At 42.1% G+C, this 72,089-nt stretch overlaps 1 long non-coding RNA gene across 5 annotated transcripts; it reads left to right on the forward strand.

Annotated features, from left to right (window-relative positions):
• The first annotated feature begins 20,987 nt into the window (after positions 1–20,987).
• LOC119932520 lies at positions 20,988–36,698 on the forward strand. 5 transcript variants are annotated; one of them, XR_005452328.1, is made up of 4 exons: positions 20,988–21,067; positions 25,526–25,653; positions 28,857–28,966; positions 35,863–36,698. It is a non-coding gene; the product is annotated as an uncharacterized LOC119932520 (long non-coding RNA). The 5 variants fall into 5 exon arrangements; XR_005452327.1 differs by lacking the exon at positions 20,988–21,067 and adding an exon at positions 21,778–22,020; XR_005452329.1 differs by lacking the exon at positions 20,988–21,067 and adding an exon at positions 22,191–22,262.
• The last annotated feature ends 35,391 nt before the right edge of the window (positions 36,699–72,089 follow it).

The following is a 72,089-nucleotide window of genomic DNA, read 5'->3' on the forward strand; positions in this document are numbered from 1 at the left end:
ATTTCCAATATCATTTCTTAATAAGCGGTTTACTTTCTAGCCAATGTGAAAACCTCTCGACAGGCTTGCAGCCCCTCATCCTGTGATGGTGATCCTGGACTTATCGCCAAGGCCTTCCTGAGGAATTAATGATCTGAGGGAATTTACAGGGTCTTGGCTTCACCCCAGACCATCAACTTTCCCAGCCGGTCAGTTCAACCCTAAGACAAATCAGGGGCCTTGATCAGTAGACTCAAATTTTTAGAGATGTCACGAAAAGGGTTAAAGAAGTTTGGACTATTTTACTTCTCAGATCTTGGAGGTGGGATGCATTTAGAATCCCTGTTTAAAAGATACCTAATTGCCTCACATTCTGTGTATTATCATAACTCTTCAAAATTGATTGGTTTTAGGTTTATGGAAAAATATGCAAATTCACAGCAAATACGACACACATTTCTCATTGTGGGTATAAAAGCAGTTCACACAGAATCCATGTGATTGAGTTTGATTGCTGAACAAAATCTAATTATTTTAGATACATGTTGGGGCTTTTCAGTGAAGGCTAACTGCAGAAGAGAAATATTTGGCATACGTGATTTTTTGGGGGTGGGGTAGGTCCTGAATTAAATCAATCGTATTTATTGAGAACTTAGTGTGTACAGAGGACTGTTTTAAATGCTTAGGAAAGCACAGTACAATATAACAGAGTTGGTAGACACATTCCCTGCCCATAATGAGTTTATAGTCTAGAGGGAAACACAGAATCTACAGACAACCCAAAGAATGGAGGCGCTGTGGCTAGCAATGGTCATTTTTCCAAAGTAAACAAAAATGAACAAATAATAATAGTGTTTGATAAGCACTCAATCACCTTCCTCTCTCCTACTTCACTTCACTACTCTCCCACTACAACCCAGCCCACAAGCTTCGTTCCTCTAATGCTAACCTTCTCACTGTATCACAATCTCACCTATCTCGCCGCCAACCTCTCGCCCACATCCTGCCTCTGGCCTGGAATGCCCTCCCTCCTCATATCTGGCAGACAATTACTCTCTCCCACTTCAAAGACTTAATGAAGGTACACCTCCTCCAAGAGGCTTTCCCTAAGCCCTCCTTTCCTCTTCTCCCTTCTGCGCCACCTTGACTTGCTCCTTTTATTCATCTTCTACACTGTGAGCCTTTCTAGACTGTGAACCTGTTGTTGGGTAGGGACCGTCTCTATATGTTGCCAACTTGTACTTCCCAAGCGTTTAGTACAGTGCTCTGCACACAGTAAGCGCTCAATAAATACGATTGAATGAATGAATTCTCCCTCCCAGCCCCATAGCACTTATGCATATATTTGTAATTTATTCATTTATATTAATATCTGGCTCCTGCTCTAGTCTGTAAACTCGTTGTGGGCAGCGAATGTGTCTATCATTATATTGTACTCTCCCAAGCACTTAGTACAGAGTTCTGCACCTAGTAAAGTGCTCAATAAATGCATTAGACTGACTGTTACATGCGACTAGTACTGTACTAAGTGCTGGGCTAGATACAATATAAGCAGATCGGACACGGTCCCTGTCCCACGTGGAGCTCTCATTCTAAGATCCAGTGAGCTGGGCCCCCTCCAGGTACCATTTCATCTGACTAGAAGCCAGTGGGGTTGAATCAAGGGCCTCCATGACTCATAGCCTTTACACTTTGGTATTATTTGTCCAGCTCCAACCATCTCCTGTCCAAACCCCACTTCAGGGAAGGCTGCAAGAGGACTCCCTGTCCTATTCTTCCTCCCTGCACTAGGCCAAACTACACCATGATCCATTTGATGGAGTCTTAATCAATGAGTAGTATTTTTTGAGCACTTACTCCGTGCAGAGCACTGTACTAAATGAATGGGGGAGAAAAATAGCTGATAGTAACCATCATCATCATCCTTGCTAAGCACTTACTATGTGTCAAGCACTATATTAAGTACTGATATAGATACAAGACAAGCAGTCTAAGTAGGAGAGAGCAGCACTTAATCCTCATTTTAATCTATGAGGAAACTGAGGTTTAGAAACATTAAGTGACTTGCCCAAGGTCACACAGCAGAAAAGTGGCAGAGCTGGGATTAGAACCCAGTTCCTTCTGGCTCTCAGGCCCGTGCTCTATCCACTAGGCCATACAGCACCTCTTCTAGACTGAGAGCCCGCTACTGGGAAGGGACCATCTCTATATGTTGCTGACTTGTACTTCCCAAGCGCTTAGTACAGTACTCTGCACACAGTAAGTGCTCAATAAATACAATTGAATGAATGAGTCCCCCATTTTAAACATTTCACAGATTTTTGAGAACAATACATTTCCTGGCAATCTGACGAGACGCACGATAAGATATTGTCTTGGTGCTAATTAAAAGTGACATGTCATCATCTGGAAAAATGAAGATTTTAATGGGAATAGCAACTGAACCTTAACTAAAGCATTACAGACCAATTGAGAGTAGAACTTCATGCAAGTAAACAGAAGCCCAGCGTGTGTCTTTCAGTAGTGTATCATTGCAGTGGGTTATGTAATTCTTGAGATGAGGGATGCAATACTTCCATTCTTAGCTGGGCTGATTGAGGGCTGAAAGCTTGGCCGCTTTACTGAGCCAAAGGAAGGGCTTCTCCACAATCCAACACTTTCTGGATGCTGAGATGTATAAGCTACCATTTCATCTCTCAAGCTACACCCAATCTGCACTGATTCCCTCTTATTTCCTAAGTGCAGGATGTTACCTTCTTCCTTCTAATATTTGAAAACAAGCTGCATCTGCTTGTCTCAGTAGATTTTAAGCTTGAGGACAGGGCATGTACTTCTGTTCATGTCGAAGTACTTAATACATAACTAGACCATAGCTGTCTAGTCAACTGTTTTAAACATTACTGTTTACTGATTTAAAATGCTAGAAAGACCCCAAACACACTATCCCTCCTCCTCTGCACTTAGTTCTTTATCCTGCTTCTCTTCTAAACTCATAGCCACCAATTTCTGACATCTCAATAGCCTCTGTCATGAACAGCGTCCTGGTCTGCTGCATTAGTGGCACTTCTATTTTTCAATGGTCACTTTTAATGTTCAAATCGCTTTGTTTTTTCCTCCCACTACCAAGCAGTAGCTTCCTGTTTCCTCTGCTTATCCACTACCTATTTACAAATTGCCTCTGAAAACAAAACTCTGGCTTGTCTTTACTGTCATCAATATCCACACTGTACTTCCTTAACACTCTTGGTATCTGAGTGACCAAAGCTACTGTCCAGCCATCTGTAAGGGGTATAAATCCCATTTTCATGGAGAGGCAGTGTGGTTTAAGGAAAAGGGCAAAGGTCTGGAAGTTAAAGGACTATTGCATGACCTCAGACATGTCACACAATTTCCCTGGGTCTCAGTTTCCTCCTCTGCAAAAGGGGATAATAATACCTGTCTCTCCCTACCTCACAGAGTTGCTGTGGGGAAAAAATGTCATAAGATTATGAAACAATTAGGAAAAATGAAAGTGCTATAAAAATTTAACATATTATAATAAAGATACTCTATGTTCCTATAGTGTGAATTCATGGCGGGTTTCACTCATATCACTATATTACTAATTCTATCACTAATATACTGTATCATCATATCACTAATTCTCAATCTGCTTGTGAGGTATTCATGTTTTCATCTGTAAAATGGGAATAATGAAATGGGAAGGCTACATTTTTCAACCTTTCAGCCACGTGTCTCTGAATCTCAATCAAGTCTTTTCAGACTGTGAAATTACTGGAAAGTATATTTTTAAAAGGGGAAGATACTGATAAATTATCTGCGGGATAGTAACACCCATGAATATCATCACTCTATTAACTAGCATTTGGCCAGAGAAAGAGATGGGATGGAAATGAGAAATGAATTGATGAGAGAAACACACTGTGGAAGACTACATCTGTGAGATGTTGGGAAAGACACTCAATTCAATAAAATTTGAGTACCTACCTTGTTCAGTCTCTAGACTGTAAGGTCGTTATTGGCAGGGAATGTGTGCATTAATTCTGTTGTATTCTACCCTCCAAAGAGCTTAGTACAATGCTTTGTATATAATAAGTGCTCAATAAATACTACTGATTGATTCAAGGACTATACAAGGCTCTTGGGAGAAACAGTTAAAATAAGAAACATGGTCCTGCCCTCAGGGATCTTTGCATCCCAACTCCTCTGTTTAAATGAAATGTTACTTTCCAATTGACTTTCAATTTTTCAAATGGTTGACAAAAAATGATATAATTAAAATGTTTGCATCCCCTAATCCAGAGAGAACCACCCCATTCCACAGACCTCCTCCAAGTAAATTGGGAGTAAGGACCAATGTCCTCCTCTTTGTCTGTCATCCCTGCTCAGCAACCTTCCCAGTACTTAGGTATTTATCTGTTTATGCATTTACTTGTGTCTCATCTATACCTATGGACTCTTCTAACACTTCCTAATCAATTTATCTGTATCTACAACAGGGTCATGTCCAGATTAATTTGTCTGTTCCCCAAGCACCTAGCTTTGTACTCTACCCACACAGTAGGCACTCTACAAATGCATTTGGTAGTGAGAATAATAGGGATGGGAAGGCTGAAATTTGGACAGAGTCTTCTGAGGAAGGGGAGGAGGAGGAGAAGGGTATGGTGGTTTGAAGGGTATGAAGGGTATGGAACTAGTGGGAGATACAATTCAGATCTCCTTGATAAAGGATTACACCTGAGTGGGTGTAGATTGGGGCATGGGAGACACTTGGGTCAGTGTCAATGCAGGGAAGGGGATATAATAATAACAATGATAATAGCAATAATAATAAATAATGATAATTATGATATCTGTTAAGCTCTTATGCACCAAGCACACTGATAGGGGCTGGGGTAGATAGAAGGTAATTATGTTGGGCAGAGCCCCTCTCCCAAATGTGGCTTACAGTTTAAGGATGAGGGAGAACAGGTATTTTAGACCCCATTTTACAGATAAGGCCACTGACACGCAGAGAAGTTAAAAGACTCTCCCAAAGTCATACAGCACCACTTTAGGACCTGACTTCGATAGCCCCTTGGGGAACCCAGCTGTGATTTTGGGATAGTTGTCCCTGGACTCTACCTCCTTTCCCAGATCCTTCAGCACTTGTAAGCAACCCAGTGCTTAGTTGGGGATATCAGCTCCCAGGATAAGAGAACTTGCCTTTCCTATTGTCCTCTTAATAATAACAATGATGGCATTTATTAAGAGCTTACTATGTGCAAAGCACTGTTCTAAGCACTGGAGAGGTTACAAGGTGATCAGGTTGTCCCACGGGGGGCTCACAGTCTTAATCCCCATTTTACAGATGTGGTAACTGAGGCACAGAGAAGTAAAGTGACTTGCCCAAAGTCACACAGCTGACAATTGGTGGAACCAGGATTTGAACCCATGACCTCTGACTCCAAAGCCCGGCTCTTTCCACCGAGCCATGCTGCTTCTCTTCTCACATTTGATTTGGAACGCTGACCAAAGAAGCGATTGATACAGAAAAGGCAGGGAAGAGAGAACTGACTCAAAAATCTGTTCCCATCTCAAAGGAAGTTAGACTCCAACCTTCCTCTGTGGTGGGGCAATTGAGTTTATTCCTGAAATTTGGTCACTTATCTCCTAATCTTATTTCACCATTTCTATGAAACTGATTTTTTTTAAATCTTAAATAATTCAATCGTATTTATTGAGTGCTTACTGGGTGCAGAGCACTGTACTAAGCGCTTGGGAAGTACAAGTTGGCAACATATAGAGACAGTCCCTACCCAACAGTGGGCTCACAGTCTAGAAGATCTTAAAGATCTTAAACTCTTGCTCAAGTTAACTTACACTCTTTTTTTCCATTCTGATCCAAATTTAGGGGGGTCCTTTGTTTGGTTTAACATTTTTTATGGTAGTTAAGTGCTTACTATGTGCTAGGCAGTGTACTAAGCATGGTGGTACATACAAGCTAATCAGGTTGGACACAGTCCATGTCCCCAAGGGGGCTTACAGTCTTAATCCTCATTTTACAGATGGGGTAATTGAGGCACAGAGAAGTGAACTGACTTGCCCTAAGTCACGTAGCAGAGCTGGGATTAGAACCCAGGTCCTCCAGACACCCAGGTCTGGGCTCCATCCACTAGGCAACATGGCTTCTCAGCCAGTCCAGATTTCAGGTGATCTGGCCCTCTCTGTATGGTTTTATATCAGGTATTTTGATTTTAAGCTACCGGCTTCCCACTGCCTTGGAAGCAGCATCCGGAGGTCTCAGTGACCTGGGAAGAGATTTCACAGGCACTGGAGGGCTGCCCCGCTAACCCAACCCCCCTCAGTTCAGGTGGCCTTTCCCTTACGATGTCACTAAGTTAAATGCTGCCACTAATCAATCTATTGAGGATACTTATTGAGAGCCCACGGTGGGCAGAGCACTATGCTCAGTGCTTGGGAGAACACAGTAGAGTTAGGTGACAGGATTCCGGCACTCCATGTGCTCAAAGTCTAGAGAAGGATTGTAAAATCCTTTTCGTGCCTGGAGTAATTTGTCTGACATCATGTGTCTGTATCCACACAGGCTCTCAGTGTCCACCCTCTCAGGATTTTGTGGCCCGCTGCAGATGCCTAAACCCCAGCAGTTTACACATGAAAAGTTTAAAAGAGTCTCTTAAATGATACTCCCCATTAAAGTCACATTTTTTATTTTTACCCACCAGTTACAGAGCAGCAGAAGAAGCAGATGTTTAGTTTCAGTGATAGTTTTTTTTTGACAAACCAATTCTCACTAAAAAGTGTCGAATTTAAAAGCTGAAACTGAGTAGGCATTTTAACCCTTTGAGCATTTTGACACTTCTTGACATTTTTTCTCTTTTAAAAGACTTCAACTCTGAAACTTGAAGCTTCAGTGATGTAAGGGCTGAAAGTATCCAGAGAACTCATCCCATCTAGACAACTGCATCAATACCCAGAGATTGCCATTCACACCACCAATGTCCAAGGTAAATCCTGCTACTCCATTTCCCATAATATATATTTTGTTGGCCCTAAAATGGGTTTATTTGCTAATAGGGAATCCGAACAATAATATGCTATGGTTGTGCACAAACACCAGGGGATTTTTAGAGCTGGGATGATTTTTATTCATTTGTTCGTTCAATCATATTTGTTGAGCACTGACTGTGTGCAGAGGATTGTACCATGCACTTGGAAAGTACAGTTCAGCAACAGATAGAGACAGTCCCTACCCAACAACGGGCTTATCTGAAAAATAAATTCATCACATTCATTGATTACACCTAAATGGCTGGATTGTGTGTGTGTGTGTGTGTGTGTGTGTGTGTGTGCGTGTATGATCCCCACAATGCTTATGTACATATCTTTAAATTATATATTATAAATTATTCATTCATTCACTCATTCATTCAATCATATTTATTGTGCGCTTACTGTGTGCAGAGCACTGTATTAAGCGACGGGAAGTACAAGTCGGCAACATATAGAGACGGTCCCTACCCAACAACAGGCTCACATTTATTTATTTATATTGTCTGTCTCACTTCCTAGACTGTAAGCTCTCTATGGGACGGAATGCATACACTAATCCTGTTGTATTGTACCTTCCAAGTGCTCTGCACACAGAAAGGGTTCAATAAGTACCACTGATGGATTGATTCTGGATGAATCTCTCAAAAAAGACATAACGGCACCCACAGCTCAGACCAACTAGAGAGAACATCACGAGAAACAACATTGCCTAGTGGGTAGAGAATGGGCCTGGGAGTTAAAAGGAACTGGATTCTAATCCTGGCTCCACCATTTGTCTGCTGTGTCACTTTGGGAAAGTCACTTAACTTCTCTGCATCTCAGTTACCTCATCTATAAAACGGGGATCAATACTGTGAGTCCCATTTGGCACACGGATGTATACAACTTGGTTATCTTGCATCTACTCCAGCACTTTAGTAGAGTGCCTAGCACATAGTAAGCGCTTAACCCATACCATAAAAAAAATCAGAATATTTTCAAGACCCTTGACAGGGTAACATAACGATCCCTTTTAAGTAATCACACTTTTGGCCTAAGAAAGAGAGAATGAAGTCCATTAGAATCTCTCTCTTGAAAAAACCAAAACAAGGTATCTTTTGTTTAGGGAGAGGGTGGGATTCAAGAAGATATTTACAGTCATCTAGAGAGCCTGGAGTTCCCCAAAAACTACAGAACTTGTTGGATTGGAAAGTATCACTTCAATTGGAGCATTGATTAACACAACTCGCCACTCTCCTCATCCCACTGCCCCCTAATGTTTTCTTCCTTTAAGGCCTTGAGACAGCAGTAGGGGAAGAAAATATCAGAGGACAGTGGTTGCCACTGTTCAAGTACCACAATTTCTCCTCTCTTCTGGAGAACTCTCTCAGACCCGTAAAGTCCAATAGTGGCAGCAGCAGCAGCACACTGTGTTCTTTTGACTACCCAAATGAAATGGCTGCTTTTTTGGCATAAGGAACCAAATCTTTCTAATCACCACTACCCCAGCTTGAGCGTAAGGAGGAGGGTTTGGGTCCACACTCTGACTATGCAGTTGGTGGGAGAATGGCCATCTCTGCTTCCTTCTAGCGTGAGGAAATCTGGAGAGCACAGCTACTCCGTGACTTCTGAGGAGACCCAAGGAGAGTTTGCATTTTCCGCCTTTAAATGGTTTTATTTCAAATAAAGCTATCACCAAAATGACAGTGTGAGATGGCCAATATATCAATAAGGATTTGCACTAAATCAGCTAGGCCAAAACCTAGTGGAATCTCCTCCACTCAAATACAAATTCGATTTTCTATCCACCTATGGCACTTCAGGTTGTGAGCCCAAAGAAATCATCATCGGAAGAAAATTGCTTTTTTCCCCCCTTCACTCAACCCAAAGTCTCATTATTCTCTGGGGCAGAGGAGATGGTTGGGGCAAATGCAAAATCACAAGCAACAGAAGACACAAAGTGGATGCCCTAAGCCAGAGTTATTAAAAGAAAACTTCACCATTGAGAAATATGGCTATTAATATTTCATGAATGGGAAAGAGAAGGATTCTCCTCATTGCTTTCTAAAAATGAAAAAAAAAACCCTCTGGAAAAGGAGAAAAAAGAAATAAGAAAAACCTGCTCAGTTAATATTAGCACACATTAACTGTTCATTGAAAATTCCCACAACACTTGTAAGGTTATAAATAATGATCAGAATAAAAGTTCTAAAATACCCTTCTGGTACGATATGCAGAACTGGGCTCCAAACAAGAAGAGGCATGGTCCCCGTCAACTAGAAGCTCACAAGCAAAAGCACTTCAGCACAGTGAGGGGCACAACTGAGGAGACACAAATGAGGAATCAAATTTTGTTTGATTTGAAGTGTGTTAAAAATGAAGGGCAGTGAAGGACAAAAAGAGGGTCTATGATTTGGAAGTGAGAACAAGTACAGTAGAGTTGACAGGAGAGCCTGGGGGGAAGCTATTCATAAAAATATTTTTTTGGTCTCTGAAAAGGGCATTGACAATAAACCAAACTAGAATTGGCTTGGAAATAACGAGGAGCTCATCCCACAGTTGGTAGGGCAAAATCTCATGATTTCCAGCCACTGGATTCCGGCGGGGAGATCTTTCAGGGATTAGCAGGAGAATGGCTGCCATTGCTCCTTCTCCGAATTAGATGATGGATTTCCCATTGCCACTGGGCCCAAATTCCTTCCCCATTTTCTTCCTTGCTCCCATCTTAAAGGCTATGCATCACAATTTCCTTTGTATGAGCAGTCTACGGTACCTATTATACCTCAAGCTGGAACGCACTCACCTCTGAGATGAAAGGCGGAGGGGTTTTAATAGCTCAAACGAAGAAGTAAGGATGCCACTGCTAATTAAAACTACAGGGGAATTTTACCCAGGCAGAAGGTAATGGCCAAATTAGAATTAAATTAGTACACAGAGGCCAGCACCCCCTTCCTGTGTGGAAAATGCCAAGGGATTTTTAATGACCCAAAGTGGTCAGGAGGCTGATTTTTTACATCTCATCAGAAAGACGGGCCCTCCGGTAGCACAGTACTTGCCTCACACTCTCCTTGGGCGCTGGAGCAGAACTGGCTCTAGGGAAGAGGTAAGGAAAAAAGCCACAAAAGATTAAAAACTGGAAAATGTAATCCACTCTCTTCTCTTATCATGCCACTCAGAGGGTTGATTAACAAACAAAAGCTGACAATGGAAGTCAGCTAGATGGCATTCTCGAGTCTTAATTAATTTGATAACCAGGGGCTATATCCTGCTGACTGGGTTGAGAGGGAAGGGGATACTACCCATGATACACAGAGGGAAACTGAGGCACAGCACAATAAAGTGATACATCCAACAACCTGCAGTTATGCAGGCGGTCCCTCAACTCATAGCCCAGTTACCCATCAACAAGACCCAGCTTCTTCTTCCATTAACAGTAGGGTCCTGGCCACTGGCCACCTGAAGTAGGTGTTCAGAATTCCATTTCTGCCATCAAGTTGAGAGCCAGCCAGTCGGCGCCGACAGGAGGAAACAGGAGGTAAGGTGGAAGAGAGGGAGGGGAAGACATCAGCTTAGTACAGTGCTCTGCACACAGTAAGTGCTCAAAAAATACGATTGAATGAATCAGCACCATGAGAAGTGGCAGGCCTGGGTATCCAGGTCGTTTCAGCCCTGAGCATGGGCCCAAACCAGTAGGGCGAATTTTGCTAGCAGGGTGAGAGACGAAACAATTCTGCCCCTCCGAACCCCCCTCAAATGCCCTCGACTAAAGGTCTGTTGAGTCTGCCAAGGTCTAAGGCCAAAACAGCACCGCGATCATTTAAAATGCAGTAGAAATGCCATGTGCTCAAAGGGCAAAAATAGCCTGGCAATCACTGCCATGTGCCCTTCTGCCCCCCCGTGACCCCCATGCTCCGGTAGATGTGATGGGCTGTCATTCAAGCACGAGCGTGGCATTTGGGCTCTGTCATTAATGGTCGTAGAGTTATTGCTGCCACCGTTTGACCAGACACTGCCAGACTGAAACACAAGTGAGAAGTTTAGGAAAGGCGTTCATCTAACCTCAGTCCTCCCAAACTTCTGGGTCAACTCCCTTCCTTCTGCCAAACCCCCTAAATGATCAAAAGAAAGAGGTGGCTAACCGGTAGGAGATGATATTCTATATATACAATGGATCTGTTAAAAAATTGATATAATGGATGGAGAAAGAAAGGAGACAGAAGAGAGTGTTGGCAGCTTCTAATTCGGTCCAAGTTGTTCCCTGGGTGAGCGACTCTCTCTGAAGGACATCAGTCCCTTTCAGCATTTTGGGGCTTCATCGAATCAATTTCTTCTCCAGGGTTGTTAAATAACACCTTAGTGACCTGAGAGTGCTAGGCCCAGAAGCTCCATTTGCCCAGTCCCTGGGAGAATCCAGCTGTTGATTGTGTTTATTCAACTCCAAATGTGTGAATGGTGTGCTTCCTCTCAGGCATGAATTCTGCATATGCTGTTTGGAGGCAGAGAAATGACAGCCTTTAAAGTTCTCCCGAGACCCGCGTGGTGGTCTTTCTCCTGCTGGGTATTGATCATATTTGTACATATTTATTACTCTATTTATTTATTTATTTATTTATTTTACTTGTACATATCTATTCTATTTGTTTTATTTTGTTAGTATATTTGGTTTTGTTCTCTGTCTCCCCCTTTTAGACTGTGAGCCCACTGTTGGGTAGGGACTGTCTCTATATGTTGCCAACTTGTACTTCCCAAGCGCTTAGTACAGTGCTCTGCACACAGTAAGCGCTCAATAAATACGATTGATTGATTGATTGATTGATCAGGCTGGACCCTGCCTAGATTTCAGATTGCTTCCCAAGCTGGTCTGGTCTGGTCTGGCTCAGACCTGTCTATGCCTTTTCCAGAAGAGGTGGTACCTTCCAAGCGCTTAGTACAGTGCTCTGCACACAGTAAGCACTCAATAAATATGATTGAATGAATGAATGAATCAGGAGCCTAAGCAGGCCTGGAAATGGACATGAAAAATGCTCCCAGCCCACCCTAATGTGAGTCGCATACCTACCTACGGGTCATAGATTTTCTTTCATGCGTCAACGAACACATCTGAAACAACCCCTTTGACCATCCCATGCACTAGGCATTGGGGCAATTAAACTTTAAAGAATCCATGCACCTTACAGCAGTATTTGTTAAGTGCTTACTAAGTGCCAGACAATGTACTAAGCACTGGAGTGGATACAAGGAAATTGGGTTTAGGCACAGTCCCTGTCACACATGGCGCTCACAGTCTCAATCCCCATTTTACAGATGAGGTAACTGAGGCGCAGAGAAATTAAGTGATTTGTCCAAGGTTTCACAGCAGATAAGTGCCAGAACCAGGATTAGAACCCAGGTCCTTCTGACTTCCAGGTTCATGCTCTTTCCACTAGGCAATGCTACTTTTCTTGAAGCTGCAGCTCTCTGGGAAAAAGAGTGAGAAGACCTTTGAGAAGGCCCCACTAAAATCCGCTCTAATCTTCTTGCCCCAGACTGCAGCCTGAATTCCTCAGTGACAAAAAACTCCCAGGAAACTGGCTTGGCCTGTGATACCCAAATCCGGCTACGTTGGTTTCAGTTTTGATTCAGGATAATTTGGGTCAAAAATTGAATTTTCCTCAGGAATATTATCTTAAGAAAATTCATTTGTCTTAGGTAAACACAGCCAAATATCTAAACAATGATGAAAATGGCAACATTCATCAACTTCAAAGTCTACCTAGCAAGACTGGCAGCTTCAAATATGGCCCATGCTTTTCCTAGGAATCCCAGAATGATTCAGATAAATTATTTGGATATTTTAAGAGACTCCTAGCTTTTAATGAGGTAAAAGAGGCATTACCACAGGTCTTTCTCTTTCCAAAAGAGGGGGCTTAGGTCTAGGCAAAAGGACTTTAGGCACAATAGGTGAGTTAACCACATTTTTTTTTAATGGCATTTGTTAAGTGCTTACTATGTGCCAAACACTGTACTAAGCACTGCTGGGGCAGGTACCATCTAATCAGGTTGGACACATTCCATGTCCCACATTCATTCATTCAATCATATTTATTGAGTGCTTACTGTGTGCAGAGCACTGGGATGCTTAGTGTTAATCCCCATTTTACAGATGAAGCAACTGAGGCACAGAGAAGTTAAATGACTTGCTCAAGGTCACACAGAAGATAGGTGTCAGATTTGGAATTACAACCCGCGTCCTCTAAATCTTTTGCCTGGGCTTTATTCACTAGGCCATGCTGCTTCCCACATTCAATCCTAAATTGATATACATCAATTGTTATATTGTATTCTCCCAACTGCCTACTAGAGTTTAAGTAAGGCTCAATGAATATGATTGATAAAAGATGATTCATTTGCATGCTTATGCATTGGGGGATGTGAACTGTGATTTTTTTTTCTGAAAAAGGGATTAACAGCACTGTTAACACAAATCATTTAGTCTTCATAGAATGGGTCCTGAAGTCTATAGTGATTACTTTCAATATGGTGGCAGAGGTAGCAATGTAATGGGAGCAAATGATAACATTATGCATCATGATTTTAGTGTCATTTAACTCAATTCCTCCCTTTCTGCTTAGGAACTTGCATTCTGGGCACAGAGCAGAGAAAAGCCTCGCTAAACCTCTCCCAAATTCATGGAGGACTGGAGATTAATGGAATGCTTAGTGGCTATGTATTGCTTGCTATCCAGTGAGGGTCTGTGAATTGCCCTGAGATGAACTATATCACTGCATGATATATACTGGATTGTCAGAACTCCTCATCTTCCCTCCCACACCCTGTCCTCCTTCTGTCTTTCTCATCACTGTAGACATCACTATCTTCCCTGTCTCACAATCCTGTAAACTTGGCATGAAGTTTGACTAATCTTTCTCATTCCACCCACGTATTTTATGTCACCAAATCCTGTCAGTTCTACCTTCACAGTATCTCTAAAATCTGTCCTTTCCTCTTCATCCAGACTGCTACAGCACAGCTACAAGCACTTATTATACCCCACTTTGACAACTGCATCAGCATCGTAACTGACCTCCCTGCCATCCATCTCTCCCCATTCCAGTCCTCACTTCACTCTACTGCCTCAATTGTTTTTCCTCAAAGAAAAATTCAGTCAGTATTTCCACAGTCCTCCAGAACCTCCAGTGGTTGCCCATCCACCTCTGCATCAAACAGAAACTCCTTACAGTCAGCTTTAAAGCACTTCATCAGCTTCATTCATTAATTCATTCAGTCATATTTATTGAGCACTTACTGTGTGCAGAGCGCTAAGCGCTTGGGAAGTACAAGTTGGTGACATAGAGAGGCAGTCCCTACCCAACAATGGGCTCACAGTCTAGAAGGGGGAGACAGACAACAAAACAAAACATGTGGACAGGTGTCAAGAAGTCAGGAGAAATTGAATTAAAGCTAAATGCACATCATTAACAAAATAAATAGAATAGTAAATATGTACAAGTAAAATAGAGTAATAAATGTGTACAAACATATATACAGGTGCCTTGGGGAGGGGAAGGAGGTAGGGCGGGGGGATGGGGAGGAGGAGAGGAAAAAGGGAGCTCAGTCTGGGAAGGCCTCTTGGAAGAGGTGAGCTCTCAGTAGGGCTTTGAAGGGAGGAAGAGAGCTAGTTTGGCGGACGTGTGGAGGGAGGGCATTCCAGGCCAGGGGATCAGCTTACCTCCTGCTATCTTACTTCACTGATTTCCTACTACAATCCAGTCTGAACACTTCGCTCCTCTAATGCTCCTCACTGTACCTCAGTCTCAGCCATCTCACCATCATTCATTCATTCAATTGTATTTACTGCACGCTTACTATTTGCAAAACACTGTACAACCAACCCCTAGCCCAGATCCACCCTCTGACCTGGAACTCCCTTTCCCTTCATATATGATAGATCACCACCCTCCCCATCTTCAAAACGTTACCAAAACCATCTATCCTCCATGGGGCCTTCTCCAACTAAACCCTTACTTCCCCTACTCTCTTTTGTGTCACCTATGATCACCTCTGAACTTGTATCTTTATCTTTCAAGCATTTGAAATTCATCCCACTTTCAGTCTCACAGCACTTATGTTCATATCCATAATTTATTTCGATGTCTGTCTTCCCCTCAAGACTGTAAGAGCCTTGTGAGCAGGGAGTGTGTCCACCAACTCTGTTATATTGTATTCTCCCAAGTGCTTAGTACAGTGCTCTGCACACAGAAAGCTCTCAATAAATATCATTGATTGGTTGATTGATTTTCACTGAAGAGAACAGTATAATGGTCCATTTGCAGTGTCTAATGGGAGTCCAAGGATAATCAATCATATTTATTGAGCCTCTTACTGTGGGCAGAGCACTGAATTAAGTGCTTGGAAGAGCACAGAATAGTTAAGAGTTAATAGACATGTTTCCTACCCACAAGGAGCTTAGTCTAGAGGGGAAGACAGACACTAAAATAAATTATGGATCTGTACATATATGCAGATCACCTGGAGAGATGAAGGTAGGGGAAGTTAAAACTTTAAAGTGTCAGCTCAAGTCAGAATTGGGGCCTGTGTTGAGAAACCTGGGTGGGGAATAATAATAAATCAATCACTGAATGGTATGTGTTGAGTGCTTACTGTGTGCAGAGCATTTTACCAAGTGCTTGAGAGAATACAACACAATACAGTTGGTAGACACACACCCGGTCCACAAGGAGCTTATTAATAAAGTGAGTGCTAAGTGTTTATTTTGTGCCAAGAACAGTCCTAAGCCCCGGGGTAGGTTCAACACAACGTGATTGGACAGTCCCCATACTACATGGGACTCATCGTCTTAGGGAGAAAGAGAACAGCTATTTTATCTCCATTTTGCAGATGAGGAAATTGAAGCATAGAGAAGTTAAGTGACTTGTTCAAGGTCACACAGCAGGCAAGGAGCAGGGCCAGGATGAGAATCGGGTCCTCTGCTTCCCAGACTCATACTCTCTCCACCAGACCACCCTGCTTCCCAATGCATAAAATGATAAAATGGCTTTGGTAGCAACTGGGCAAGGCCAGGGGTCCTCCTAGGGAAATGCCCTAGGTTTTGGGGGTCTGCTCCTGTGGCTTCTATTCATTTCTTAGTTTTTGCACACAAATGCTGTGTACTAAGTGATGGGGTATCTACGGCTAATCATGTTGGACACAGTCCATGTCCCACATGAGTTTCATAGTATTAATCCCTATTTTACAGGAGAGATAACTGAGGCACAGAGAAGTTAAGTGACTTGAGCAAGGTTACACAGCCAAACAAGTGGCAGAGCTGGGATTAGAACCTTCCGACTCCCAGGACTATGCATCGCTATATAATACAATGTCATACACATGCATGTGTGCACAGCATAATGTGATAGTGTTGTATAGAACAGGAGGGGAAGTCACAGTTTTTCTTATAACGCTATTTATTGAGTGCTTACTCTATGCCAAAGCACTGTACTAAAAGCTGGGGTAGATATGGGAGAATCAAATTAGATCCAGTTCCCATTCTTTCCGGGGCTCACAAACTAACCTTGATGCTGTAACTGCCTCTTTATCCCTCCCAGTCAGGAAAGCAACTGAGCAGGTAGCTGTAGTTTGAGTGTGTACCACTATTCTGAGCATCAACATGTGCACTGTGGGAAAATAGAAATGAAAGGTTGCTGAGATACCGGAAGGTTCCGTGAGGACGTCTTAGTTCAAGCCAACGGGAAGGAATGAAGAGTCTCTAAAAAAAAGCCCCACTCCCCCAAAAGAGGCCATGAATAAAAATGATAGATAATATTAAAATATGGTTTAATGGTAATCACACCGCTTGCAATGATAATTAAAATTATATTTCTTGTTTATATCACATCGTTATTATTCGACAAAGTACATCATTAGTAGTGGTAATAATGGCAATTAGAATACTTTGCACTTTATAATAATATTTTCATGGATGGATCTCAGTGGTGCTTTGTCAACAAGTTGGCATTATCAGCCCGAGTTTACAGTTTGAGATAATGCCTCTCAGAGACGCTAAGTGACTTGTAGCATGTTGCCAAGTGTGCCCAACGGACTGGAGAGGGCTTGCCCTCCAAGTTGGGTGTTCTAACCCTTTGCTAATCTTATTAATGAGATGACAGCGTCTCTCCTTTGCATTTTGTGTTAAAGATGTTCCAGTAGAATTTTATCCTTCTCACGGGAGAATTTCCAGCCTTGGTGGGAATGGAGATCTGACCCACATCAGTATATGAATTCTTCCCAATCTGTAGCTCAGATAAGCAAATCCTAAAACAATGAGTCCCCTTCCCAGTCCAAACCAGACACTCCTCAATGGTCTACACAGATTGTCCTGCTCCTGGTTAACGATATTCTACCTCTTTAAAGATTTCTGTTTTGCTTCTTGCCTTCATTCATTTTTCCTTTTGTAATCGAGCCTAATGGAAAGAGTATGGGACTGGGAATCTGGACGTCTAGTTTTTAATCTCGGCTCTGCCACTGGCCTGAAGCGTGACCTCTGGTGCCTCAGTTTTCTCAAATGTAAAATGGGGATGTGCTCCCTGCTCACTCTCAGGTTATGATTTGACGTGGGCTGGGAATGTCTGTTCACTGTTATATTGTACTCTCCCTAGTGCTTAGTATAGTTCTTCGCACACAGCAAGCACTCAGTAAGTACGATTGAATTGACTGGGTTGGAGCTGATTTCCTTGTACCTAGTACATGCTTCATACATACCATAACAAGCTGCCATTCCCCACTCTGATGTTTTCTGCAACAGGCCAATGCCCAGCAGATCATATGCATCCTACTCCTTGATCCTGTTGCCATTCTAGGAGGAATTCCAAATTCATGCTTGAAAAATGTTCCTTTGCAGGTTGGAAGCATTCCATGAGGTGGAAGTTTTCTCCTTTTCTTTCCACAACTTCACAAGACTCCCAGTTTGGGATTCCTTTCCCTTTGGATCCTCAATTTCTAACTTCCCTTCAGCCTTGATATTAGGTTCTCTCTCCTTCCCAGAGAATGACATCTCTGCTGTTCCCGTGGGGCTAATAAAAAGCATCTCCTAACCCCACTGGACTTTTTTTGGTTTGCTACAACTAAGCAAACTCCCAATTTGGCCGGTGTTACATAGAACATTTTTGTAAATGCTGCTTTTCTGGATTCTTCAGATAAGATGGAGCCATTAGGAAAGATGTCTGGGTTCTGATCCTGGATCTGCCACTTTTCTGCTGTGTGATCTCGGGCAAGTCACTTAACTTCTCTGTGCCTCAATTATCTCATCTGTATAATGGGGATTAAGACTATGAGCTCTATGTGAGACATGGACTGAGGCTAATCTGTCTACCTTAGCATTTAGAACAGTACCTGGAACATAGTAGGTGCTTAAAAAAAAAAGTTCAGGAAAATCCAGCCCTTTTCAGCCCGAGGGCCTATTCTTCTTTCCCAGCTTTGGTGGTGCTCCCGAAGGACTGGAAGACCCGCTCAGCCTCTACCTTGCATCTGATAACAGCTGCTACTTGCAGCCCCCAGGCTCATTCTCCACCTTACCCCCCTATGCTGGAGCACCTTTGGGTCAGAGGGGCACAGAACTTAACTTGCTTCTGCATTCCCTGAGCTTCTATTCCCACCTAGTGGAGCCTCTGGAATTTCCATTTCTCTCTGTCACTTTCTCCTCTGCAGCCTGATTTCTCTTTGACCTTACCCACCAATTAGAAGGAACCAGGGATCCTGTTCCCCAGCCTCCCTGATTCTGGGAAGCCCTCAAGACTGTAAGCTCCTTGTGGGCAGCAAACTTATCAACTCTACTGTACTATACTCTCCCAAGAGCTTAGTGCAGTGCTTTGCATACAGTAAGCACTAAATAAGGACCCAATTGACTGGATTGAAGTAAATCTGAGGGCCCCATATGGACCAGAGACTGTGTCTGACTTATCTCGTATCTACCCCTGTGCTTAGTACATTGCTTGGCACAGAGTAAGTGCTTAAGTACAATAATAATAATACTGAGATCTGTGCCCAACCTAGTAAGCATGTATCTGCCCCAGAGCTTAGTACAGTGCCAGGCACATAGTAATAATGCGCTAATATGTACCCTGGGTTTCAAAGAAAGATTTTCCCACCTAAAGCCAAAAACATCTAATGTTGGGTTTCTAGGCAGGAGATATTGACTGATTTATAGTCACAGATAATCCTTGGCTCTGCCAGAAGCTATTTCCATTTAAGGCAACGTGACTGGGCACGGTTGTGATAGGGTCATAAGGGGAAAGGAAAATCCACAATTGAGTAATCCAGGATTGGAGGGGAGAGGATCCGTAGGGTCAACTTCTCAAGTTAGTTATATTTTGCCAGAGCCATCTGAGGTGGTACGGGATTTGGTGGTTACAAAAGTCCTCAGGTGGAAAAATCAATCCATGGCATTTGCTGAGGGCTTCCGTGTGCAGAGCACTGTACTAAGTGCTTGGGAAAACCCAATACAGTAGATTGGTAGATTTCATGCTGCCCTCAAGATACCTTCTATACTCCCTGAGGACATGCACACACACACACACACACACACACACACACACACACACACACACAGAGTTTCAGAAATGTGCCCAGGTCTCAGGCCACTAATATTAGCAACATCCCTAGGGCCAAGGTTAATAGTTTAAGGCTTCTGCTCCTAGATAATAGAAAAGCAATGTTGTCTACTGGCCTGGGAGCCAGAAGATGCTGGGTTCTAATCTTGGCTTTGTCATTTGCCTGCTATGCGACCTTGGGCAAGTAATTCAATTTCTCTGTGCCTCAGTTTCCTTATCTGTAAAATGGGGATTAAGACTTTGAACTACATATGGGACAAGGACCGTGCCCAACCTGATAAGCTTATATCTCCCCCTATGTCAGGCACATAGAAAAAGGCTTAACAAATATCATAAAAAGTTACATCTTTTGTTGAAAATCATCTTTCATTTTTGCTTTTAGTCTGTGGCTCCACCAGGGTGGCTATGCCGTCCCCACCTGTACCGGATGCACTTTTGCCAACCCGGAGGTTACTGCACACAGTAAGCGCTCAATAAATACGATTGAATGAATGAATGACAGGTGTTACTTATAATAGTGGTATTTGTTAAGCGCTTACTATGTGCAAAGCACTGTTCTAAGCACTGGGGGAAATACAAGGTGATCAGGTTGTCCCACATGGGGCTCACAGTCTTAATCCCCATCTTACAGATGAGGGAACTGAGGCACAGAGAAGTTAAGTGGCTTGCCCAAGGTCACATAGAGGACAAGTGGCTGAGCTGGGATTCGAACCCATGACCTCTGACTCCCAAGCCCACGCTCTTTCCACTGAGCCACACTGCCTCCCCACTTGCCCACCAAAGGTAGTATACAACATAATTTAATGACTTTACACTTACAAACTTATTCACATCCTCTTTAGCACTCATATGGCTAGGTCAGCTTTTATTAATTCTGACCTCTCTAATTGTAAATATTTTTCTATTCGACTCCCCCATTAGAGTGTAATCCCCTGTAGGAAGGGAATGTATTATCTATGCACTTGGATCTGTGATCTTTGGGCATTTGATATCTGCCCCATCCTCAACCTTGCAGAACTTATATACATATCTATAAATTATATAATAAATTATTTATCTAGATTCATGCCTGCCTCCCCTTCTGGACTGTAAGCTAGTTTTGCCAATCCAATAGTACTATCCCAAGTGTTCAGTACAGCATTCTGAACACAGTAAGTGCTCAATAAATACCACTGATGATGATGGTGATTGATGTTGCTTGATTATTTTGTACTTCCTCATGCGCTTAGTATAGTGCACTGCACCAAATGGAAGCTCAGTAGTGCTGCTGCTCTTTTACAATACACAGAACTCCTGGTGCCTGGAGCATTTCTTGAAGGGGAGGAGGGTCCCCAAAACTCATCTCACTTCAGGGTCATTGCATTCTTCTTCCAGATTCCTGTGACCCTCATGGGCACTTCTTTTGAGCTACAGGAACCAAAGCCTTAAAGACAACAACACGGGCTACAAAGGCTTCCAGTGCCTCCCTGAATGTAAGCTCCTAGAGGGCAAGGACTGCATGGTTTCATTTAAAAAACCTAGCCTTGGGGGTGTTCCATGAACTTAAACCCCCATACCCCAAGCACTTATGTACACAGCCATGACACTTCTTTACATTAATGTCAGCTTTCCCATCTAGACTGGAAGTTCGTTGGTAATAATAATAATAATGGTATTTGTTAAGTGCTTACTATATGCAAAGCACTGTTCTAAGCGCTGGGGAGGTTACAAGGATATCAGGTTGTCCCACGAGGGGCTCACAGTTTTAATCCCCATTTTTACAGGTGAGGGAACTGAGGCACAGAGAAGTGAAGTGACTTGCCCAAAGTCACCCAGCTGACAAGTGGCAGAGCCAGACTTTGAACCCACGACCTCTGACTCCAAAGCCCGGGCTCCTTCCACTGAGCCACGCTGCTTCTCATTGTGAGCAGAGAATGTGCCTACCAACCCTGTTGTATTGTACTCTCCCAAGCGCTTAGTACAGTGCTCTGCACACCGTAAGTGCTCAATAAATACCACTGATCGATTGATTGCCCCACTAGAAAACCAGTACCCACTGGCCAGCTGAAAGCCGGCCAGTCAAATGATGGTTCTAGGCTTCCGAGAAGTGGTCGCGGTCTGACAAATCCTCTTTTGGAAGGGGAAACACAGAAAAAGACCAAAACAAACTTGATTCTCTGGTGATTTACTGGCCTGGTAGAAATCCAGGTATACTATTGTTTCTTTCGGTAGGCACTTCAGCAAACCAAGTGAATGGCCCACCAGAGAAAAGTTGTCACATTCACTGATTCATCAACATTTTCCCCAGCAGTAGCAGTACCTGTGCCATCTGTGTTTCGCACTTACAAAGAAACCTCTTTGCAACTGCCATACAAATCAGGGGCACTATCAAGGTCACACTGAAGGGAATTTCAGGACACCGAGAAGATGTTTCGACTGCATGACAGTAAGCAATAACAGCATCTCTACACAAGTTCTCCAGCATCCCAAGCTGCTCCGCCCCAGCCTGGAGCTGTTTGGGGTCCACTGGGAAATGTGCATTATGCCTGGGTTAATTTGCTGATTAATCTCTAGTCAGTGGTTTGTGCTTTCCCCAGATGGCCAATTAAAATTTACAACTGGCAGAACCGTGCCCTGTTGGCAGGCTGCTGAGGGGCCGGAGCTAGAGGCAGTGACAGAAGGTGTGGGGTGAGTTTTGCCTTCTCTTTTTTGGGGGGCCTTTTTTTTTTTAAAAGCGACTGGCTTTAATCAGCGGAGGGTGTAAGCCAGCCGTCTGCAGTGAGTGTGGGTTGTGTTGTGGGGTTTACAACTCTGCTGCTATTTACTCTCCAAGGGCTTCTCCCTGCCAGTATTCCAGGCATCAACGGTTTTACCAACAGCAAATATAACTGACAAAATCAGCCAGGGGGCACAACTGATTTAACAGCTTCTGAAATGTAATAGCCTTTTTTTTCCTGATTTGCAGTCCCCATGGATTGATGGTCTAATATCATTCACTTCTTCACAAATATATAAAACATTTACAGTTGTTTGCGTAAATCAAAGACAAAGTGCTGTGTGTGAAGCTGGTAATAAGTAATGCTGTGATACATATAAAAGATAACATACCCTTACAGCAATAACAAAAAAAAGGAAATGAATTTCGGTAGTTAGCATTCTATACAAATAGCATTGGTATGTGCATCTGAGCAAACCATAATGCAAAGAATTTAATTAAACAAATTTAATTTGGTGTCATTCTTTACTTTTTAGTAAAATATTTACCTATGTTTCAAATATGCATTAGTCATCTGGGTTAGAAATTCCAAATAAAATTGTTAATTAAGGCCAGTTGATTCTTAAATAAGCCAAATGTGATAATGATGTACATTATGACAACTGTCTATTTTCTGAACTAGTCACATACAATATTCAGGAATAATAATCATATAATAATAATGGCATTTGTTAAGCGCTTACTATGTGCAAAGCACTGTTCTAAGCGCTGGGGAGGTAACAAGGTGATCAGGTTGTTCCATGGGGGGCTCACAGTTTTAATCCCCATTTTACAGATGAGTTAACTGAGGCCCAGAGAAGTTAAGTGACTTGCCCAAAGTCACACAGCTGACAGTTGGCGGAGCCGGGATTTGAACCTATGACCTCTGACTCCAAAGCCCGTGCTCTTTCCACTGAGCCACACTGCTTCTATCTTTAAGATTATCCACATGTAACAACACTACACAAAGGGAAGATTGTTCCTGGGTAAGCATTTTCTTACTGGATTCCTAGAATGTGCTGGAAAAGAGAAAAGGGAAGGATGAGGCTGTGGGGATCAGGAAACCTGGAGGGCAAATCCTATACAATCCGTGGATCGTATACAATCCACGAACTATATAAACCTATAGAAAGGGGCTTCTGCGTTTCTCAAGTTAAAGGCAAGGAGTGAATCAGAAGCTCAGAATTGGAATCACAGCTCCGTCAAGGTGGGCTACATAATGGGAAATCAGTTTGGCCCACGTTTTTCAAACAATCAATGGTATTTAGCGCTTGCCATTTGCAGAGGACTGCACTAAGTGCTTGAGAGGATATCATACAGTTAGCAGATGTGCTCCCTCTCCATAAGGAACTTACAGGCTAGAGGACTGTTTTTATATTGCATTTTCCATTATTCATTCTCACCTACTGAAACCCATGCACCATCCACCAAACTTGTTTTATTTATATAAAATCAGTTTTCAAGAGGAGTTTGTCAGAAGAAATAACACCGGGATCCAAATATGTTATTTCAACCACTGATACTAACTTTTGCTAAATGCCATTCTTCTTCAAGGACTTCATAAACCATAAGAGTATAGGTTTTCTGGGGCCTACTCTGACCTAGCTGTAAGCTCCTTGTGGGCAGTGAATGGTGTCTACCAGTTCTGTTGTACTGTACTCTCCCAAAGGCTTAGTACAGTGCTCTGCACACATTTAGTTCTCAACAAATACCACTGATTGACTGATCCAGCCACAGTTCAGGCAGTATCCCTGGCTGTCTCCATGCTCCCTAGAAATAACTGCACTTCAGTGCAAAGCTGAATGTGCTGGAGTACTGAGACAACTGGGTCAGGATCTTGGCTATCGGAGTATGAGAGGAGAAAGGTCTCTCCATAGACACGGAAGGAAAATAATCTGATTTCACTGGACAATTCTGGTGAGAAGGAGAGTCACATTGAATCAACTGCTTCCTTGGGGTGCACTGCTCAGATGAGGGGAATCATCTCCCCTCAACTTCTAGACTGTGAGCCCGCTGTTGGGTAGGGACCATATCTATATGTTGCCAACTTGTACTTCCCAAGCGCTTAGTACAGTGCTCTGCACACCGTAAGTGCTCAATAAATGCAATTGAATGAATGAATGAACTCCCCCAGAAAAGAATGAACTCCCCCAGAAAATGTCTTATTTTGGGGACAGTGATTGAAGAGGTTGGCTGACTAGTATCCTAATGCCTCTCATGTGAGTAGAAAACTTACTCCTGAAGAGAAAGTGCTTCTCCTGGTTCATTTTAGGATCAGAACCCTGGGAAAGAATGTTACCATAAGTCTAAAATACATTCTTTACAAAATCACAACATTTATTAAGATTCTATGGCTCGCCTGCATTTTCGGAATTTTCAGCATCTTCTCACTCCAACTCTTTCCTTGGGCTAGCCTCACATTTGAGACTATATCTAGACACCAATCAGACAAAGGAAATTCAAAGAAATAGCAAGAATACTGAAATATGCCTTAAGGCTTCTTTTTAAAAAATAAGCAAGTTTCCAGGTGATCATCGTAGACATCTTCTTGTTTTGTTTCCGTCAGTTACACAGGGATGCAGCACATTTTGCCAAGACAAGAGGGTCTGAGCTATCCAGTTGAAAGGTCATACTGCAGAAATCATTTCATTAGCTGTAATCTTTCCTGGCTTGCTCAGTATGAAGAAATTTAAGTATTCATGATACTATAATTACACCTATTGGTCCCACATTTCCTGTAATGACCTTGGTTGAGAGTTAAAACAATATGTTTTTCCTTAGTATGCAGACAAATATTCTTCATTTGAATTATTCACTTCTTCAACTGGCATATTTGTATTATTTTAATGACTATGTAAATGTTTTATATTACCTGAAAAATCTAGCTACTCTAGCTAATCTCCCCAAGACAGCCATGTTGAAGAGGCCAAGTCCTGAGGACTTTGTGGATGAAAAAAAAGATATTCCACCAGTGAGTAAATTGAAGTCAGCGTGGCCAAATGCTAGTCAGGCAGCTCCAGAATAGAGATTTGGAGGGTGACCATTTGGGGGTGTTGCTTTGCTCTTTGCACTCAGTGATCAAGTTCTGAGTTCACGAACCACATTAGGAGAATTTGTTTTATTCGGATTTTGCGTCATCTCCGAACAAAGGCAGTACACAGTCCCCTCAATTAACCTTCTTTTCATTTCCGAGCAGAGGGATCAGAACATTACTGACCACCAATGAACCCCAAGGAACTTCTCACCTCCATAATAATGACAAAGACCAGATTCATCCATATAAGGCCATTAGAGGAAGACAGCTTTGAAGTGTCAAGTTTTCCGGTAAGTAATTTGGGGCTGGGATTCTCCAACACTGTTGTTTGATTTACATAATTTTACACCTTAAAAATGTTTTCACTTTCAGCAAGCCATGAGTAAACAAGGCCAAGAAGATACTGCAACATAGTGCTTTATTTGTGGTTTAAATGTGCAGAAACACTAGCTTCCTATTAGCTTCCCATAACATTAGCCTTCCAGAACAGCAAGGATCTTTCATGAAGCTACTTCTCTCTGCACTGCATTCAGAACAACTCAGGTCTGCAGAAAGTCTGTCTTGAACATCAGTTCTACATTCAACTAGTTCTGCTACAGAGCCCGGTTGATAATAATAATAACTGCGATATTTGTTAAGCACTTACTATGTGCCAGGCACTGTACTAAGTGTTGGGGTGGATACAAGTAAATCAGGTTGGCCACTGTCCCTGCCCAACACGGTGCTCACAGTCTAAGTAGGAGGGAGACAAGATACTGCACCCTTATTTTACAGATGAGTTAACTGAGGCACAGAGAAGTTAGATGACTTACCCAAGGTCACACAGCAGGCAGGTGGCAGAACTGGAATTAGAATTCAGGTCCTCTGTCTCCCCAGGTCCCTGCTCTTCCCACCGGTGCAAATTGCCTATTAATGTGCTTGGGGCCCCCTATCTGATCATCCTTCATCTGACTGAATGGGTTGATTTATGGCTCGTTCATGAGCCAGGTTCTCTGATTTGCTTTGCTGTCTGTCTCCCCCTTCTAGACTGTGAGCCTGTTGTTGGGTAGGGACCGTCTATCTGTTGCCGAATCGTACTTTCCAAGCACTTAGTACAGTACTCTGCACACAGCAAGTGTTCAATAAATACTATTGAATGAATGAATGAATTTATTTGGAACTTCTGTCAGTCAGACAGTATGACACAATCTGATGCAGCTAGTGAAATGGGGGATCAATCGTATTTATTGCACGCTTACTGTGTGCAGAGCACTGTACTAAGCAAGTGGGAGAGTACAATATAAAAGAGTTGGCAGACACATTCCCATCCCACAACAAACTTACATTCTAGAGGATCCAGGAAATGTCTCTACAAGCATCAAAATGCTGTATCCTGGCTCCTGGGGTAGTTGGGGTGGGGAGAGATGGCCCGTCTGCTGCCATAATCCCCAGCCCCAGTGGCTTCCTAATTTATTGGATGTCATCATTACCTCAAATGTTCCTGGATCTCCTGCTAGCCACACTGTAGAGAAGTCTTTCATCCATGTGTGTAGAGTTTATTTGCTCCTCCAGAAGGCAGAGACGAGGCTGGGTTAGGAATGGGGGTACACGTAGGGGACAACTGGAATGTCCCACCTTCCTTTTCCCAATTCCACTCCCTTGTCACGAGGCCAGTGTAATTCAAATTGATACAAATCCTTGGTGTAACCCTTTCCCATCAGGCTATGCTACTTCTTAACTCCTGGGCCCATCTTTCCTTGGGGGAATGTAACACCCCTTTGTCTCACTTTATTTTGGTGATATAATGATTAAAGTTCATCAACCTGACAACATTGGGAATTCAGGATGGGGAGGGGGCAGGAGAAGGGATGGATGTCAGCCTTCGGAGATTCTTCCGCTACATTTCAGGAAGCTCTTGATTTTTTTTGGAGGGGTGGATTCACCCCATATAAAATTGCTGCCCCAGAGGGGAAGTTGCCAAAGAGATGTTTTCAATTAGAGATAAATAGCTACAAGTCCCAATCTGTCTCTGCCGAGTTTGCCACTGCCCAGGTTAGGAAGAGTGAGGGCTACCACTCCCAGGAATACCCACCAGGCTCAGCTAATCACAAAAACTCACTCCTCAGAACCCTCCAAGTGTTGCCCACCCACATGAGCATTAAACAGAAATTCCTTATCTTTGGGTTCAAAGTACTGACTCAGCTTTCTCCCTCCAACCTAAGTTCATTGCTGTCCTACAACTCAATCCACACATTCTACTTCTCTAATGCAATTTACTCACTGTACCTATATCTCACCTATCCCACTCTGACCTTTTGTCCGCATTCTTCCTGGGGTCTGGAACTCCCTTCCCCTTCATATCCAATCATCTACCACTCTTCACACCTTCAAAACTCTTCTAAAATCACATTTCCTCCAAAGGCATTCCTAGAATAAGATATTTCCCCTAGCCACCCTCCCCTCTGCATTAACTATGTACTTGCCTGTCTACACCTTAAGCACTTTGACACCTCAGTCCCACAATACTTATGAAAATATTTTTATAATCCCCCTTTAGAATGCAAGCTCGGAGCTGGCAAGGATTGCATCTACCAACTCTTTTATTGCACTTTCCCGGTGCTTAGTCCAGTAATTAATTAATTAATTATGGCATTTATTAAGCGCTTACTATGTGCAAAGCACCGTTTTAAGCACTGGGGTAGATACAAGGTAATCAGGTTGTCCCACATGGGGCTCACAGACTTAATCCCCATTTTCCAGATGAGGGAACTGAGGCACAGAGAAGTTAAGTGACTTGCCCAAAGTCACACAGCTGACAAGTGGTGGAGCCGGGATTTGAACCTATGACCCCTGACTCCAAAGCCCAGGTTCTTTCCACTGAGCCACGCTGCTTCTTGTTGTTCGTACAGTACTTTGCACACAGTATGTAATCTATAAATATCACTGATAGATTGCCAAACAAAAACTGGAATCAGGAAGTTTAGCGATTTGCTTACTTTTCAGAACAATGGAGGTTAGCAAGGAAAATAAGGCACTCAGGAGCATAAAACTGCACCAAGAAGCAGTGTGACCTAGTGAAGAGAGCACAGGATTGGGACGCAGGAGACCTGGGTTCTAATCCTGGCTTTGCCACTCGCCTGCTGTGTGGCCCTAAGAAAATTACATAACTTCTCCGTGCCTCAGTTCTGCAACTGTCAGATGGGGATTAAATATGTTTTCCCTCCCTCTTAGACTATAAACCCCTTGTCAGGTGGGGGACTGTGTCTGATCCTATTGTAGCACAGGGCTTGGCACATAGTAAGTGCTTAAAATCATAATTATTATTATTGTCAGCACAAAACTCACAGGACAGTGATGTCAAATGACTTGCTCAGCACAAAGTATTCCTCATGCAGACTTGCATACTGCTTCTCCACCCACAATTACATTTCTTCAGAAGGAAATACAGACGTTACCAATTCTGACAATTAGTTGCCATTTTTTTTTTAATGTAATAAACCGGAAAACTCTTCAGTTATAGAGCCGGGACTATCCCAGTCAGAGGAATTGCTTCACCAGGGAAAGATCACAGCTTTTAAAAATAGAACCAGTCATCTGAGGAATTCAAGTCCACAGCTGTGCTAGGTAAGTGTTAACTGAGTGGGGCTTTCACACCAGCCCCAAACTACTAAAAAAAGATTCAGTCCATAGAATTCTCATCTGTAAAATGGGAATTCAAAATCTGCTCTCCCTCCTACTTAGAGTGAGAGCCCTAAATGGGAAAGGGACTCTGGCCAACTTAACTTGTGTCTTCCCCAGCATGCTGAAATGCTTGGTACATAGTAAGCACTTAAATGCTACAGTGATTTACAAATGCTACAGTATTAACAAATACTACTCGTGAGCATTCTGGAGTAGCTTGATTGAGTTTGTATGCTTTCTCTGTACTTCAGTGTGGCCATCTTTGGAGAGGTGATGATTACAAAAACACGATCACACGATCACACCCACACAATGCAATAAGACAAACCCACAGACAATCCTATTTCACAACTTAACTTAAAGTTCTGATCAAAGACTATTTTAGAAGGGATGAGTTGCTGAAGAAGAGATTGAAGCTTGATCTGGAAAAGAGATGAGCTCACAGACAGTAGGATTCAACACAACTTAGTTTTTTAATCAGTGTGTTTGGGGAGTGGAAAGTTGAGTCAGTCAAACTCCTGTACACAGCTATGAATATGGTTGTGCAGGAAAATAGAAAAAAACCCTGGTTAGTCAAATTAACAAAAGATTTAAAACTGTTTTGTGACTGCCGATGTGCTTTAAAGTTTAGGATCTCCTGTATGCTAGAGCATAATTGTACAATGTTACACTTCAGAGGAGAGACTGGGATAATCAGAAAAAGAAGGCTGGGAACAGTGCAATGCACTTATAGCACTTGTGGTGTTGGGAGATAAGAGGCACTGTAATTCCTAGTGTCATAAGCTTTGACTTCTGTAAATGTAATGGTGCACTGCATAAGCATCTGTAAAAGATAAACTTGATTTTACTAGAAATGAATTGGTACTGCAGTTAGCCAGTATAAAATTGTGACCATATTGAAGTTTGTTCTGAATCCAAATCAATAATTTCATCCCCTTATAGGGTTGTGAATCAAGGCCTTTTTAATGTAAAAATACATAGATTTGGGGGAAAGTACCACAGGTTTGTAAATATCAAGAGCTCCAGAGTTTCTGTTGGCACAGGAGAGTCTGTGAGTTTTAAAAAGAGAGATCTTCACTGGGTGAATGGCAATCGTGTCATTAAAGCCTCAAGCTTGCAATTGGGTCAAGATTTATAAACTTACAGTCCAGTTGCTTCTCCTATCTGGAATTTATTTTGATGTCTTTTCCCCTCATCATATTACAAACTCTCTAACTGCTGTGTTCTCCCAAGAATTTAGCACAGTGCTCTGCACATAGTCAGTGCTCAATAAAAACCACTGATTGATTTAGTAAGGAGTTGACTCAAACTATCTGATAATTAGGCCTGTCGGAAGCTCCTAAGGTGTAAGTTCACAGTTAATAAAGGGGAAAAGCTAGGGAAGGAGAGAGAAGCAGTTTGTGAACTCACACACACATACTCATGCACACTGACCAGTGAGGTGGAGAAAAAATGATTTTTTTTTAAAAAAAGAGGATAAATAAAATACAATGACACAAAGAAGAGCAGAAGGATGGAAGAGAGAAACAACTCAGAATGGCAGGGAATTCAAATGAACATAGTGAATCCAATGGAATTCAGTTTAATATTTGAGAAGCAATACGGTCTAGTGGAAATAGCATGGACCTGGGAATTGGATGACCTTGATTCTAATGCCGGCTTTGCCGTGTGACTGTGGACAGGTCACGTGGATGTGCCTTAGTTCCTCCACTATAAAATGTGGATTCAATACCCATTCTTTCTCCTTCTTAGGCAGTGAGCCCCATGTGGGACAGGAACTGAGTCCAACAATTAATTTGTACCTACCTCCATGATTAGAACAGTGTTTGACATAAAGAAAGCACTTAAATTCCATATGCATTTATATATATATACACACATATACTTGGGCTGTAGTTAAAACAATAATCATGGCACTTCATCTGCATAGCATTCTAGTCTTACTACAAGGTACAATTGTTTTTAAGCGTAAAATTTTTCTTTATTGGGCAGGATATCTTTGTCATGAGCACCTTATAAACTGATGGAAATGCTTAATGCTGATCTGAAGGTGCCATTTAAACATTTGCTTTGAGACAAAACAATTCAGGGGCTGCAATGACATTTTTCAAGTTGACCTCCAACTTGTACTGAGCCTATATAAATACAAACCCCCAGTGGTTGAACTGATATCGATCACTAGGGCCTCATCCCAGGGCCCGGACAAATGATAGCTTGTAGGGAGGGAGGGTAACGGTGGGAGAAAATGTGGTCCCAAAGGGCCCCATGGCAGTAGAGGGAGAGTGACATGAGGCAGTAGGTCTGGGGAACCTTTGGGGAGGAGAGGCAGGATGGTTGAGAGAATATGTGTGTGATGCATACTTTGTGTCCAACACTGCTCTAAGCACAGGCATAGGTACAAATGAATTAGCTTGGACACAGTCCCTGACCCACATGGGGCTCACTGTCTAAGTAGGAGGGAGAACAGGTGTTGAATCCCCATTTCACAGTTGAGGAACTAAGGCACAGAGAAGTTAAGTGAGTCACACAGCAAGCCCTGTCCTTCAGATGTAGGAAGTAGAGCCCTGCTGTCTTTTCCCCAGCCCTTCTGCCCCTCCCCAGTGAAAGACCCAGAATCACACCGAAGCATCCAGTACTCTGGACACAATCCCAAATGACTGCTGCTTTAAAATACCAGAACCTGGTTTGATTGTGTTTTCATATGCGGTACTCTACTCTGTGGATAAAATATCCAAGACCCTGCAGATCTTCTTCCCCTTGATTAGCACTCAAAAGCTTTCACGCACAGCTCAGCTACTGTCCAAGCACAGCCCACTGCAGGCACACAAGCGGGCCTTTAATCCCCAGGACTTGGAAAACAGCACAATTTCTGCCTCGGTGACAGAAGGAAGACTTAAAATATACTTCCCAAGTGGCAGCGTAAATTTGAGGTGTGGGACTTCTCCACTCGTGGGGAAAGCAAAATGAGTGTGCCCAGCTTGGCAGCAACGTCTGAATGTCAACAAAGTCCCTTGGGATGCAGGTGTTTCCATGTCATCCTGACTGCAGAGGTTGTTTGGGCTAAAAGCTCCTTGTGGGCAGGGATTGTGTCTCCCAACGTTATTGTATTCCTGTCTCCCAAGTACCCGGTAAAGTGCTCTGCATAAAGTAAGCACTCAATAAAAGAACAGTTTTTATACGTTGCTTACCACTGACTGACTGATGATTGATAATACCCTCACACCCGGAAACATTTCTCAGGAAGCAGAACCTGCCCTCTTTCCAGCCTGCTTGGCTCATGATAGGGATCCCAGAGATTAAGTAATCTGAGGAAAATGATCAAACTGTGGAGGTTGCTTCCCCTAGAACCAAACACAAAATGAGTTTAGTACAGTGCTCTGCACACAGTAAGTGCTCAGTAAATACAATTAAATGAATGAATGAATGATCAATCAATAAATCAATCATATTGAGTGCTTACTGTGTGCGGAGCCCTGTGCTAAGCACTTGAGGAAGTACAACATAACAGTTGGTAGACACGGTCCCTGCCCACAATGAGTTTACAAACTAGAGAACAAGGCCCATTGAAGGTAATAAGTCGGCCATCCCAGCACGACCACAACCGGGACTCCCGTAATCTCAAACTGGGGAGCTCTGGAGGCTACCTTTTCTTTTCATCAAACTGCTCTGAAAGAAAGTTATCTTAGAACTCTTAATTCCCCACGTGAAGAGACAAAACACAAAAGAGGAATGAGAGAATCATGAGCTACCCAATCCCTAGGAGAACACCTGCGGCATTCTCCAGGAGGAGAAGCCTGTTTCCATTGGAATTATTTCCAAACTGAGGTGATGGAAATGTTGGTAAGGGCAGAGAGTAGGTGCAGCCAGACCACCAAACAACTTGTTTTGCTGCTCTTATCAGAGTCCTCCCTCCTTCAACAAGCACTCTAATGTGAAAGTCCCACATATTGATGGAATGCGAAACTACCTCTACATCAGACAATATTTAAAAATAAAAATAATAATGATGGCATTTATTAAGCACTTACTATGTGCAAGGCACTGTTCTAAGCGCTGGGGAGAATACAGGGTGATCAGGTTGTCCCACGGGGGGCTCACAGTCTTCATCCCCATTTTACAGATGAGGTAACTGAGGCCCAGAGAACCAGGCCTGGGGGTGCGGGGAGGAAGGAAAGAGGAGCCAGTCCTGGGGGGGCGGGGAAGAGGGAAAGAGGAATAAATAATAATAAAATAATGATGGCAATAAAATTCAGCATCCTTCCTTTTGCCTATAATGTAACTTAGAGCTATACTTTTAACAATAAAAAAGAATTATTCTTTGGTGAGGAAATATTGGAGGTTTTCAGCCTTTCACAGGCCAACTAAATGTCTTCATTTGCCATGTAAATGCAATAAAAGGATATATGCATAAAATGATAGGATTTGTAGTCTTCAGGAGAACTAAGCCGTATAAAATATTATTTTTTGCTTTAAAATTTTGTCTTCACTGCCAACATGTGTTAAAAAATATAGATGCCTTTTACTAATGAAGTACATCAAAGCATATTATGCTCTGCATTTTGTGAGAACTAGGCAATTTATAAATGCTATTCACATTTAATTAGTAGTCATTTCTTCTCCATAAGCATATTTACTCGGATCTCTTGTTCCTACGGCAACCCAGTGAGTACTACAGCTACAAGAACAGTCTAGACTAACCTAAAAATGGGAATGGATATTAATGAGGAAGCTCAATATTAAGATTATAATGCAAAAGACCAACCACTAAGGTGGGTGAAGTATGTATGATAAAGAAGTCTCAAATAAGAATCTCTTAATTCAAGGGGTATATTTATAGCATGGCCAATTTTATTTATTTAAGAATGCCTATAATACACAGAGAGAATTCATTTAGAACTAAGTTTTGTTTAACAGGCTATCAATTCAGCAATGGACTTTTTTTGGAATAACTGCAATCCATTTTCAAGCAGGTTTGAAACACTTATCAAGGGAATGTATAAATATTATAAGCGATTGTGTCTAGTGATGAGCTTTTTAAAGATATAGCTGTTTAAAAAACAGACATAATTTGAATTTTATCTAAACTGAGCTTCAATAGAAGGCAATGTCATTCCTAGGAAAACCGCTCTGAAATGTTAATACTTATATGATTTTTAGAGATACTCTCTGATCAGCTGTTTCCACATTGACACTCAGCTGTTAGTAAAAGCTGTCCTTGAAATAAATAGTCACTTAAGAACATTTTTAACATTCCCATTAACAATTTTAAAAAGATGAGTAGGATTTTGCATCCTTTCCAATTTGGTTTGGGTGATATTTCTTAGACTATATTGAATTTCTGAAAAACTCCTCGATCTCCAAAAATTTATTTCCCTGCAAAGAAATATTTGAAATATTCCTATTATACAGAAATCAAATATAATTAAGAATTCTTTAACCTTTAGAGAAAATTAGGAAATAACTAAATAAATAATAAGTTCTGGAGTCAAATTCTTGTTTTGTTGCCTTTTCACTTTGTAGCTGGTAATTCTAATATTCCCTCCGATATATTTCAAAACAGTAATTCGTCCTGCCACTGACAAAATCAAAAGTGCATGATTTTGTTTATTCAGAAAATTCAGTGCCCACCATAAATTCTTATCTGAGGACAAATGACTGGCTTTTTCTGGGATTCTGCAGTTTGCAGTATTTTCATGTCAGGAACTCATACTATCAAAATAACAAGAATGACATCGTTATCACGTCTCTAAATTATCCTGCCTAGGAGGAGCAAAAGTAAAAATGGTTCCTTCTGACCTTTCAACATTGCTTCGTTAACTCTCAGTTGCAAGCAACAAGTTAAAATGGGAAGCGTCCTTTCTCTGCGGTACATTCAAACATTACTGATTCTTCTATAAAAAATAAAGCTAGGTGCCCTCCCCCAGTTTCACAGGGTAATATGTCTGGGTAAATTTTGAGAGCCACAGGGAAGCAATGCCAGGAATTAACTCTCATTTTTGGATAAGCCCGAGATACTGGGTGTGCTTTTGCCATTCCCAGATTGGCAGGGATGCATAGAGATATGATTAGGAGTAAGTGCACTTCATATGGAATTTAAAGTGCCAACAGGGAATTGAATGTTATATGACTCTGTCAATTGAAATGAAAATGAAAACACCATCAAAAATGTAGAATAAGGATATTCCCGTGCAAATTCGACCTAAATCATCTGAAAGAACAGGCTAAAATCATGCTTCCCTAAATAAAAAAAGGAATTCCTAGTTTTGAGAAATGCTAACCATCTGTATTCGTAATTTTCTTTCCTAGTACCCATTATATCAAGTTAATTAATTAAACTCAGCAATTAAACTGCCAGACCCTGTCCCCCGGAAATTCTGGGACTCAGCCCAGTACTCCTATATGTACCTCTTATGCGTGCATGGAGTGCATTTTTAATACCAAAGAACACAAAAACTTAAATGCCATTGCCTTGCTTTTATGAAAAAGCAATATAGGAGAGTAAATAGGGCAAATACCAACAAGGAATGACACCCAAGTTGAGTCAAACAATAAATTCAAATAGTAGAACCAGAGCTAAGAAGACTGGTCGTATTTGAAGACTCTTCTCTGGACCCTCCTCCGCTGAAAACCCCTCTCAGCCTGGTCTGTGGAAGAGCATCCTCTATCTTAAAATAACGCTCATCAAAAGGAATCAGGGCTGTATTAATCCAAGGTTCATATCCACCCAGGTAGCCGAACCCCAGAACCCAGCACGATACATCCCGCTCGCAGTGACTAGCGGCTCCGACTAGCCGTTAACTTGTTAAATAACCACAGTTAAATTTCACCCTCTCTTCCAGGTGTTCAGACCTGGAGTTAAAGCTCGCCGAAGAGAAGTCAGAGCGGACATTTAAGAGATGACAAGGCAAACAGCACCCGGAGCTTAATTAAAGTCGTGCATGTATCTCTCTGTGCATAAACCCCCGTACATCATTATTAGATGCTGCAATTCTCCATCTCCTCCTCCCCTCTGCCCCTCCCCAGACTACCACCAGGACTGCAGCGATTTGATATAATCTTCTCTCGTCCAACCTTCCCCCCGAAAACAGCATAAAAACGGTGCACACTGTAACCTTCAGTCATCAGGTAAATAACAACACACGGAATGCAAGCGATCGGCTTTGTCTGTGTTTAAACTTGATGCCCACATCGCCACACGCAGCAGCCTGAAAAGTGTTCCAGCCTCGAGCCTCTGCTCTCAAACAGAAGGCACAGAAAAGAATGGAGATTTGCAGATCTGATAATGAGCCAGTTAATGACATAAATGATACCTCAAGAACCTCACTAAACCATCCAGGTCCTACAATTTAATCTGTAATAAATACTCCTGCATCATTGTGAGATGGCTGCTCATAATGGCAAATGAAATATGCTGGTATGATAGGTACAATAAATCTGGATTTTCCTATGGTTCCCTCAGGCTAGAACAATATGTAACCACAGTGCGCATTGTCAGGATGAGCAGATCTCAAAGCCATCATAAAATCTAAATGGGGACTAATTAAGAGGCCCTTCCCTTCCAGAGTTACTATTTCTATTGACATTTTCCATGCATGAGCCCCTCCATAACATCATAAGTCACCAAGATAAGAACTCCCTAGATTATAGGGAAAAAGCTTTAATGGAGAAGTTGAACTCAAAGGCGATGCATAAATTTTCCTTTTGATACCACAGGAAGTCTGTGTTCAGTACTTTCTTTACAAACTTTCGTTCCAGACACTGGGAACTACTTAATCCCCTGCTCGCTACCTGCTGCTTCACTCCCTACTCGGGGACTTGGGGGCTCTGGGGGCGGGGTGGGGGGGGTAGTTGAAGGGGAGAAGAAGAGAGGGACAGGGCAGGGTAGAGATGGGACAAGGTGAACCTGAAGCATGGGACTAGCAGCGGAAAGTATCCATGGCCAGCTAGGGAACCGAGGAAGTTAATAGCTCCCTGACGATTCAGGGCCCTGCCACGGTTCCTCCTTCTCCATCCTCCCCGATTTGGGTACCCATGGCTCCACACCTGACTTCTTTGTGCAGAGAATCATCAGTTCACACGAGGGGACACCATGCTATGAAGTGGGAGGGTTTGGTAGTTGAAGGAGGCTGTGGAGGAAGAGTGAGGAATGAGATGAGGTGTCTCGACATCATGGCTCTTCTTGAAATTAAAAAAAATATATATTTAAAGTTTGGATGGAGATCTACCAAACTGTCTCCAACCTCCAAAGGGGATGTCCAATCAGCACTCAAGTATCAGCTGGCTTTTTTCCAGTTTTTAAAATTAAACCATTAAACCCTTCCTTAAACATTCTTCTGTCTTATATCAACACAGGCAGAAAATAGGCCAAGCATGAATAGGGCTGTCACATCATAAACAAAAGATTCCCCAAACCCTTCCCTTTAGATGGCACAGTCGGCTAAGTGTTCCCACACCCAGTAATATTTGGCTGAAAATTATTTCACTTTTTAAAAAACTTACTGTCTTTCCTATCATTTCCTATCGTTTCTAATCCTCCCCTACTCACTTACATGCTCAAGCTTTAGCCCCTGGTGAACTCGGCACATTCCTGTGGGATGTCTTACCCCAGGAGATGAGTGAGTTTCTCTGTCAGAGGCCTTTGGGTAAGGCTGAAAAGAGTTTCCATTGAACAAGTTTTAAGCCCAAGAGATCCTGCTTAATGGTACCTTTTAAAGAGTATCTGAAAGTTTCTGAGCTCATGTCAGCCTTCAATTTCCTCCTGAAAATTTATGAGATTTGTATCAATCTTTTCAGTTCCTTAGTTTGCATCAGTACTACTTCAGTCATTAGGTGGGAAGAATTTTTTAACCCCAGACTTGCTCTCATAGGGTGACGCTGAAAACGGCTTGCCTGATAAAGTCATCTTATGTCTCACCATTTTAATTTTCCCATGGCCTCCAAATCATGACTGAATCAAGATATCATTATTACATAAAAATGAGTTAGTGTTAGATCAAGCCACAAAAGCAATTTTATCCAATGACTGTCTTTAGAAACTTAAAACGAGTAAATACAGTTTTTAAAGTTATGAAAGTGTCATCAACCTTTTGTTGTCTTTAATAACAAACCTAAACTTCAGGAAGATGTCAGTTTTTACATGAACTCAGGTCTCTATCCACCCCCAAATACTGCAATTGTAACTACTTTCAGGACCCTGAAGCCTTTGTGCATGTTTAATGAGGTTACCCATTTTGACACAACTGCTTTGATTTAAAATCAACTGTATAGAACTATCAACATAAGGAGGAAAATAAAAATTACACTGTGGTGCAATATGTATCTAAAGATGGTCAAGGTTTGGAAGCAGCGCGGTCTAGTACAAAGAGCCTGAGTCTGGAAGTCAGAGGACTTAGGTTCTAAACTTGGCTCCATGACTTGCCTGCTGTGTGACCTTGGGCAAGTCACTTAACTTCTCTGTGCCTCAGTTTCCTCATCTGTAAAATGGAAATTAAATCCTACTCCCTCTACTTAGACTGTGAGCTCCATGAGAGACAGGGACTGGGTCCAATCTGAATATCCTGCATCTAACCCAACATTTAGAACAGTGCTTGGCACATAGTAAGCACTTTACAAATACCTAATTATTACTATAATTTTAAAGGCAAAAAATCTTAAAGTGAATTAAAAAGGCAAAACCTCTTACTTATGGTTTACAAACACCATCTCCAAAGATGGGGGAGAATGCTGGATCATCAGGTGATGAGAAAAGCTAGTTTCTTCACTTCCTGGATTTATCAGGGTAAATATTACATGGGAGTTTGCACAAGATTTAACCTAATCTCAACTTAAGAGATCTCAGTTTTTTTCAGGCTCTCAGTCCCTTTAGCAGAGCAAAAGATTCTGCACATCACCTACCCCACCAACTTCTACGTACCATGTTCAATCATAGCTCATTTAATTCCTTTGGCCTCATGACCTCTGAGGGCAGCCAAGTGACATCACTCCTGAATATCCTGATGCTGTTTTGCTGACCCAGAAATAACAGACATACAGAAGACATATAAAGACCCTAGGCCGAGTGGATAGAGCACCGGCCTGAGTGTCAGAAAGACCTGGGTTCTAATTCTGACTCCACCACTTGTCTGTTGCATGACCTTGGGCAAGTCACTTCACTTCTCTGTGCCTCAGTGACCTCATCTGTAACATGGGATGAAGACTGTGAGTCCCGTATAGGTCATCATCATCATCATCAATCGTATTTATTGAGCGCTTACTATGTGCAGAGCACTGTACTAAGCGCTTGGGAAGTACAAATTGGCAACATATAGAGACAGTCCCTACCTAACAGTGGGCTCACAGTCTAAAAAGGTCAGGGGTTGTGTACAACCTGATTAGCTTGTATCTATTCCAGTACTTAATAGAGTGCCTGGCAGGCAGTAAGCACTTACTATCAAATTTATATATATATATATATATATATTTATATATTTATATATATATAAATTTATATAATATATAGAGCACATTACTCAAAGTAACATAATGATGGCACAGTGCTTTGCACATAGTAAGCACTTAATAAATGCCATTATTATTATTATTATCATCATCATTATTATGGAAATCCTCAGTGTGTTCCCAGTAGGGACCTCTGACTTGCAACTTTGCTCCAGAGCCACGATATTTCCCTCCCAGGTGGTTGATCTGGGGCCAGTCACACCCACTGGAGAAATAATAATAATAATGATAACAATGATGATGATATTTGTTAAGTACTTACTATGTGCCAAGCACTGTTCTAAGCATGGGGCTAGATACAAGGTAATCAGGTTGTCCCACATGGGCTCAGTCTCAATCCCTATTTTACAAATGAGGTAACTGAGGCAAAGAGAAGTGGCTTACCCAAGGTCATACAACAGACAAGTGGCAGATCTGAGATTAGAACCCACTTCCTCTGACTCCCAAGCCCGTCCTCTTTCCACTGAGCCATGTTGTGTCTCTAGTCCCAGGAGCCCCCACTATCATCATCATCAATCATATTTATTGAGCGCTTACTGTGTGCAGAGCACTGTACTAAGCGCTTGGGAAATACAAATTGGCAACATATAGAGACAGTCCCTACCCAACAGTGGGCTCACAGTCTGAAAGACTATGCAAAGCCAAGACAGTAGCCCACCAGACCTTATGGATCTGGCTTACAAGCTTTCAGGACCCAACTCTAAAATGTATGTAGGAAATGAGATTCATGTATTTGGTCTTAAGAAGTCTTTCTTGTTTCAGATTTAATTCATCAGTCTTACCTGGGATCCACCCCACAAAATGTCAAGAGGAGAATTGGTAATTAGCTAGTGATTAAAGCCTTGTAGAGGGCCAAGTTGGATCATTCGGAGCTCCAAATGCATGTTTTTCACATAAATTACCTAGCTTAGTTATCTACACAGCTCAAATTCACTGGAAATTGCCAACACTCCACTTATCTTGACCCGGGGTAGAATGGGTCTTATTAAATTACATAGGAAGCAAACTTGTCCCTAGTGCCGTTACCGAACCTTTATTAGTCTCTATGAAGGTGCACAACTCTGAATTTAGAGATGAGACTCAGTCTTTGCTAACACGAAGCTTACTATCTAATGGGGTTGAGACCCCAAAAAAGATACATTATGATACGTAAATACAAAGATGACACAGCAACGTGGCTTAGTGGAAAGACCTCAAGCCCGGTAGTAAGCAGACCTGGGTTCTAATCCGAGCTCTGCCAGTTGCTTACTGTGTGACTTTGGGCAAGTCGCTTAACTTCTCTGTGCCTCAGTTTCCTCACCTGTAAAATGAGGATTCAAAACCTGTTCTCCCTCCTAGGCTGTGAACCTCATGAGGGACAGGAACCGTGTCCAACCTGATAAACTGCATCTACCCCAGGGCTTAGAACAGTGGTTGACACATAGTTAGCACTTCACAAATACCATTAAAAAAAGCATACAGTGACTACGAGGAAAACATACCTAACTAGATTTGAGGGGCAACTGAATTCCCCAAAGTAGGAGTAAACAGGTCCTAAGTAAATCAGGGAAGGCTTCCTGGGGGGGGGGGTGAATCTTCACATCAAAAGCTCCCAGAGTGGTGAACGAATATGCCTTTCCCCGGACAGGAAATGCCTGGTCTGTTTTTGACATCCACCTCTATTTTTAAGCTTCCTTTTCAGCAGTTTTGAGATGAAATCATTAATTGTTCTGTGCCCCAACAGTAAAAGCTGGCTGTCGAAATCAAAATTTAGAGGTGGTTGGCACTGGGACCAAAGAGTTTCTTTTCCTTCAGGGTTTTCTTTCTGGGTGTGAAGTTCTTTCTTTTCATTTGGGTCAAATGACACTTTGTTTCCCTAACTGCTAGTTGCAGGGATTTTTCCTGCAGGGTTCCATCCAAGGGATAGCCATTAGGTACTCAGACTATTGCATTCTGCTAATTAACCTTTCAGAGGCCTGGGGCCCTCATTCGAGAATCCTCAAGAGTTGAGTGTAAATCAGAATGTCCAGAAAGGTGGAGTTCACCCTTAGCAGTGATTGCTTCTCTGAGATACTACACTCCCCCCACATCCTCTGCACCTTTCCCCATGTCCTCTGCACTGCAGTCAGCCAGTCAATTATTTATTTATTTATTGCTTTCTGTGCGCAGAGCACTGTACTAAACACTTTGAAGAGAACAACAATGAACAGACACATTTCCTGCCCACAACGAATGCACAGTCTAAATGACCATTGACCTGCAATCCTGAGCCAGTGCTTGGCTTAGAAGATGGGGAGTAAATACCTGTTCTCCCTCCGATTTATATTGTGAGCCCCAAGAGCATTCATTCATTCAATCACATTTATTGAGCACTTACTGTGAATGGAGCACTGTGCTAAAATGCTTGGGAGAGTACAATACAACAATAAACACATTCCCTGCCCACAATGAGCTTATAGTCTAGAGGAAACAAATGATAATAATAATAATAATAATGGTATTTATTAAGTGCTTAATATGTGCTAGGCACTGGACTAAGCACTGAGGTACATAAAGGCAAATAGGATTGGACACAGTCCCTGACCTGCACAGGGCTCACAGTCTCCATCCCCATTTTACAGATACAGTCACTGAGGCCCAGAGAAGTGAAGTGCCTTGCCCAAAACGACACAGCAGACAAATGGAGGAGCTGGAATTAGAACCCATGATATTCTGACTCAGGACTGTGCTTTATCCACTATGCCATGCTGCTCCTCTAATATGGAATGGCTCTTCAAAGAACGGAGTTCCCTAGATACAACCTAATGCTGATTCCACCACCTTTATTGTGACCTGCCTGGAAGTCAGACAAAACAGTACTTGTTAGAAAGCCATATTTAAATTTCAGATCCTTGTTCTTAATCTACAGAACAAGTTGATTTACAAATCAAGAAGAATATGCCCCAACTTTTGAACGTTTACAAGCCAAAATGCCCCGGGGGTCATGAATTACATAGCTCAGTCTGAGAACTTAGATTGATTTGAAATCTATCATCTTGCAGAAAGAACAATTAATCAATTGTATTTATTACACACCTACCGTGTGCAGAGCACTGAACTAAGCATTTGGAAGAATACAAAGAAATAATCCATGTCCTCCTGGAGTTTACATTCTAGTGGGGAAAACGGACACTAAAATAAATTCCAGATAGCAGGAAGAAGGGAAAAGGGATAGGTACATGAGCAGTGCATAGACAATAGTTAGGGGATGGGAAAGTCAGGGGATGGAGAGGATTTGGGAGGGTAAACAAGGAATTCAGTTTGGGACATATTGAGATGTTGGTGGACTTTCCATTTAGTGAGATCCTGGAGACGGGAGAAAATGTGAAATTGCAGAGAAGGAAAGAGGTAGGGATAGTGAGGCAGATTTCCTTTCAGGGAAACAATTTTTTTTTTTTGAAACTAATCATGCCATCAACATACATTTCCATTAGCTACTTGATTCTTTAGAAGCCTTGTAATTTTATTCCATTTATGAAATTGTTGATCCTACTAAGATGCCTACATTATGTTTTAAACAAAATGAGTAACCCTCCATTTATATATAATGAGCAGTTGAGTTTTTTCCACTTCCCATGACTCCTCTATTTTGATCCATTATTTAATAAAAATATATCCACATAATGTTTAGGTTAATGATAGATGGTAGTTTTTTGTTATTATTTAGGACAGTAAAATCTGATGATCAAGAATCTCTCTAACATGGATTTTGTTAGAATCTGTACCATTGAGACTGATCAATATCCTTGATAGAGAAATTCTCATCTAAGTCATGACAAAATAAAGAAATAGAAGAAAATATCTTAGAAAAATAGGCAGCAGAAACTTAAACTGTCTAAAGTACATGAGAGCTTAGGCCCTAGGTGGCATTTATCTTCACTCACGAGAGGAGACCTAATAACATGAATTATCAAGTCCCTCCTCACTCATGAAGAGAAATGTCAAAAAAGACCTATGCCATCACAAATTTCTTGCATAGATTGTATATTAATCCTTACACTGTTAACTCTAGGTAATCTGATAGATTTTCAAGGTTTTGAATGATCAGGACTGAAAACAAGTCAACTATGGATGTAAAGAAAGAATGTCAGAGACTTGGAGCTGATAATTCTGGAGATGCCTGGGTAATCATTAATTTTACAGTATATTTTGAGATAAACACTCGTTCCTAAGAATGATTCTAAATTCCTTTCTTTCATTTTTGAAAGACATTTACACATACCACTTGCCTGCTTTCAATCCAGCCAGTCACCTTCAGTAGATGCGATGAGTAAGTAGCTGGGCAGGGGGGAAGCCCATTATGAAATATATACAAAAATGATATGCACAAGATCTATTCAGGACCAAAGCAACCTTAATCCTGCAAGTTGCAAGGGAAGTTGTATCAACAGCCACCGCAGTCCTGATGAAGAACACTAGCCATCTACTTTCAGAGAACCTAGCAGAGCCTGTCAGCCGCACTAGAAACCCTAAGTTGTTCTTTGGTCAGAAACCTTCTTCACTGATGGCAAAGTCCCAGCAAGCTCTCCCTTAATTTTGGCTGTGATAAAAAGAAACCAGGCTTTGGGAAATGGGTAAACGACCAGGACTTACTCATTTTAGCCTTGGGGACGCTGATCTAAAGCCGATCCAAAGCCTGTGGATTCCCTTTTCAGTTTCAATAAAGCTCTTTTCATGAAACTCTTTTGGATTAATGAGTCCTTAGAAATGCATCATGTGGAGGAGACAAATTTTAAGACTTGATTTTGCTCCAACATTTCCACTTTTTCCAAAATGGAAAGGCAGAAAAGGCTGTGGAGATGACTTCTGCTCAACATTCTTCCCTCCTGCCTGTCCCCCACAGTTTTTTTTCCCCTCTCACAGCTTTAATGACCTTATGCAACTTCAACAATTTTGAGATCAATAAGCAAGGTTTTAAAGTATGTGATTCAGTGAAAAAACAACACCTGCTTTCAAAACTGTTTTCAGTTGAAAGAAAATTCAGGAAATCTCATATAGCCAGATCACCAGGTGGAATTTTTTTTTTTTAATGGTATTTTTTATGCACTTACTCTGTGCCAGGCACTGCTCTTAGCACTGGGGTAGATACAAGGTAATCAGGATGGATACTGTCCCTGTCCCATGTGAGGCTCATAGTCTTAATCCCAATCTTACAGATGAGGTAACAGGCACGGAAAAATTTAATGACTTACCCAAGGTCACACAGAAAATAAGTGGCAGAGCTGGGACTTCGGAAAGGGATGGTGCATACTCCAAAATTCCTTCTACCTAGACTGTGAGCCCCATGTGGGATAGGGAGTGTCCAAATTGATAACCTTGTATCTACCCCAGCGCTTAGAACAGTGCTTGACATAGTAAGAGTTTAATGCCATTATTAATAATAATAAACCAGATCTTCTGATAAGGGATGAATTCTAAAATGCCGAAAAGCCTAGCTATCCACCTCCAGTCATCAATCCATGCTCATTTTCCCCACCCCTATCCAAGTGTCCTACACCTTTCTCCAAACATAGTTGTTGGTTTTCAGATGACTCCTCCTTCCTTTTTTCCTTGTCTGTTTGCCCAGAAACTCTTCTCTCTCCAAAGGCCCTGCAGAACCTAAGTCTCAATCACTATCACTGCTTCTTCCCCTTCATTTCCCTTCCCATCCCCATCTATCCTCCATGGCCTGGATGGTTTGGAGGGCTGAGCAGAGCTCTTAGAACCTATGACTTGAGCTGAGGTTCTACCTGCACATGCAGTACTGCGGGCCTCTTCATGATACACAGGATACTGCATCTTTGAACGTCACTGGCAGAAAATACCATTGTTCATGATAGTGAGTCCCATGAGAGACAGAGCCTGTGTCTGATTGAATCTTCTGTACTTATTATCACAGCCTTTGAAACTTCATTCATTCAATCACATTTATTAAGTGCTTATTGTGGTCAAAGCACTGTACTAAGGGTTTTGGAAAGAACAATATAACAGTAAACAAATTCCCTGCCCACAGTGAACTTACAGTCTAGTGAGACATTAATAAATATCAAAAAAACTGACAAAAATATCCCCTTCAACATTGGCCCAAAGCCTTTCCCGTAGTGGTCCTGGTTACCCTGGTGATGTCTCAATGTACATTTCCATAGTCTTTGGGAGAGTTTCTTGATGTTACATGATTTTGTATTATAATCAGTTTTCCATATTCCCTATTGTCCATCTGGAGTTCCCCACTGAGGTAGGATTTCAAACAATGCAATCCTAGTGAATTTGCCAATGAGCCCATGTCGGTTGGTGTTTGCTGGGGAAACATGGCCTCTGAAGAATGCCGTGCACAGTTGGACACCCATTCCTAAGAAATCACAACCTTGGAGAAAACAGAGTAGACTTGAATGTTGGAGTTGTCTCAACCTATTTGTTTTCTGCCTATTGTCTTCTACTTTCCCTCTCTTGTCAGCTTCTTCTCTACAATTTTTTCTTATTCAATAGCAATTCTCTCCTCATCAAAGAATGCCATTTGAAACCTTTCTGAACTCAGACTTAATTTCTCTTAAGTCTTCTAGGTTAGGGTTTTCCAGATGAATTTTGAGCTTGGGTTCACACAAGCAAATGATCAGGTGCCCGAGAGTTAAAAATCTATGTTGACCTGAATTTCATGGATATTTTATTTCCCTCCCTACAAGGAGATCTGCTTAAAAGATCCAGATAGTTGAGGCCAATGTGTATTTATGATCCTGAATTACCCAGGTAATTTTCCCATGTTGACACAGCTTTTTTACGTTCCATTTCAAGCTTGCTTGCATCCTTTTAACCTATTGATTTGGGGAGACACGGGGGGAGACAGGATACATTGATAAGTAGGAGGGGGCTGGGAATCTTTGCAGGCTCATTGATTTTTCAAAACTATCTGCAAGGCTAATTGCGTGTTCCATTTTATGACAGGCTGACAAGCCAAACCGACATGGCCCAGTCTATACCATATGTCTCACCCATCTACTTCCCAACTGGAATGGGGCAACGGTGAAAGGTAAGATTAAACAATGATCTCTGAAGGGGAAATACTCTCCCTTTCTGAGAGGAAAAGGAGTAGAATGTAAAGGAAATGAATGAGTACAGCCATTTTTGCTATAACAGATATTCACTGTAGAATTTGGAGAGAACTTGAATGAAGAATAGATGATAGTTACCATAACATGGCCTTGGATTGATAAAGTGATAACATTGTTTCAGGAATGCTATTTAAAGCAGATGATAAAAGCAAACCTGCTATCAGCTCTTCGTTATCATGGCAAAGGGAACCAACTGTAACTATTTCATATTCATCTTTTACTGGAAACTGCTTTTAGAGCAGTGAAAATTAGTTCTCAGTGAGGTGCTATAACCTGGAATGAGTCAGAGAAAGGTGAAACAAGGAAAGAACAACACAGACATTTCTCCAAGACAGTTGCATTCTTGCTTACCCCTATATTAACCCAAAACTGTTTTCATATTTTCCATAAGGGATTGGAGTTAGAGGGTTCTAAAACAAATTAAGACTGTGGGAAACAGAAAAAACCTTAAAAGACCTAAACATGAAATGAACTCTTGTACTTCACTATCTCTCTGAAGCATGAGAGAGATATCAATGATACACAAAGGATGTTTTACCAGACACAACATCTTTGAACACACATATACACACACATACTCAAGACATAATATAAAATATTCACACTCCCACCCATTTGTAATATTAACACACACACAAACACACTCAAGACAGAATATAAAATATTCACACTCCCACCCATTTATGATATTAAGAAATACAGTTATTATTATTTTTTATTATTATCATCACTGGTCCATTGAATGGCCATCTGCTAAAGTACTGCCAGGGCTGATCATATACCTCCAGGGTCTTGGTTTTATCCCAAAGAAAGCAATTCCTTAAGGCAGCCTAAAGCCAAATGACCAGTTGGGTTGAGTGGGGAAATTCAGGCAAAACAAGTAACAAGCTCTCACCCATAATTGATCCATAACTAGTCCCTTTCCCTCAACTGTCAGCAAGTGAATTCAGGGAAAATAAATAAGTAAAACTTCTGCCAGGGAAAATAATTCTGTCACTTGAATCACCCCAATTCTTTGCAGAGCCCCTAAGAGGGTTTTTTTTTTTGCCATAGGTCCACTTTGGAGTAGGAAAATGTCATCTACGAAACCTCAGCTCTTACACTTCTCTGTCTGACCTAAGTGCAGAGACCCTGGTTTCATATCATACTTCTAAGAAGCGGTGGGACTGTTAGGGAGTCAAGCAACAAGTCAGCACCATGAAGTCTCCCTGCTCTTCTATTATTTATTTCCACAGTTGTACTTTCAGAACACTGACTCTAAATTAAAACAGGCAATCAACGGCCTTTATTGAGCACTATATGCAGAGCGCTGTACTAAAGGCTTGGAAGAGTACAGTAGAGTTGATAGGCAAGATCCTTGCCTTCAAGGAGCCAAGCACCTGTATCCAAATGACCTTACTGAAACTTTCATCAGTTCAACATCCACAAAAAGCCAATTACACTGTACTGACAATGGATGATTTTGGCATACATTTAGCTAAGCTTTAAGTAATCAAATATCCAAATAATTTCCCCACCCGGAAAAAAAAAAGGTAAAATATTCCTTATTTTAAAAAAGAATGATAAAATTACAAGTATTACTCTTAGTTTTAAAATGTTTTTAATGCTGGTTGACTTGAATAGCAATACTAATGTTAAATAATAAAAATGGTCTGATGTATAAAGGTTTTGGTTAACGTACAATAAGATCTTCAAAAAAGGTAAAGAAATGGTATATTTAAAAAAACTGTTTGCTATAAAATGTTATGAAATTTTAAATTTCTTCTGTGCCCAAATTAATCTGATTATCTTCTGATATTTTAATTGCCTCTTAGATGTAGTTAAGGAAGAGTGATGGATCAACAGATAGAAATCAAGATGGCTAGTTAAACAGCACTTGCTATTTGAAACAAGTCCTTGCGGAAATACAACATCATCGCAACAAGGCAGTTCTTTGTATACTGTCAGGTGTCATGGCATCTCTCACTTAATCAATATACCCAAATGCTCTCTCTCCACTTTTGAGCTGGGAAATGCCTGCTCTACTGAACGATTACACTGCATTTCGTATTCCTGCTGTCAGTTCTGCACTTATTTTCTTGCTGGTGTTATCTCAGGAGCAGTCTTCTGCACCAGTAGTTGCGTACGGAGGTGAACAGTGGGAAGGCTGCCAGTCTGACCCCCGCATCTCGATAGGCAGGATGCTTTGACTCTGGTCTAGTCTGAGAGGGCCAGGCACGGGTCTGTCCCGTTCAAACAAGAGAGCGGAGTGGCTCAGCAGGCAAGAGCACTGTGGCAGCTGCCAATCATGTTGAGGTGCCTGAATGAATTCAATTCGCCGTTATCTGTACACTGTTTTAAAAATGTGTGGCTTAACCCCAACAGATATTTACTCCCTCCATAGTTTCAAGCTTGTCTTCTCCAGCAGCGTGGCTCAGTGGAAAGAGCACGGGTTTTGGAGTCAGAGGTCATGGGTTCAAATCCCGGCTCTGCCAATTCATTCATTCAATCGTATTTATTGAGCACTCACTGTGTGCAGAGCACTGTACTAAGCACTTGGGAAGTACAAGTTAGCAACATATAGAGATGGTCCCTACCCAACAGTGGGCTCACAGTCTAGAAGGGGGAGACAGACAACAAAACAAAACATATTAACAAAATAAAATAAATAGAATAGTAAATATGTACAAGTAAAATAGACTAATAAATCGGTACAAACATATATACAGGTGCTGTGGGGGGGATGGGGAAGGGGAGAGGAAGGAGGTGACTCAATCTGGGAAGGCCTCCTGGAGGAGATGAACTCTCAGTAGGGCTTTGAAGGGCAGAAGAGAGCTAGCCTGGCGATTGTATGGAGGGAGGGCATTCCAGGCCAGGGGGAGGATGTGGGCCAGGGGTCGATGGCAGGACAGGTGAGAACGAGGCACAGTGAGGAGGTTAGTGGCAGAGGAATGGAGGATGCAGGATGGGCTCTAGAAGGAAAGAAAGGAGGTGAGGTAGAAGGGGGCGAGGTGATGGAGAGCCTTGAAGCTGAGAGTGAGGAGCTTTTGCCTGAGGCGTAGGTTGATTGATAGCCACTGGAAATTTTTGAGGAGGGGAGTAACATGCCCAGAGCATTTCTGCACAAAGATGATCCAGGCAGCAGAGTGAAGTATAGATTGAAGTGGGGAGCGACAGGAGGTTGGGAGATCAGAGAGGAGGCTGATGTAGTAATCCAGTCGGGATAGGATGAGAGATTGAACCAACAGGGTAGCAGTTTGGATGGAGAGGAAAGGGTGGATCTTAGCGATGTTGCAGAGGTGAGACCGGCAGTTTTTGGTGACGGATTGGATGTGAGGGGTGAACGAGAGAGCAGAGTCGAGGATGACACCAAGGTTGCGGGCTTGTGAGACAGGAAGGATGGTAGTGCTGTCAACAGTGATGGAAAAGTCAGGGAGAGGGCAGGGTTTGGGAGGGAAGATAAGGAGTTCATTCTTGGACATATTGAGTTTTAGATGGTGGGCAGACATCCAGATGGAGATGTCTTGAAGGCAGGAGGAGACACGAGCCTGAAGGGAGGGAGAGAGAGCAGGGGCAGAGATGTAGATTTGGGTGTCATCAGTGTAGAGATGATAGTTGAAGCCGTGGGAGTGAATGAGTTCCCCAAGGGAGTGAGTGTAGAGAACAGAAGGGGACCAAGAACTGACCCTTGGGGAACCCCTACAGTAAGGGGATGGGAGGAGGAGGAGGAGCCCGCAAAGGAGACTGAGAATGAATGGCCAGAGAGATGAGGAGAACCAGGAGAGGATGGAGTCTGTGAAGCCAAGGTTGGATAGCGTGCTGAGGAGAAGGGAGAGGTCCACAGCGTCGAAGGCAGCTGAGAGGTTGAGGAGGATTAGGGTAGAGTAGGAGCCATTGGATTTGACAAGCAGGAGGTCATTGATGACCTTTGAGAGGGCAGTTTCAGTGGAGTGTAGGGGACGGAAGCCAGATTGGAAGGGGGTAAGGAGAGAGTTGGCGTTGAGGAATTTGAGGCAGCGGGTGTAGATGACTCATTCAAGGAGTTTGGAAAGGAATGGTAGGAGGGATATGGGGCGATAGCTAGAAGGTGAGGTGGGCTCAAGAGAGGGTGTTTTTAGGATGGGGGAGATGTGGGCATGTTTGAAGGAAGAGGGGAAGGAACAAGTGGAGAGTGAGCGGCTGAAGGTGGAAGTTAAGAAGGGGAGGAGGGGTGGGGTAAGAGATTTCATAAAATGAGAGGGAATGGGGTCAGAAGCACAGGTGGCCAGAGTAGCACCTGTGAGGAGAGGAGATCTCATCTGAGGATACTGCTGGGAAGGATGGGAGAGTAGCGGAGAGGGTTGAGAGCCGGAGGGTTGGAGAAGGTGGAGGAGCGACTTTGGGGAGCTCAGACCTGATGGAGTTAATTTTACTAATGAAGTGGGAGGCCAGATCGTTGTGGGTGAGGGAAGGAGGAGGAGGAGGAACAGGGGGCCTGAGTAGGGAGTTCAATGTATGGAAGCACTGATGGGGATGATGGGCATGGGTGTCAATAAGGGAGGAGAAATAGTTTTGTCTGGCAGAGGAGAGGGCAAGAGTTAAGGCAGGAAAGGATAAACTTGAAGTGAACGAGGTTGACTTGGTGTTTAGACTTTCGCCAGCAGCCTTCAGCAGCTCGAGCATAAGAGCGAAGGAGGCAGACAGTGGCAGTGATCCAGGGCTGTGCATTAGTGGTACAAGAGCGGCCAAGGGAAAGGGGAGCGAGGGAGTTGAGCTGAGTAAAGAGGGTAGAGTTGAGAGCAGTAATCTGATCATCGAGATTGGGTAGAGAGGAAAGGGAGGTGAGGTGGGGTGTGAGGTGCTCAGAAAGATGGATGGGATCGAGAGAGCGGAGGTCTGTGTGAAGTAGTAATATAGATCTACAGGGGAGAGGAGTGTGAGTGAGGAGGCAGGTGAGAAGGTTATGATCAGAGAGAGGGATTTCAGAGTTGGTGAGGGTGGAGATAGTGCAGTGGTAGGAGATGATGAGGTCGAGGGTGTGACCAAGTTGGTGAGTGGGTGAGGTGGGGTGGAGCAGGAGGTTGGCAGCGTCAAGGGGAAATAGAAGGTGGGCAGCAGAGAAGTCACTAGGGACATCCATGTGGATGTTGAAGTCTCCGACGATCAGAGTCGGCATGGAAAAGAGAGGAGGAAGGTGAGAAAGGGGTCAAAATCATTAAAGAAGTTAGAGGTGGGGCCGGGTGGGGGTGGGGGTGGGGGTAGATGATGGCTACAAGAATCTGGAGGGGGTGGTAAAGGCGAATAATGTGGGCTTCAAAGGAGGGAAGGAAAGGGAAGGGGGAGGAGGGATAGTGCGAAAGTGACAATGGGGAGCGAGAAGGAAGCCAACACCTTCTCCTTTTCCGGTGAGAATGGGGGAGTGTGAGTAGAAGAGGCCTCCACTGGAGGAAGCAGCAGAAGAGACCGTGTCATCCGGAGAGAGCATGTTTCCGTTAGGGGGTGGATGTGGAGCAGAGAGCAGGTCCAGGATGAAAGGGAGCTTACCTGTAATGGAGTGTGGGTTCCAAAGGCCACACTTGGCAGCAGCTGTGAAGGGAGGGGAGGGAGGAGGAAGGGTGCGAGGGGTGGGGAGGGTTTGGATTGGGATGAGTTGGCGGGGGCCTGGGCGGGGAGAGTGGGAAGAGTGGTGGCAATGAGAAAGGAGAACTGGGATGGGGTGGGGGCGGGGAGGAGGGGAGGGGAGGGAGGGGGCTGGGAGGGAGGAGGTGAGGGTTGGCACTGGTACAGAGGGATCCTGGGGAGGGGGGGAGGGGGAGGGGTAGGGGGAGAGAGGGAAAGAGCTGGGTGGGAGAGGGGAAGGGGAAGGTGAGGAATTGGAATGGCAGTTGGGAGCAGGGGAATTGATAGTTCATGGTGAGGTCAGCAAGGTAAATGACAGCACAGAGGAAAGTTAATTGAAATGCAGAAGCAATAACACAGTAGCAATGATATAAGTAGGTGGTGACATCACAGAGAGTAGTTAACAATTAACATGTTATGGCAATTGTCAGCTGTGTGACTTTGGGCAAATCACTTAGCTTCTCTGGGCCTCAGTTACCTCATCTGTAAAATGGGGATTAAGACTGTGAGCCCGCCGTGGGACAACCTGATCACCTTGTAACCTCCCCAGTGCTTAGAACAGTGCTTTGCACATAGTAAGAACTTAATAAATGCCATGATGATGATGATGATAACACTGAGCCACACCCACACGAGAGACAGCTTCCAGACTCCAGTGGCCCAGTTAGTTCTGACCTTCTTTATTCCTTTTCCCCATAGTCAAAAGAGTTGGAGAGTATATGTAAATACCACAGGTGGGTAAGAATCGATCAAAAATAGGCAGTGAAGGTCATAGATTGCTCTGAGCCATGGATTCCATCCTCTTGCCTGGAGTTCAATAAGGGCTACATAGCCAGTAGCTTGTGGCATTACTTCAATAACATCATTGATCACAAAAGACAAAGCATGCTAAAAAGTGATTGAAATCAGTAGAAAGTTATTCCTGGTCTCAGCATGGCCCAGACGATAATATTCTTTCCTGCTTGGTGCTTAAAGCATGAATGTCATGTGGGACAGGGACTGTCAGACCTAATTATCTTTTATCTACCCCAGAACTTGGTACAGTGTTTGTCAATAAGTGCTTAACAAACCCCAAAATTACTATTATTTTTATTATCTGACTACTATATTTTCCAGTGATACCTCAAATCTCTATCTAATGAATGCAAGACCATGCCAATCCCCAATTGGCATGACTCCCATGTGTCCTTATATTTTTTACAGATGAGATCAAAGTACAGGTGCATCATCCAATAGACAACTATGCCCTATTTTGGAGATTAAAGTCCAAGGAAACCATGAAGTGCAAAACGGAACTGAGCAGAGACAAGAGTATAGCTTGGTGTTGCTTAGCAATATACAATAACAGGGAATGTCATGGTACTGGGAAAATCTTCTTCAGAGATGACAGAATTATCTTCAGTGGATACATGATGCCTTTTTTTAATTATCAGAGCAGGCAAAGAGCAGCAGTAGGAAGCTGTCTGTTACAGGAGGTCTTTGGCTAAAAGAGTAGGTCTAATTCACAAGTGTGTGAATGTGAATATGTTTGCGTATGAGGAGGTGTACATATACATGAATGTGTGTTGGAAGTGTTTCTGTTGATTCATATCTATCATCATGGCTGCTTAGAGTGATTTTAAAGAGGTAAACTTAACTTGTGGTCCTCAATGCAATAACTCTTACTAAGGTAGTTAGTAAGTGGCTTTCTGAAGTTTTTTTTTGGACTTTATAAAGTGTCCTGATTAGGTGATGAATTGTTTTGGAATTAACCCATTCTCGTGACATAATTTGCTAAATATTGCTTTTAAAAATAGAGGGTGCTACATTAAAAAATATTCACCACAAAACAGTGAATTGTAAATTATTGAGCTAGAAATTTTTCAATCATATATACCTGTGCTGAGCATTGAATTTGGGGAGATCTTTTTAGCACATGTGCAGGTGTGCTCTTTGAGAGAAGGAGGCATCTACGGTCTATACACCCTACCTCGAATGATAAACAGTCTGAATCAACAGCAATTGTATAGGGCACGGCCAGGAAAATTTTTATTTATTTATTTTTATTAATTGGTATTTGTTAAGTGCTTACTAGGTGCCAGGCACTGTTCTAAGAACTGAGGTAGATACAAGGTGATCAAGTTTGACACAGTACATGTCCCACATGGTGCTCACAGTCTTAATCCCCATTTTGCAGATGAGGGAACCGAGTCACAGAGAAGTTAAGTGACTTGCCCAAGATGACACAGCAGGCAAGTGGCAGAGCCGGGATTACCTGCCATTTGTAATTATTATTGTTATCATTATTATGGTACTTGTTAAGCACATACTATGTGCCAAGCACTGTTCTAAGCACTGGAGTAGAGACAAGGTAATTAGGTTGGACATAGTCTCTGTCCCACGTGGGGCTCAAGTCTTAATCCCCATTTTTTACAGATGAGGTTACTGAGGCACAGAGATGTGAATTGACTTGCTCAAGGTCACATAGCAAACATACAGCACAGCCGGAATTAGAACCCATGTCCTTCTGACACCTAGGCAGATTATGGACTCTAAATATGAATTTACAAGCTTCTGAGTGCAGGAAATTAAGCAAACCTGTGGCAGAGGTAAGAAATAAGCGTTAAGGGATGCATTTCAGGTAACTGTGTGAATAAGATGTTGAAATAAACAGGTAGATCAAAAGAGACCAAAGAGCAATTTCCTGAAATCATGCAGTGCACAATGGAGTTTAATAACCAAATTTCTAACCATATAATTGAGTTTATATTATTAATCATTGTACTTACTAAGTGCTTGCTATGTACTAAATACAGGAGGAGATAAATCATAATCAGATTCAACATAGTCCCTGCCCTACCCAGCATTCAGAACCTAATAGATAAGGCAGGTATTCCTTTTTTTTTTTTTTCAAATCTTATCCTCTTCTGAGGCACAGAGTGGTTCATTTACTCATCCACACGGGTCAGTGTTCAAGCTGTCCCCATTTTATAATTGAGGAAACTGAGGCACAGAAAAGTTTAGTGCCTACCCAAGGTCCCACAACAAGCAACTGGCAGATCCAGGACTAAAACCCAGCTTCGCTGACTCCTAGGCACTTTCCATTAGGCAACACTGCTTCTCCATGTTCTTACTAAACCCTCAGGTGAATCTTCTAAATAAAAATAAATGGCATCACATATACTTCCCAGTTGGAGAAAATGGTCAATTACTCACTTGTGAAGGCAACCACTCTATTTCTATGTTTTTATACACTCAAAATTCTGTAAAAAATTTCAGCTCCAAAGAGAATCTAAATGATTTTTTTTTTTCAGATTTCCTCCAAACGTTTCCCAGATTGGAGTTTTAAGGTTTGGTTACTTGTTGATTTTTTTAAAGTTAAGCTATTGGTTCCTAGGGCCACTAACTCTTTGAACCTCTCTCTCCCAACTCTCCAAATGCAGATAGCTGGACTGAAGTCATGAGAGAACCCCCTCCTAATTGTAAATTCCTCTGCCTTAGGTGAGGGATTGAAAGTTTCTGGGGAATGCCCATTTCAGAAATATCAACACCTTACATATGCTTTCAGGGTTCACTAAAGGTCAGGATGGCAGAAAACAGCACACTAATAGTGTGGAGTTGATAGTCATGTCTGCCAACCACAATCAGTGAATAGTATTTACTGATCGCTTACTGTGTCAAAAGCACTGTACCAAACACTTGGGAGGAGTACAAGAGAGTCAGTAGACGAGGTCCTTGCCCTCCAGGGATTTACAATCCAGCGGGGAGCTTGTAGGGGCCCTTTTACTGCAGCAGCAATATTGTTAGTACTTGAGGCTGTTCTATGGCTTAATGGACATTGACTTCAGAACTCACCAAATAGTGTGCCAACCAATTTTTTTTCTCCACTGAAAAATACAATATTTGACTGCCAGGAAACCATGCACATTTTAAGTTGAGAAATATCTGATCACCTTGAAAAATGACATTATTTGTTCCTACCTTGCCGCCTCTCCCATAACCGAGCGTGATTATTTTTTCACCTTTTTTTCCCACTTTATTTTCCTCCCTGCTTTTTTTTTTCCCTCATTCACTGATCTCCACAAAGTGTGCCTGGGTGAAAAATATCCGGAAATGCTGGAGAAAATGACTTGTCCCAGGGGTCATGTAAACACTTGGCCAGAAAAGGCCACTCTCTTTGGGTCTTAGCGGGAAGGCTCGCATTTCACACTTCTCCTCTGCCCTCCTTTCCTTAAAACCAGGAACAGGCCATACAGAGGAATACTTCACTGCAAGTGGTGATGTGAAACTGACAAGTAGTTTATAAACTCGCCTTACCCTATTGCTTGGAGAAGCTTTCTAACTGATTGTTTTAATACCGAAGTGACACCAAAGGGGGTCAAGTAAATAAATATGCATGCCTCACCAGTTCAAAATAATAAAATTCCAATGTGTGCAAGGCTGCTTGTTGAACATATGTTTGAAGCACAGCTAAGCCATCTGGCTCAATGTCAAGCATTTACACCAACTGCAGTCTTACAGTACCTGACAGCAGAAAAGCTTTATTCCCCTGGTGTTTGGGCACAAATGGAGAAATATTATTGAAATGATTATCTGCATCAAGACTCAGATTTGCTTTGACATTTAGCTGGCTCTGTTTAATCCAAAGGGTTGTCTGAATGAATAAAGAGAAGGGTTCCTCCAGAAGATGCGGCAAAGCAGCCAGGGGAAGCCAAATGATTAATGAGACTGAAACGCAGGGTGCCCCCTGCCCACCTCCACCCAGACCTCTGCCAAGAACTGCATCTGAAATTAGGTGACAGTTTTCCGGGACTTGTCAGGAAGATTCTCCCCATCTCCCAGGGCCCCGTGTTTTGGACCTCAGAAAACAAAAAGGAACTGTTCCCCGTTCCCGAGAGGAGGGGGAAAGGAAGGGAGGAAAAGTTTCATGCCACAACCAGAAGGTTGAACATCATATATTCCCATTCCTTTTAACAGCTCTGCCCAGGAGACATTTCGATGAGACGATCAGCATGACACACTGTCTCTCTCACACCACCGTTTGCTGGCCTCTGGGTTGGCGGCTCAGCGGAAATAAAACAGGCCCGTGCTCAATGCGGCCCCTCATAAAAAGCCATTTAGTGTGGTAAGGGAGATCTCATTCGATCAGCTTGGTCTGTTAGCATTCAAATAAGCCTTCGAATACCGTACCAACGGAAAGCCTCTTGGTCGGGACTCCTTAACGATGGTTTCGGCATTCACCTGTACTAATGGGAGTGATGAGGCTGAACCAGTAAAGGCCCCTTTATTGCCTATGCCATAGCCAAACCATCCTGCTGGGGAATAGAGAAGCATCAGAGAGAGCTAGGCGATTTCATCTGGAAAACTTTGACCCATGAGAAACAGGGTCACTCGTATGATTACATTTGATCTACTTTTTGGGGTGGGAATTTTCAATAGTGATTGTTGATTTGGATTTGGAATTAATTTGGTGATTTGGGCTTAATAAGAATGTTAGACATGATTTCCTCCTCACTCTTAGTTTTAATTAACTTTTTTATGGAGATTTAAATGAATTCTAATGAATACAATTGGCAGCCTAATTGATTTGTTTCAGCAGCACAGTGAGTGATCAGTATGCTGGGAGCATTGTGATATACTATTCTAGGCTGTCAAACAGAATTGGGTTAATTTTTGGCAGAGGTTATTTAAAGGAAATGTATAAAAATGTCTTATTTTCCTTTTCATAAAAGTACTTACTGGAAAAAAAACAGTGAACTAGAAGATATGGATTCCATTGGACTGAAATTTTCTTCAAATACCTATACTATCACTGCAAGATCATACTGTAAGTGGAATAGTTGTACATGTGAAATCCATACAAAAATATTACAAACAGCTCAAGACGACAAAGATTTTATGTTACCGAGAGTGCATTTCGTGATGAAGGGGTAACAACTTAACTGCATAAATGGTGAAACCAAAACAACCACAAAACCTCCTTCTTTTAAAACAACTCCAAAAAGTTTTCATTTTACCAAAGATCTCATTTTAAAGGTTTTGCTTAAATAAATCCCTGGGAAATGACATTCTTTTATAACGTTAAGAACAATGAGCGGGTGAGAAAATATATTGACATAGTTGAACACAGGCCTATAATTTCTAAACTGCATAAATTACATGTTTTCTCCTATTATGATACAGACAGCCAAACTGAACATTTTTGAAAGAAAATGACCAACGCATGATTAATTGCAAGCTTACAGATTTTGCAGCTTCAAGAGTAAATCAACTGCTAAGAAGTGCTAACTTGCTAAAATATAAACTAATTTTAGTCTCTAGATATTAAAATATAATCCATCTTCTTCCTCCATTGGGAAAGCTAATTAGAAATTGTGACTGGCATAAGGAAAAGAATTCAGAGAACACTGGGATTAAGTTCACTTGCTTAAAACCTGAGCCCAACAGAAAGTGGCCAGATTTATTTTTTATACCTTTCATATGGTAGAGTATCCTGTAAACTTATGCTAATGACTGTTCCTGAAGTGTACAGGTGACAGAAAAACGTGTTTGTAATAAGAACAATTAGAGCTCATGGCTTAAAAAGGACTCAGTTTTTTTTCTCCTGTTTAGCCGCCATAGAGCAGCAACCCCAAACTGCCTGCTTCTTGAAAGAGTTGATCCAGTTTGGTTTCTCTCAGGTATTTGGATGACACACTATTACCCACCTGTCACACATGGGAAACCTCAGAAGAGGTGTTTAAAAAAATAAATCTGAATCGATGTGCCTTGGTTTCAATGTTAAAAATAGTGTATAGCCAATATCAATCAATCAATCGTATTTATTGAGTGCTTACTGTGTGCAGAGCACTGTACTAAGCGCTTGGGAAGTACAAGTTGGCAACATATAGAGACAGTCCCTACCCAACAGTGGGCTCACAGTCTAAAAAGTATCATACGAATCTGGATATTCCTGTATTAAGTTCAGGGGCTAGAGGAATAAAAAATTCATCATGAATAATGGTAGCTAGATTGGAAAAAAATGCCATATTCTGTGTCACCACCCTTTAGACAGTGGCTATTTACTCAGTCTCTAAGTAACTTCTATGGACTATTTTCATTCATACATATGGAGTAGCCCCATTTTATAGCAGAGAAAGCTGAGGTTCTGCTGACTGTCTTCTCTTGCCCTTCCACGGAGGGGATATTAAGGACATCTACATATATATTCAGTATTATGTTGCCTTAGCATACCTGGGCAGAGAAGGCTAAAGTTATAAAATAAGGTCGAGATCACTTCATCCATCATTGAAGAAAATGCCTCCCAGTGGTATGACGTGGCCCCAAGGCTGATCAACTCCTTATCACTGTTTCATTTTCATTCAGCAGCTCCAGTAGAAGATGACTGTCTTTTGTGCATAAAAGCCACTGCACACCAGTCTCCATGTGGTGAATGGCAGTGAGCGCCTTTGATTCAATCAATAGCAAAAGAATCAGGACGATTGGAGTCTCATTCTGCTGGAACTCTCATCTGTCTTTGTGGCTGTTGAGATCTGTCATCTTGTCAGCACAATGTCAGAGAGATGGCCCAATACAGCACCAATATGCCTAGAGAATGCTCAATGAATATTAATGATGATCATCATAATAGTAATGATCATGGTGATCTCTTTCTCTATTTGAAACCACGAGAGGAAATTAAGGCGGATTTTCCTTTCGGCTGTTATACAGCATTGTGAAATTAACCGCCAGTGACTGGTGAGATTTCAGTATAAAGTGACCGTTCTTACGATGGCAATGGATTAGGGAACTCCCTAGGTCCTTTCAGAATACTCCTTCAGTAGACCCCAACTTCAACTTTCATGACTTTAACCAGGCTGGTCTGTCTGCTCATCTCTCCAGACTGAGTCCCCTGTGAAGTGTGCTTGAAAGTAACAGCACAGACAGGATTACTGGAATCGAGTTGCCCTTTGGGTTTGAAGATGACCCTGCTGATGGTGAGGTTTTATCCATGTGCGTGAGTATGGCTGTAAAGATCGATGCACGGTCGGCCATCCCTTCCACACTGTGCAAAAGTAAAGGTCATCTTCAGCTGTTCTGTTCCATGCTATTTGCAATGCCCAGCTCTGTTTTCAATTCTACCTTCTGTTGTCGTGGTTGCCTTGAAGGCCCTGTTTTCAAAGTGTCACCCCATTCCATATGCCCACATGCCGGGCTGATGTGTTCACTGCAGTGACCTCGTAGCCATGCTCTAATAGCCTACATTGTCTGAGGTTCTGTTTATAAACTGTTTATGCTTTCATCCTTCCTTGTTTAGCAGTCCTGCTGTCACTCATTCACCTCATTACCCAGGAAAACAGGGTTTCACTTAGTATTGTCTTGATGACAGTGGGCTGACTGCATTCTTCAGTGCTCTGTGTTTTGGGGTCCTCTCTTGCCATTTGACATAGGTGTTACTGATTAAAATTATTACGTTGGATGCGAAGTCTGGAGGAGTTGCAACTCATTCAGCCATGGAGAAGGTTACGTTCTACAACTGTTCTGTAGACCTCTAAACTGTAGATATGGCACTGGATGCCAATCAGTGGTATCTACTGAGCGCTTACTATTTGCTGCTACTATATTAAGCAGTTAGGGAAGTAAAATACAATAGAGTTGGTAATAATAATAACAGCATTTGTTAAACACTATGTGTCAAGCATTGTACTAAATGCTGAGGTAGATACATGGCACATAGTAAGTGCTTAACAGATACCATCATCATCATCATTATGATTAGATTGGACACAGTTCCTGCCTCTCATGGGGTTCACAGTTTAAGTATAAGGGAGTAGGATTTAATTCTCTTTACAGATGAGGAAATGAGGCACAGAGAAGTTAAGTGACTTGCCCAAGGTCATAAAGCAGACAAGTGGCAGAGCTGGGATTAGAACCCAGGTCCCCTAGGTAGTGAAGCATGTTGTAACAGGACAGGGTAGACCCCCTAACAGCCCAAAGTTTTCAGGTTGGTCATGTTAACAGCCTTCCTGGTTGAGACTTGAGGGTCTACAGGGTGGGTTCCGCTGGCAAAGTAAGATGGCCAGGCAGGGCTGAAGGGCTAAGGTCATTTCGTCCAACTCCTTGTCAAACACATCCAAGGTGTGCATGTGTGGAAGGCCTCTGCAGCTGGAAATCCAAGACAAGAGCAACGTCACACAGCCCAGGCCAGACAAGGACAGGTAGACAAGCTTCCTGGGCATTGGGATCATTGTACAGGGATAAGCGGACACTTAGTGAGTTTATAAACTGTTTGACAGAGAGCTGAGATTAATGCACATTTGGTTTCTCTCACTGATCAAGAATGCTGCAGTTTGGTAAAAGCCAGAAGGGCTGAACCTGAGGTGGAGACCTGTGCAACTCAGAATGCTATCGAATTATGCTGTGAATCCTGAAACTTAGTAGGACACTGAGCTTACTCCAAGTTGAGTGATAAAGGGCCCGCTTGAGGCTGTTTGCAGGGCTCTCAGGAATGGCTGAGCTGCCTTTTGGCTTTTTCGTGGTAGAAAAAAATCCCTATCTACAAGGAGTCTACAGTCTCCAGCAGGAGGCAGACATTAAAATAAATTTACAGTAGAATATTAGATTATGGGCATAAATGCTGTGGGGCTGGAGTATCAAAGTGCTTAAGAGATGGACAGCTAAGTGCATAGGTGATGCAGAAGGGAGGGTGGGCAGGATAAATGAGAGTTTAGTATGGGAAGGCCTCTTGGAAGAGATCTAATTTCAGGAGCATTTTTGAAGATGGGAAGAGTGGTAGACTGACAGATATGAAGGGGGACGGAGTTCCAAGCTAGAGGGAAGATGTGGGTAAGGGTCTGAGAGCAAATCAGAAAGCAAACAGGGTTAACAAAGAGCTTTTGAAGTGACTTGACAACATTCAAGACAAAATACGTATTTTAAATAAGGTTTGCAAAAGTGTTTAGAATTGCTTCCCTTTAATCCTTGACCTTTCTATCAATTCAATTTTGTTCATTTTTTTTTCTACTCTATCTTTCCATTCTCTGCTCCATCTCTCTATAACTATTTTTTAGAAATTTGGCCCTTCCTCAGTGCACATGTTTCTCCCTCTGTTCACATTCCTCTGCTAATTCTCTTTCAAGAACTTCTCCCCTCCAATTTTGAAAAAAATCATCCTCTCCCTTTTTATGGAAGAAATCTTCCTGAACTAACAGGGGGTGAGCACACTGAGAAGGCTCATATATTTCTGGAACCAGAGAACAACTCAATAATAAAGAAGGAACTGGAAAATTGTCTGGACTCAGTAGCTGCAAGAAAGATATCAGAAGGCTCACTCAGTAGGTAACAGCCATGCTACGTAAAATCATACAAATTGTTTGAGGATGAAATCTCCCCTGAACCACACCAATTCTTGTAAAGTGAAACTTCAGTGGTTTGCCTGGTTCCTTAAGTTGCTGGAGAAGAGTTGGGAACAGACAAGTCTTCTAGAAAATCGGCTAAAATGACTCAAAGGTGACATGAAAGGGAAAGAAATTGGTAAGACAAGCTAGGTGAAGGGCCAGAAGAACCATTCATTCATTCATTCAATTGTATTTATTGAGTGCTTACTGTGTGCAGAGCACTGTACTAAGCGCTTGGGAAGTACAAGTTGCTAACATATAGAGACGGTCTCTACCCAACAATGGGCTCACAGTCTAGAAGGGGGAGACAGACAACAAAACAAAACATGTGGACAGGTGTCAAGTCATCAGAATATATAAAAATAAAGCTAGATGCACATCATTAACAAAATAAATAGAATAGTAGATATGCACAAGTAAATAAATAGAGTAATAAATCGGTACAAACATATATACAGGTGCTGTGGGGAGGGGAAGGAGGTAGGGCTGGGGGGATGGGGAGGAGGAGAAGAAAAAGGGAGTGCAATCTGGGAATCAACCTAGAAGACCTGGAAGTATTTTAAATGGAATGGAAGAGAATGTTTGGGAAAGGGGATGCTTCCTTTAAACAATGGAAGTAGCAAAGATGGCTGGGAAATAGAATAGAATCTCCAATCTTTACCACCCTCCCCCGTCCCCCACCCCTAACACCCCCATCCACCAAGTGAGAAACAAAGAATCTCTAAGGAAGAATTCATCAGGAGATCAGGAGGGTGGCCAATTGCTTTGTTTGATCCTCGATTGTCCAGCTTTCCTGTCTAGTACAGATATAGCACCAGAAAACTTTTACCTAGCATTTTAATTTTACACATCCAATCCCCTTTGGCCTTGGCTCCTGCAGCCAAACTCAGCAGCCCAGAAGAGCAGTTTTTATTCAGATGAACCTGGGAGTGAACACAAAGACTCTGGGACAAGTGAGTAGGCCAAGATTTCCCTCAAAGAAATCTCTAAATCTAGGTGCCTTCAAACAGACTTCTCGCAAAATGCAGTGACATCATTATGTTAGTCTGTGTGTCTGGGTTAAAGTGTTTGATGTCAGATGTGTGTATCACCAATACACATGAGGGTCCTCAGTTGCCACCCTGGTTATCAGGGAAATAATTAAACTCTGGAACAGGATTAACAAGGAAAGTGGCAGGATCTCCATCCCCAGGGACCTATAAAATTTTAAATGAACCATCTGTTTGGATGGTTCAGGCAATCACTAGCCTGGAGACAGGGGGCTGGAGTAGATGACCTCTCGAGGGTCTCTGTATCCTTAGTATTTGATAAGGAGGGCCTCTTCTAACATCTTTGTGGATAATGCAGAAAAAAACCTAGAACCAGTGGGTAAAAAGATTTCCTTCAGCAGGGCTGGAGGTATTGCTTATACTGTTTATTACTCTTGATTGGTTTTATAAAAATGGAATGTTACATGAAAGAGCTCTCTACAATGTCTAGTTTCCCACAGAAAACAATGTAAAGTGCATTAATGCATTCCTAAGATTATATATATATATATATAGAAAACAAAAGGTAAAAAAGTTACATGACCAAAAAGCAATGTAAATATGCACCGTCAATAAAATACTTTGAATTAGATCTTTTGTGGGCACAGAAAAATGCAGTTGATAATAACAATGGTAATAATGGTATTTGCTAAACTCTATGTGCCAAGCACTGTACTAAGCTCTAGGGTAGATACGAGATAATCAGGTTCCAAATAGGGCCTACAGCTTATGCAGGAGGGAGAACAGGTATGGAATCCCCACCTTGCAGATGAGGGAACCAAGGCACAGAGAAGTTAGGTGATTTTCCCAAGGTCACACAGTAGACAAGTGGCAGAGCTTGAATTATTAGAATCCATATATTCTAACTCCCAGGCCCGTGCTCTTTCCCCTAGGCCACATTGCTCCCTGCTAAAAACACAGTTCCCAGTGTTCAAAATGTTATTACCACTCGCATCCTAATTAGCAAAAGAGCACCTATAAGCACATATAGATAACCTACTCAATGCTAAATAAAGCTGCTGTCATTACCTAATGTTAAATTGAAATGGACTTTAATCTTTCCATTCAAAGCAGTTAGATTACTTCAAATGGAAGGAAAGAAAAGGGCTTAAACCAGGGTGAACACTGCAACAATACCTCAAAATGTGAAATCACTGTAATAATGATAGTAAAATGCTATCGAGAAAGAGAACTAAAAGAAGAGTGCTAAACTACAGTTATATGTAGATGAGGGGAAGGCAAGAAGGGGCTTGTGGATGGTGATAAGATATCCCAGAGCACTGTAAAGCATTTTCAAAATCTTACAAGATGGTTACCATATCCCCATACCACAAAACAGGGTTGATGTGTGTTTTCAAGTGAAATGTTTTAGACTGTGAGCCCCATTTCAGATTGAGAGTCTCTGAGGGGCAGGGAATGTGTCCAATTCCCAACTGTGTAATCTTTCCCAGTGTTTAGTACAGGTTCTGTGTACCATAAGTGCTTAATAAATACTATTACTACTAGTAGTGAAAGGTTCTCTGGGGTCCTGACATGACAATTCATCCCTCTTTTCTGAGGTAACTTGGGATCCTTCATTGCATAATCCTCCTATTGCCAGCTTTGCATAAAATGATTCAACTTGGTATAAATCTGCCACTCATAACAGCAGCAAATGAGAAATGCTCACACTAAACATTTGAAAAAGTAACATTTACAGTTTTCCTATTTCAGTAAATTTTGAGTGGAGTTACCAAAGGCTTGATGTCAGGGAATGTTGCAAGAGCAATGCAGTTTTGATGGAGTGGGTGATGAGGATGCTACATAACAAGAATTGAATTTCTCTATTTCCTCCTAAAGCCCCTCTCCAGTCTTAAAATTAATCAATCAGTGCTATTTATTGAGCCCTTACTATATGCAGAGCACTGTACTAAGCATTTAGGAGAGTACAATACCACAGAGTGGGTAGAAATATTCCCTGTCCACAGCGAGTTTCCAGTCTACCTTGGGCATATCTGTGAGTGACCCAGAACAGTGCTTACAACAATGGTATCTGGAAAAATCCAACAATAACATTTATTGAGCACCTACTGCCTGGAGAGGATGTACAAAGTGTTTAGGAGAGTATAACAGAGATAAAACAATCCCTGTTTTCAAGGAATTTATGAACGAGGATCTTACAGCCTAAACAGAAGTTCCTCGGGTTTTTAAAAAAGATCCAAAATTCAGCCAACTGCAGCTACATCTGAAGCAGACTGCTTGAAAACTTATTCAGAAATAAAATAACTGCAGTTAATTTCTTAGTGACTTCCCCCAGATCTAGTTCAGTGCTCTGTACAAAGTGGCCTCAATAGTTGAATTTGAAGTTGAATTTGCCATAGCTATGTACACACTTCTCCTTTAGATGAAGAGAACTGTCTTCCAAATGCATCCTTGGCTTCATTTATCAATCACATTTCCAAGAAATTGCAATCCTATCCCCATAAGGAGCAAGATAAAAAAAACACAGCCACGTCAGTGGTTAATGGAGTATTTATTCCTGGATCAGGGTGAAGATTCTGATGTACAAGTGCAGATGCTATTGAAACCTGGTTACCAAGTAAATACGCGTTATCTATTTATAACCAAAAAGACGGCCTGAGTGTGGTGAATCTGCTAATTCCAAGTGACTGACTATCACAAAGAAGAAACTTGGAGATTTGGCAATATCCTCCCAAACTCAGCTGCTGGACTGCAAGCTACAGAGCCAGGTAGCAAACCCCTGAGGGCTTCCTCTACCTTCTGGAAGACGATAGGGTAGGGAGATGATAAAGAGAAGCAGTGTGGCTTAATGGATAGAGCATAGTCCTGGAAGTCAGAAGGACCTGAGTTCTAACCCTGGCTCCACCACCTGTCTGCTGTGTGACCTTGGGCAAGTCACTTAATTTTTCTGTGCCTCAGTTACCTTATCTGTAAAATGGAGATAAGAGTGTGAGCCCCAGGTGGGACAGGGACTGTGTCCAACCTGATTAACTTGTATCTACCCCAGCATTCAGAACAGTTCTTAACAAGTACCATAATAATAACTATGATTATTATCATGAGGAGGAAGGGCAGACTGTAATCCCTTGTGGGCAGGGATCATGTTTCCTAATTATTTTGCAAGTACTCAATAGCCGAGTACTGTGCTGCACATGCAGTAAGTGCCCAACAAATATGAAAGATAAATCTAAAATAATAATAATGATGCTATTTGTTAAGCACTTACCATGTGCCAAGGACTGTTCTAAGTGCGAGGTAGATACAAAATAATCAGGTTGTCCCACGTGGGACTCACAGTCTTAATCTCCATTTTACAGATGTGGTTATTGAGGCACAGAGAAGCTAAGTGATTTGCCCAAAGTCACACAGCTCACAAATGGCAGAGCTGGGATTAGAACCCACAACCTCTGACTCCCAAGCTCTTGCTCTTTCTACTAAGCCACGATGCTTCTGGGATGGAAGTGGCAATCTACCTGGGAATTACTGGGGTGCCCTAACTGGAACTTCCAAGAGTGGCTGGCTACAGCTGTGGGCCCTTGGATATAGGTGCCAAATTTAGGAATCCGTCCTTTAACAGTGACCAGCATGCCACATTCTCATATGCCACACTGAAAATGAAATGTTTCAACAGCCTCCCAATATCCTCCCAATCCCAGGTGCTGGACCACAAGCTACAAAGTCAGGTAGCTAACCCCTGAGGGCTTCCTCTATCTTCCGGAAGATGTTACGGTAGGGAGATGAAAAAGAGAAGCACCATGTGAAGAAGTCATTCTCTGTATAGTTGCTAACCCTCTCCTTTATTCTTACAGGGTAAAGCTTTCCCTGGGAGAAGGGTTATCGGTCAGTTGGGTGATGATTAAATGGGTGGATGAGTTTCATTCTGTTTTCCTCTGTCCTGGCAGCCAGCATGGGCCTTAGAAGAAGAAGTGTTTCTAGTGCAGCTATATTAGTTACCCCTGACTTTCTCTTCAATATCCATCCCCTTCCCACCCAAGATTTTGTCAGGGAAATACATCCCTTAACTATTCACTCACCTGTGCTGGAAAATAAGGAGAGGAAAGGGAACGGACCTAGACTTTGAGCCTGTTTTTGGGTAGGGACTGTCTCTACATGTTGCCGATTTGTATTTCCCAAGTGCTTAGTACAGTGGTCTGCACACTGTAAGTGCTCAATAAATCTGATTGAATGAATGAATGAGTTAAAGTATCTGGGTTCTAATCCTAGTTCTGCCACTTAAGAGTGTGTGTGTGTGTGTGTGTGTGTGTGTGTGTGTGAATACACACACACACACACACACACACACACACACACACACACACACACACACACACCAGGGACAAGTCACATAACTTCTCTGGACCTCTGCTCCCTCATCTCTAAAGTGGGAGTCAACTATCTGTTCTCCTTCCTCAGACTGTGCTCAAGATATACCACAAATTGACTGTTAGGATCCCGTCTTTCATTTACAGATACCAATCTCTGTAAAAGTAGTCAAAAATACCTAAACCACTTTAGGTTTCTGATACAAATAATACAGTGCCTGGCACATAGTAAGTGCTTAACAAATACCATCATTATAATTATTATTGCATTGATTAAGCCTGTAGTGTGCCAAGCACTGTGTTAAGCCCTGGAATAGATGCAAGATCATCAGTTCAGACACAGTGTCTATCCCATATAGAGCTCACAGTCTAAGAGGGGTCAGTTTTATTCAAGAGGATCAATAATCATCCCCTTAACCAATAGATTGCCTGGGCATTAAAATCAACACTTAAAATTAAAATTCATATTAAAAGAGTGAGGCTTCGGAGTGAGCCCCCAAAATAAAGCATCAGAGATTTCCATGCTTCCTGTGGTGATGGTTTTTATTATATGACAATTTGTAGTCTACATTTGCGTTTGTAAATGAGAATTCACTAATGATACGTTGCCCCTTTTATCCAGGCTTCCCAGAGAGCTTTTACCAATATGAGTTCATTAGTTTTGTGTTCTCGTATCTAGGAAAGCACAGAAATGTTAAGTGAAGCACCCAAAATCACACAGAAAGTCAGTGGTAGAGCTAAGGTAAGGGCTCAGGAGCCCTAACTCCCAATCATGCATCTTAAGCCACTTGAAAACTCCCCCTCCGACTTCCACTGAAAAAGGAGATTGTATTAATTCCTATGCGATGTCAGGCCAGAGAAACCTAGATTTTTATCTTCAGCAAGCAGCCTTTTCAGATAAACTATTAAGCATTGTTGGAAAAACCTCAAGCACAGAACTAATGGGAACAATTTGTTTATGCTAGCATTGAGCTACCCTGACAATTAATCAAATGCTCCTTATACCTAGGGATTTTTCTATTAGAATCTGTGACTTCCCTGATACCTGATTCTGATGCAAGCCCACTGCTTAATACAGCAAGGAGTTTAGGAAAAGAATAGGGAGATTGGCTCAAGAAGTCATTGTGTCTTTCACTTGTGTTCTTCTAAATAGTTCTGAGGACCAGGTAGTCTGCTGCCTCCATGAAGCCTATTAACACTTGAGAAAAGGGAGGGATTTTCCTTCAGGAAAGGGGCTCTACTTTCTGATTCTTTATATTAGATTTGCTGCCCATGGTGACTGATGCTTTGTACAGTGCTCTGCACACAGTTAACCTCAATAAATACAACTGATGGAGTGACTGATGCCCTGGAAGAGGAGAATTTCCCACTGCTACAGAGTGGCAATGTCTGACCTCTGAAACTGAGACCAGTTAGAGCAGGAAAGATTTGCATTCTGATTCATAACCTTTTTCTGTTTTTGTTATTTCCAGAGCTGGGAATATTTGATGGAGAGCTGTCATATATTTCCGTATATTACTTGCATTTGTTTTGAAGGGCGGCCTTTTCAGTGCACATTTTTTACTCCACTTGACAAATAAAGCAAACAATCTGAGTTCATGGACACAACACGTAATTCCCCTTTGTAGAGATGCCTGAAAGAACAAGGGGAGACTAGGAGACACCCCACTGTGGCCATTTCTTCCCTCTTCTTGTCCAGCAGAGGAAAAAAAAATACTTAGTCCCATGAAATTGTGGGTGATGGTTCTCTGCCCCTGGAAGATGGGGGTAAAGAGAGCAGTCCAGTAGAAAAATTTCATGCTAACAAAAATGTCTTCTCTTGCCTTTGGATTTGGAATCACTTCTTACAAAATGAACCACTGAGAGAAAGAACTTAAAACAATAGAAAAGTTAACAAGTTAAAATAGTTTCAAGTATCACTCCCAAGAATACTACAGAAATGGAAGTATGCAGCCAGAGAAAACTCCTATAGTTTCAGGATTTTTTTTCTCCTTTTCTGGATTGATATTTTCTGCAGCTCTCTTATCAATCAATCATATTTATTGAGCCCTGTGTGCAAATTATTGTACTAAGCACATGGGAGGGCATAAGAGTTGGTAGACACATTCCCTGCCCACAACAAGCTTACAGTCTAGAGGGGGAGACAGATTTATATAAATAAATTAGAGATATGTATATAAGTGCTGTGGGGCTAAAGGGGGAAGTGAATAAAGGGAGCAAATCAGGGTGACGCAGAAGAGAGTGGGAAAAGAGGAAATGAGGGCTAGTGAAGGAAAGCCTCTTGGAGGAGATGTGCCTTCAATAAAGCTTTGAAGGTGGGGAGAATAATTGTCAGATATGAAGAGTGAGGGTGCGGAGGAGTGAAGTGTGCAGGATGGGTTGGTGTAGGAGAGCTGCGAGGTGATTGAGTGCTCTAAAACCGATGGTAAAGCATTTCTGTTTGAAGTGGAAGTGTATGGGCAACGCCTGGAGGTTCTTGAGGAGTAGGGAAACGCAGACTGAACACCTTTGTAGAAAAAATGATCTTGGCAGCAGGGTGAAAGGATGGAGAGGGAAAGGTGCATTTCAGCAATGTGGTGACAGGATTTACTGATAGATTGAATATGTGGGTTGAATGAGAGAGATGAGTTAAAGATAACTCCGAGGTTACAGACTCGTAAAACAGGAAGAATGGTGGTGCTATCTACAGTGATGGGAAAATTGGGGAGAGGACAGGGTTTGGGTGAGGAGATAAGGAGTTCCGTTTGGGACATGCTAAGTTTGAGGTGATGGCAGGACATCCAGTTAGAGATGTTGAACGCAGGGATGGAGACAGAGATTTGGGAATCATCCGTGTAGAAGTGCTAGTTGAATCCATGACAGTGCATGAGTTCTCCAAGGGAGAGGGTGTAGATGGAGAATAGAAGGAGACCAAGAACTGAACCTTGAGAGACTTACACACTTAAGGGGTGGGAGGCAGAGGAGGAGCCTGTGAAAGAGACTATTATTATAGTAATACAACAATATAGGACCTTCTGAAAAAGAATCTTCAAAGACTCTGGAAATCAATTCATTGTTCAAAAGTCTGAACAGTCTACTCAAAACTGGGTGGACCAAATTCCAAGTTTAGGAGATCAATGTCAATATCTAGCTCTGATAATTGAAGGCATCATCACAGCCATAAATATACTCTTGAAGCTTAAAAAATTCGCTTTTCATATTAACTATCCAATTATTCCTTTTTCAAATTTTCCAAGCAGAGCTGCCATAGAAGACTAAAAGCTGGGGCCTGAAAAGTAAAGCTATATTCTGTTTCAACATCACCAAGGATTAACCTATTAAGCCCTCTTTTCCCCTGCCTCCCTCTCCTTTCTGAGGCTCCTATACAATTCAGTCTGAACCTCTGTACCCTTTAGGCACTTGATATCCATCCCACCATCAGCCCCATACCACTTAAGTACATAGTCATAATTTATTTTAGTGTCACTCTCTCCCTGTAGACTGTAAGCTCCTTGAGGGCTGAGAACGTTGCACTACATCTGTTGTATTGTACTCTCCCAAGCTCTTAGAACAGTGGTCTGCATGCAGTAAAACATTCAATAAACACCACTAATTGATAGATTGATTAACCACCATCCCTAAGGATGTTAATTGTGGGATCATAATCTGTTTGGAAATTCTGCTCTTGAGGTATGACACTTCAGCTTGCTCTACCACACTGACTCTGCTGCTCAGTACAAATAAATGCAATTTGGCCCATAAATAGAACACGTGGAACCAGAATTCAGGAAGTGAGTCCAAGTCCCAAGACGATTACATTTTTACACTATCATATCCTTAAATCTAATCACAGTTTAACGAGCTCTCCTATTCATTCACTTAAAAATCCAACTCTGACACATTCAAACTAAATTATAAAAGATTTGGATTTTCAACTACCTTTTTCTGCTTTTCTAGCAGAAAAAACATGCTAGAATCCTAAAGGTGTACACAAACCTGGTTTTACATCTTCAGGGGGGATGAGACTGAGAATTTTGTTTTTTGTAGGGAAGAATGAGTCCTTTCTTCTGTTAACTTAGGATAAAAATATTAGCATAAGACATCTCTATCCATGGTACCTTAACCTACACAATTTGAGGGGATTATCAAGAGCCATGCTGCACTTCTTTTAGATGACTTGTTCTTTCGGTGTAATGTGTCAAATT

The sequence above is a fragment of the Tachyglossus aculeatus genome, chromosome 9 (assembly GCF_015852505.1).
Source record: "Tachyglossus aculeatus isolate mTacAcu1 chromosome 9, mTacAcu1.pri, whole genome shotgun sequence".
NCBI classification, from domain to species: Eukaryota; Metazoa; Chordata; class Mammalia; order Monotremata; family Tachyglossidae; genus Tachyglossus; species Tachyglossus aculeatus.